We start from the raw sequence: 72,089 nt of genomic DNA, 5'->3' as shown, positions 1-72,089 counted from the left end.
CTTTTTTCTGCGGTGGCGCCCCATCTATGGAATGCACTCCCCAGAGAGGTCCGCCTGGCGCTGTCGTTACTTGTTTTTTGGCGCCAGGCTAAGACTTTTTTATTTAAAACTTATTTTAATTGTTAAATTATTGAATTAATTAGGATTTTAAAATTTTTAGCCAAGAATGCACCAGGGGGTTTTAAATGGCACTTTTTTAAATAGTTATATTATCATTATTTATGTATGTATTTATGTATCCTTTGTGAGCCGCCCCAAGGCTTTGTTGCGATGGGGGCAGCATAGAAATGTTTTAAATAAATAAATAGAGTGCCTGAAGAACTATGGATGGAGGTTCGCAACATTGTACAAGTGGTAGCAACTAAAACCATCCCAAAGAAAAAGAAATGCAAGAAAGCAAAATGGCTGTCTGAGGAAGCTTTACAAATAGCTGAGGAAAGAAGGGAAGCAAAAGGCAAGGGAGAAAGAGAAAGATACACTTAGTTGAATGCAGAATTCTGGAGAATAGCTAGAAGAGATAAGAATGCCTTCTTAAATGAACAGTGCAAAGAAAGAGAAGAAAACAATAGAATAGGGAGGACCAGAGATCTCTTCAAGAAAAATGGAGATATGAAGGGATTGTTTCATGCAGAGATGGGCATGATAAAAGACCAAAACAGCAGGGACCTAACAGAGGCAGAAGAGATTAAGAAGAGGTGGCAAGATTGCACAGAAGAACTATACAAGAAAGAGCTTAACTTCCCTGATAACCACGATGGGGTGGTCACTGACCTCAAGGAGACAGTATTCCAGCTGAGCTATTGAAAATCCTAAAAGACGATGAAGTAAAAGTGCTACTACACTCAATATGCCAGCAAATTTGGAAAACTCAACAGTGGCCACAGGATTGGGAAAGGTCAGTTTACATTCCGATCCCAAAGAAGGGCAATGCCAAAGAATGTTCAAACTACCGCACCATTGCACTCATTTCACATGCTAGCAAAGTTATGCTCAAAATCTTACAAGCTAGGCTCCAGCAGTATGTGGACCGAGAACTACCAGAAGTACAGGCAGGGTTTCGAAGAGGGAGAGGAACTAGAGATCAAATTGCCAACATACGCTGAATCATGGAGAAAGCTAGGGACTTCCAGAAAAGCATCTACTTCTGCTTCATTGACTATGCTAAAGCCTTTGATTGTGTGGATCACAACAAATTGTGGCAAGTTCTTAAAGAGATAGGAGTACCAGACCATCTTATTTGTCTCTTGAGAAACCTATATGCAGGTCAAGAAGCAACAGTGAGAACTGGACACGGAACCACTGATTGGTTCAAAATTGGGCAAGGAGTTCGGCAAGGCTGTATACTGTCACCCTGCCTATTTAACTTATATGCAGAGCATATCATGAGAAAGGTGGGCCTAGATGAATCACCAGTTGGAATTAAGATTGCTGGGAGAAATATCAACAACCTCAGATATGCAGATAATACCACTCTAATGGCAGAAAGTGAAAAGGAACTAAAGAGCCTCTTGAAGTGGGTGAAGGAGGAGGGTGCAAAAGTTGGCTTGAAACTCAACATTAAGAAAACTAAGATCATGGCATCCAGTCCTCTCACTTCCTGGCAAATAGATGGGGAAGAAATGGAGGTAGTGACAGATTTTATTTTCCTGGGCTCCAAGATCACCGCAGACGGGGACTGCAGCCAAGAAGTTAAAAGAGGCTTGCTCCTTGGGAGGAAAGCTATGGCAAATCTAGACAGCATACTAAAAAGCAGAGACATCACCCTGCCGGCAAAAGTACATATAGTCAAGGCTCTGGTTTTCCCAGTTGCAATGTATGGCTGTGAAATCTGGACCATAAGGAAGCCTGAGCACCGAGGAATTGAGGTCTTTGAATTGTGGTGCTGGAGGAGACTCCTGCGAGTCCCTTGGACTGCAAGGCGATCAAACTGGTCAGTCCTAGAGGAGATCAACCCTGACTGCTCTTTAGAAGGCAGATCCTGAAGATGAAACTCAAATACATGGGCCACCTAATGAGAAGGAAGGACTACTGGAGAAGGCCCTACTGCTGGAAACAATTGAGGGCAAAAGAAGAAGGGGACAGCAGAGGATGAGGTGGCTGGATGGAGTCACTGAGGCAGTTGGCATGAGCTTGGGGGGACTCCGGGGATGGTGGAGGACAGGAAGGCCTGGAGGGATGTTGTCCATGGGGTGGCAATGGATTGGATACAACTTCACTAAACAACAACAACAAGCGTATGGAGCTGGAATAAATTACAGCGTGGTTGAGACACACTTCTGTCTTCTCAGTACACTATTTCTAGAGATATTACACAGATGCAACCTCTGCCATTATCAATGATACGAGGGGCATCACTCCTGAATTGGGTCCGCACATATGTTGCAGTGCTGAAGCTGCATGCACCCGGCTCAAATGGAGTTATGTGCTTGAGCACAGCTCTGCTTAAGGCCCCATTGTTTGCAACGAGTCGTCATCATGAATGAGTGTTCTGTGGGTAGATGCAAATTGAAATGAGGAGTCCATAAATGTTGATCCACTATAGTGGGAAGCAGAAGGCCTGGTAAGCAATACTGTCGATCCCTTTGACAACTGCAGCTACGGAAAATAACAGCATGGGATGACATCTTTGAAATCTAGTAAATTGTATCCATATCCAATTAATATCAGGGCTTTGTAAAATCTCTTTCCATTTATATGTCTCATTATTGTGCCAATCTTGGATGTCTTGCTCTTATTTTATCACATTTCCTAATTGTACAATTGGGTTATTGTAGTAATTTTCCTGATCCCTTGACTAGAAAAATCACATAAATATGTGGTTAAGTTAAAATAGTTCTGCATCACTTGAATATCCTGAGGTGATGCAGTGGCATCTTGTAAAATTTGCCATTTTGTTAAGCTGGTCATTGTGCCAATATGGCTCCCTAGAGATGCCAACTTATTTTCTATCGGTTCTAAATCAATTGCATTTACTACCCCATGTTAATTCCACCTAGAAGAGTCTCAGTGAGTAAGTGGGTATTCCTATTTCTCAACTATGTATTGTATATCGGAACTGCCCAAGTGGAACAATGGGACTCAGATGAGGAAACATTAAAGGCAGAAATATTGACAGCAACATGGCAAATGCATCTCTGGGAAGTCTCTTTAACTTGATGAGGTTGACCTCATAGCAGGACAATATTGGAGGGCTGGGATTCTATTAGTTTATGCGCCTGGATCAAATTAATTAAAAAGACACTGTATGCGATTCCTTTTATACATTCTTCCTTCAGTTTCCCTATACGAGGATCATTCCATACCGCTATGGCACATCTAACAACTCCCATGACCCATGTGCCACCTCCTTGATATTGGAAAGTGATATTCCACCTTTTAGTCAACATAAAGGTGACGTTTCCTGATTCTAGGGAATAGATAAACACAAGCTTTGTCCTGATATTATCCAATTATCTGGCCCTGTAATGTTCATGCAATTCCCCGTTACACAAAGGGAGCCACTGGTTTTGTGATAACACAGGCTGTCACAGAGGGACAATGTTGTCATGTTGCCCAGTCTGGATACTGAGTGTGCCAGGTCTCCAGGTCTTGAAAGACAGTGGTCTCTGGGGACACACTTGTGTCAGAATAGATCTTGCTTGGCAGCAGGAGAAGCAATATCCACAGCTGTGTCATATTGCCGCTAGTCAAGGAGAGCGATGAGAGAGGACATGAGCAACAAGGCTTATGAAGCAGATAAGGTAAAGCATGTTCTGCTTTGGCCTTGCGCATGAATGCCGCTCCATGAGGGCCAGCAATCCACAACCTGTGAACCACACAGGTGGCTGCCATGCCTGTTCTTGCAGCCTCCGCCGTGTTCCCCAGCACCAATATTACATCCCATCACCAGCAAAAGTTAGCATGATTTGCATGCCAGCGAACCGCAGAGACAAGCGTCAGAAAGCGCGATTCTGCTTGGAAACGAGGCTTGTGCTCCCTGGCTGCCTGTTTTCCTGGGATTTTGCTGGCATGTGGCCACTGCCATAGAAAATTCTGTGGTGGTACGGGTGTGACCAGTAACTCCAGGCAGCTGCCCTCCCTTCCTCTGATCTCCCCAGAGCAGCAGGTGGTTAAATCATTAAGGGCACAATCTTATTTACATGCAGGTAGCAAAAGAACTACAACTACCTGCATTCTCCAGCCAGAATGACTGGCTGTGTAACAGACCCTTTCAAGGCATTTTTTGTCTAACCGTACAAAGGACTGCACCTTAAACCTGTATTTATATATTGTACATGTATTGTATTGTGTATTGTTTCATTGATTTCAAAATCATAGAATGCAGTCTATCTAAAAAGGGTTCCCAAGCAGCACAGGAAAGAAACACAATACAAAAGAATCAAAAGATCTAAAATCAAGTTATACCATTAAAACTGTAGCTGGACATTCAGGGAAAGTTTGAATAAAAGTGACTTCAGCAGATGCAGAAAAGAAAGCAGTGCTGGTGCTTCCAGGAGACAAGGGGCTCAACGAAGAGGAAGCCAGTCAATAGCAGCTCTGCTTCACGTGGATGGCAAGCGAACCTCAGGCCTGACAGATGCTGGACTGACACAATCTCCTCCGTGACGGGGCAGGCTGGCAGGTGAGGAAGCACCCTCCCAGCCCTGCCTCGGAGCCCCTTCCCTCCTTTGCCATCATCCTCTTCCTTCTTCCGTGCAAAAGGCAGCAAAAGCTCTGGGCTGATTTGCATGGAGAAACTAGCCTGGCTTGCGCTTGTATTTACTATCATTTTAACTGGTTAGCCAATCTTTGCTTTTAAAGTCATCGAATTCAGACGCAAATGTCCTACAGTATGGTTTTCATAAAAAACCCCCAAACCCAATCTCCTCTCAGGCGTACTTCCCCAAACACAGAGAGCCTCATCAGGTGTTCTGTTCACTGTCTTCCTGCCATCTGAGATTCAATGAGAGGGTACAAAAGACGGGGCCTTTTTGGTCATGGCACCATTTTGGCACTTACCCAATCCCATTGGTGCTCATTTTTGCCATGAAGCAGAGACCTTGCTTTTCTGAAGGCACTTGGTGGTGATAAATGATTTGAGAGCCAGTGTGGTGTCGTGGTTAAGAGCCTGGGACTGGGACTCAGGCGATCTGGGTTCGAGTCCCCACTCAGCCATGGAGCCAACTGGGTGACTTTGGGCCCGTCACAGACTCTCAGCCCAACCTACCTCACAGGGTTGTTGCTGTGGGGATAAGATGGAGGAGGAGATGTAAGCTGCCTTGAGCCCTTTGTAGGAAAAAGGCAGGATATACATTGAAAAATAATAATAATAAAATAATAAATAGTCTTTTCGCTGTTTCCTTGTTTTTCAAAAGAACTGCTGTTCTCTGTTTGCAATTTGTTCCCTTTTAATTTTTTTTCAATTTCCTGGGTACCTTGCTAAGAGGATGTATGTTTTTAAAGAAAAGGAGCAAACCAGCATAGCCCATGTGAACCTCCTGCGCAATCAGGAATTTGAACTGAAGTGCAACCCCTGTCACTACCTTTGTTCCTTTTGTACAATGTTGTATTTGGTTTCCCAGATTTCCAGGTTAGCACTGAAGTCACAGGATAAGCATCATAAGGGACTGCCATCATCTGCAGCATTTTTAAGCATTTTTATTTTTCAGTCTTTCTCGTCATGCAGACTCTTGTCCACCCTGGGATAAAATCAAGCAGTCATATTCTACATTTCTCTTCACAGAAAGTCAGCCTCGACTATTGCCTTAACTCACTGGATATCCCTTAACAATGGAAATACCCCATTCATTCAATACACAATTGAGATATTGTAATTTAAATAAGCACACACTATTTAAAGCAACATGTGACTCGGCTTTCATTTCCCGTAGCCTACATATGTCTCAGGTCACAAGATCATTGATGACAAAAGGGAAATCTGTCTGGCTGAACCCAAATATCACATATTGATATCTGTTTCTAGGGCACAAACTTCCAATAAGTTACTTATCTTATTTTCCTCTCTCCTAAGAGTTGAATAAATATGTCAGTTACAGCTTCTCTGAGTTTCTCATTTTCCTGCTCTTCAATTTGGCTCATCCAGAGCATTTGTTAATAATTTCTCAAGAAAATATGTATGAACTTGTGTCCATTTTCCTAATAGGTGCATTTTTGCATGTAATTCTTCCAATACAAAGGTGTTTTAAGCATTTTCCCAGTCCACACTTCTACAATAAAGACTTCTGTTGCAAACCACAAAGTTGTGAATGTCATGGTTCCATCCACATATTGATTCAGAAGTGAGAAATTAGGTTTGTTTTCCTTAAGAATGAAACTCATCCCCCCTCCCCAGTGCCTTATGGATTATTATATGATTGCATTTGTATTCCTTTATTCCTTTTGCAAGGAACACAGCCCTTCTCTTCTCCATTTATCATTGCAGCCCCACTGCAATGAGTCAGGGTGAGAATCAGTGACCGGTCCAACATCTGCATAGCTCCTGAGTTCCAGCCCAACAGTCTAACCAGTAGCCTTAGTACAGAGCTGAACTTCCTTCGACGGGCACATGCCCCGGGGCAGAGAATCTAATTGCTTCAAACTTGACTTAGATCTGCCCATATCCATTTAATTCTTTAAAGCAAGCTTGGTTCTAGGCTTAGGACAGGATCTACCTTCAAGTTCTACCTTGGCCACAGCTTTGCAGGGGTTGCTTAGATAAGGCACTTGCTTCAGGCACAATTCTTTCAACTCTTGTAGTTTTCCCTTGTTTGTTCTTCCTTCATTCCTTTGCAATGTCACTTACACAGTATCAGTAGCTCACCTGTATTACATAATAGTACCTTCTGCCAAACCTTTGAAAAGCTAATATAAAAGGCAGAGAGGCTGTAATTATAAACCACTCAACTAGGGGAAAGGATTTCGGCTTTGCATGCAACACTCACAGATCGAAGCTTTTGAAGCTGCTCTGTAGATAAACATGCTGAAAAACTGGTTGAAAATCCATCCTGAAAGTGGCAGAAATATGATTGGACTTAAGTCTCAAAGGCAGATAACACACTTCTCAACATGAGACCAGTTTCTGAGAGAGAACTGCCAAAAGGTGGCTGTCTCATGGCTGTAAAATTAACATTACTGGTATACATAGAAACATAGAAACAGGGTGAATCAGAAGGATTCTCCCGGGCCATCTAGTCTGACCTCCAGCACCAGCCAGCTCTGCTCACAACATGCCCACCATGTGCAAGTCCAGGCTATCTTTGAACACCCTCACCGATGGGGCCTCAACCACCTCCCGAGGAAGCCCATTCCACACCCTCGGGGTCCTAACTGTCAGGAAGTGCTTCCTGGCATCCAAATGGAACCTTGGTTCCCTGAGCTTTGCTCCATTGGAGCGCATCCTGCCTTCCTCTGCAGGGGAGAACAGGTCTCTACCCATCTCCATGTGACATCCCCTCACATACCTGTATGTCGCCAACAGATCCCCTCTGAGTCTCCTCTTCTCCAGGCTGAAGAGACCCAGTTCCCTCAGTCTCGCCTCATACCCCATCCCCTGCAAACCAGCCACCAACCTTACGGCCCTACGCTGCACTGACTCTAACCTGGCTCTATCCTTCTTGTAACAAGGGGCCCAAACTGAACACAATACTCCAGTTGCGGGCACAGCAGAGTCGTATAGAGTGGTAGTGTTACCTCTTAACCACCACATCACACTGCTGACTCATGTTTAGCCTGCAGTCAACCAGCACCCGGAGGTCCCTTTCACTATTAGGCAATAGGTACTTTCTAATTGGTAACCCTTTTTTAAAAAATAAGAGCCTAACCCTCCATAAGGGTCACCACACCAGGCAGGGAAGCTAAAGCCATTGAGGTTGCACCCCTTGGTACCCAGGAATATCATCACACAAGGAAGGAGACCAACCAATGCAGAGAAGAGACAATAGCATCTCCTCCGGAAAGAACATTCAGCTCTAGATGATCCTTGCCATGGCAGGAGGACAGGAGGAGGATGCTCTAGCTCCATCTATTGGCCAGCAGAACAAGAGCCTCCTTCAGGCAAGAACACCAGCCAGGGAAGGTCAGCCTGGTCCTTCCCTTGAAGCCTCCTTAGAAGTCATCACCTTGATCTGGCCTTGGAGAACTGACTTCTTTTCGTTTGCTTTTGCATTCACCATCTTTCTCTTGTGTGCCCTTTCAGTTTCTAAGGTTGACAGTGAGCTGTTTCGAGGTCAGCGCAGGATGAAAACGTAGACAATAAATAAGGAGCTCTGATTGTCCAGAGCGTGAATAGGTCCTGCAAATTCCCTGGCTAGCCAACTGAGACTCAAGTTATTCACAATGGTCTTTCCAAAACCTTCCATTGGCACAGTTGGCACAGTAAAACAACAGGCTTTGGCTTTTTGAGATGTTCTCCGTTTTCCACTTGTTTTCAGTTGGTACCCTTTTTTTTTCCAGAAAAGGATCTCCAAACTGCATGGGTAGCATTGTGAAAAGGCTTTTACTGCAAATAGGTGCCCATTTTAAAAGGAGAGAACAATTAAAGCAACTTCTGTACCAGCTGAACTCGGTTTCTTCCTGATTAAAGTAGCTGATAATTGCTGCAGATAAAACTGCTTGTGGACAAACAGTGCCTCCTGCCATATTTGTGTTCTTGGGTACGTGCTGCATTTAACATGGTTTTCTCTTACCACAGCTCTGAATCAACAGTTTCCATGTAGGCCACTAGACGTTTTTCCTCCCTCTACTTTCACTGAGGTTTCCTATCTCCTTGCCAGAACGCCTGCATAGCCACCTGTCTTTAACCTAGGACTGCTAGTTTTCCAGAGGCCTACAAACTCAAACAGTGTGGAAGAAACTGCAGAATGAACATATTCAGAAACATAGAAACAGAGCGAGTCAGAAGGGGTCTCCTGGGCCATCTAGTCTGACCCCCGGCTCCTGCTGGCTGCACTCATGACATGCCTACCATGTGCATGTCCAGCTTATCATTTAACACCCTCACCAATGGGGCCTCAACCACCTCCCGTGGAAGCCCATTCCATGCCCCCAGGGTCCTGTCAGGAAGTGCTTCCTGGCATCCACCTTGAATCTTGGTTCCCTGAGCTTTGCTCCATTGGAACACGTCCTGCCTTCCACTGCAGGGGGGAAAAGGTCATGACTCACCTGTGTGGCACCCCCTCCCATATCTGTATGTCGCTAACAGGTCCCCTCGGAGTCTCCTCCTCTCAAGGCTGAAAAGACCCAGCTCCCTCAGTCTCTCCTCATACGGCTTTCCCTGCAAACCAGCCACCATCCTAGCGGCCCTTCGCTGCACTGATTCCAACCTTGCTATATTCCTTTTGAAGTAAGGGGCCCAGAACTGAACACAATGCTCCAGCTGCCGGCGCACCAGAGTCATATAGAGTGGTAGTAATATCTCTCTCAATCTAGAAGCCACGCTTCTGGCTATGCAACCAAGGGTGGCATTCGCCCTCTTGACTGCCGCATCACACTGCTGGCTCATGTTCAGCCTGCAGTAAACCAGCACCCCAAGAACCCTTTCACAAGTGCTGCTCTCCAGCCACTTGTCCCCTAACCTGTACTTTTGACACCCATTCCTATGCCCCAAGTGCAAGACCTTGCACTTACCTGCATTGAATGCAATTTTTTTATCCATGACCCACTTCCATAGTCTGTCCAGATCCTTTTGGATCTGGAGTATCTGCTTCTCAGTTGTAGCCCGTCCCCATTTTAGTATCATCTGCAAATTTGACCCGCAGACTTGTCACCGCCTTCTCCAGGTCATTGATGAAAAGATTGAACAGGATCGGTCCCAGGAGCAAGCCCTGGGAGACCCCGCTTGTCACCGTCTGCCATCCCGATGATTCCCTCGTTACCTTACTGTGCAATGTAATCTATTTTGAAAACCTCTCTTAAAAATGTGGAATATCTATTTTAAATGAACTGGCACAGAGCCCATATGTGCGATGCACAGAGACCACAAAGAATTTATGATACAAACATGGTGAATGCAACACCCAAGTCCATGGCGAAGATAGTCAGGGGGACTCCAGGGATACCTGAAGTATGGAAGGGAAATGGGAAGAGGATGCTATACCCCCTGGATTAAAGGGGGGAATTGTTCAGCTAGAATTCCTCAGTTCAGTAGAATTACCAACCAGTCTCAAAAACCCAGCTCCTGGGTTAGGTGCTTGACAATGTAGTTTTGGACCTCAAAATACCCTGGTCACCTTGCTTTATGACCTGAAAGGCTAAAATCCTATAACCATTTAGTCCTACTGAAGTCATTGGAACTAATTTCTAAGTGTCTATGTAAAGGATTGTGCCAGGGATGTTGGTTATAGAAAAGACACTATATGGGGATATTTTGAAGCCAATTTCCACTACAGGAAAACAGGAAAAAATAATATTCTATTTAGCTGTAAGTTAACATGTTTACCAGGCACAGTCACTCCATTCTTTTCGGCATCAAGTGATGACCTTTGTATTTCCCCGGTATTTTAACAATTGGTTTTATCCCTATTTTTAGATGCAGTGTGCTGTGCGTTGTTTTGTTCTTTGTAAGCTGTCCAGAAACTTTTTAGTAATGGGACGGCATAGGGAAACTTTAAATAAACAAACATGTCACAGAGGTCAGATTTGAACCACTGGTCAGGAAACACATAAAAAGTGCACCCCTTTTCTTGACAAAAGTGTCCTGAGCAAAGTGCTTAAAGAACAGAAGGCAGAGGGTGGGAATAATGGCAAGACAGCCAATGTGGTTAAGAGTGAGGGACAAGAACTTAGGGCATTTGAGTTCTAGTCCCCCCTCAGCCATGGAGCCAATTGGGTGACTTTAAGTCAGTCACAATTATGTAAGCCACTCTGAGTTTGTTTTAAGAAAAATGGATATAAATAAAATATTAAAGGATATGAATAAAATAAACTTCTCCCAATGGACTCCCAGAGGATTTTGTATTAGGACCAACACTTTCCAACCTATTAATAAATGACCTAGAATTAGGAATCAGTAATGAAGCAGCCAAGTTTGCTGATGATACTAAACTTTTTAAGGTTAAAACCTCTGCTCTAGGGTTGTGAGAAGTTCCAAAGGGATCTCTCCAAGCTGGGAAAATGGACCTCAAGATGGAAAACACAGTTCAATATAGACAAGTGTAAAGTAACCCATGTTGGGGCACAAAATTCCACCTTCAAGTATATACTGATGGCATCTGAACTAGCAATGACTGAGCCAGAAAGGAATCTAGGGGCAGTGGTGGACAACTCGATGAAAACGTTGGCCCAGTGCCCAGCTGCTGTGAAGAGGGCAGACTCCACACTAGGCATAATTAAGAATGGAACAGAAAACAGAACTGCCAAAAACTTACTTCCCTTATATGAATCTTAGGTGTGACCACACTGGAAATATTGTGTTCAGTTCTTGTTGTCTTACCTGAAAAAGGGCACTACTGAGTTAGGAAAAGTACGAAGATGGGCAAAAAATGACCAAGAGGCTGGAGCAACTGCCCCATGAGTAGTAGCTACAACAATTGCTTAGAAAAACAGTAAGGGGAGCCATGACAGAGGTGTTTAAATAATTCAGGGAGTGGAGAAAGTAGAGACACCTCGGTAACACCTGAATGTGGCCCGTCCCATGAAGCTGATTGGAGGGAAGTTTTGGACAGATAAAAGGAAGAATTCTTCTCACAGCATATAAATTATGAAATTCACTGCCATGGGAAACAGTGATGGCTGCCAATCTGGATGGCTTTGAAAAGGGATTGGAAAGACTTATGGAGGAAGCTATCAGTGGCTACTAGACTTGCTGACCGGGTGCTACCTTCCTAACTCCTTAGCCTCCATGCACTAGTTGCTGAAGAGCTGGGCGGGAGGAGGCGGCCTTGCACCCATCCTGCTTGAGGGATCCTGTGGGCAACCAGTCTGCCACCATGCATATGGAGTGCTGGACTAGACGGACCTTTGGGCCGATCGAGCAGGGCTTTACTCAATTTGTTATGCAGACAGGCAAAAGCAGGCCTCAGCATGATTCATATCCCAGCATCTCTGGTCTCCTCCACTTTCTGCCCACTGGAACACCCTTTCCCCCTTTTCTGAGGTTGCTTTCCCAACCTTGAGAAGCAGTTGGCACGGTTCTTTGCTGGCTGCTAAAGGGAGTATGTGGCTGGGGTCAGAGCTCTGAGGTCAGAGCAAACTTGGACCTGCAACTCTGAAATATCCTGTGGTCCATCAAGTCCTGTCTAGGAAACATAGGACAGCTCCCTGCATCAGGTATTTCAGCTGCGTGGTTTAAAAGCAATCTACCTTGATGCATTTTAATTGGAACGCCGTATACTTGGTTTGGATCTGTGTCAGTGTGTTGCAGAAATCTACCAGGAGAACTGAAGTGTTTGGACCAGTAATGAGCTCCAGTCTACACATTAAAATCCTTCCAAATTAAAACGTTGTAATTACTGTAAGACACGTTGGGTGGCAACTTCTCTCCCCACTTAGCCATGACCAACTGCCTGCCGAAATGGCAAATGTTGAGTAAAACAAAAGCAAAGCTTGTATCGGAAGCAGAACCTATTTCCATATCAATAAAGGAAAAAGGCTAGAGTTTTTAAATTTTTTCTTTGAAAATGTTTTTTTACAGTACATACAAAAATACTCTAAATATACATAATTTGTTTTTACAAAAACACAATACATAATTTAGAAATGTCAAGAACAAATCTTGTCTTAGAGGGGAAAGCAAGTTTTTGGAAGACATTTTTTCAACATGACTGAAGCGGTCTTAACTAAGTTCAATATTATCCAATATGAACTATTCAAAATAGCATATTGTCCAGAATGCAATATCACTAGAGATTCCAGCCCTACACTTCTACCCACAGTTCCTAGGAAGACCATGGACAGGCAGGGCAGGTCAAAAGCTTTTATGCATCCTGGACAAACTATGAAAAAATATTCTGAAATATTTCAGTGGATAATAGAAGGAATTTAGTTTGTGATTTAAGGCCATATGCAAAGACTATACCCGTTCCAACATTCAAGTGACACAGTAACCATCATCCTTGGCATTCTACCATTGTGAAAGATTCTTCTCTGTTTGAGTTTTTGTTTTAAAAACCCAGAGTCCAATCCTACTAAAATTTAAGGATGTTTAACTCCCATTGATCTCAAATTTCAGTCAGTGGGGTGGGAGGAGGAGAGAAAACAGACGGCTAATGCTGCTATTTATTTATATGCAAGGAGATTTACTGTGCTTAAATAATGGCTGAATCATGAACTAGGTTTGTTTTTTGTGGACCTCCATGGGAGGCAGCTTTAATGGGAAATTTAGACAGTGCATATATAGAGAGAGAGTTAGGTGCCAAATTCTGTAACAGGACTGCCGTCCAAATAAGCACAGAGATATTCCTTGCGTAATTCATTCTAGCTGATGTTCACAAGAACCACTTAACGAAGTCCATCTATAATCAACAGCTTAGCAGACTTAGAAGACTGGTGTGGATTTCCTGATTAGAACAATTGTGTTAAGAATGCATATCAGAGGGAGATGCAGACGGCAGGGCACTGATGGAATCCCACAGAATTAAGTGGAAGCACACCAGGGTCCAGCAGTCTGCATGCCCCCCCCCCCACAAACTTTTTTCCTAAAACACGAGACTTTTTTTTTGTATTTTTCATAACAAAAGGGTTTTTCACTCAAGACAAGTAATGTAAACACGTAAGACTTAAAATAAAGCTATGCATCCACACAGTGAAAATAGAGTTGAATCCAAGGGAACAAACATCTAGATTAGAGGTGTACCCAGAGGCCATGGTTCTTGGGAACAGTGGCTTGATTTCTTTCTTTTTTTCTTTTTTAACAACAGTTAAGATAGAGCAGCACCTGCAGAATAAAGTTTACAAAAGATTAGAACAAAAACAGGCACGCCACACATCAGGCCCAAAATGGATCCATTTGGGATCAGTGCTGACCCTACACCAACTTGAAAGAGTGATCAATGTGGCCAGGCAGAGACATAGAAACATAGAAAGAGAGCAAGTCAGAAGGAGCCTCCCAGGCCATCTAGTCTGACCTCCAGCACCAGCCAGCTCCGCTCACAACATGCCCACCATGTGCACATCTAGCCTATCCTTGAACACGCACACCAATGGGGCCTCAACCACCTCCCTGGAAGCCCATTCCACACCCTTGGGGTCCTGACTGTCAGGAAGTGCTTCCTGGCATCCAAATGGAACCTTGGCTCCCTGAGCTTTGCTCCCTTGGAGCACGTCCTGCCTTCCTCTGCAGGGGAGAACAGGTCTCTCCCCACCTCCATGTGACTCCCCTCACATACCTGCAGGTCGCCAACAGATCCCCTCTGAGTCTCCTCTTCTCCAGGCTGAAGAGACCCAGTTCCCTCAGTCTCGCCTCATACGGCATCCCCTGCAAACCGACCACCAACCTTGTGGCCCTGCGCTGCACTGACTCCAACCTGGCCATATCCTTCCTGTAATGAGGGGCCCAGGACTGAGCACAATACGCCAGTTGCGGGCGCACCAGAGTCGTATAGAGTGGTAGTAATACCTCTCTTGATCTAGAAGCCACACTTCTGGCTATGCAACCAAGGGTGGCGTTCGCCCTCTTGACCACCGCATCACACGGCTGACTCATGTTCAGCCTGAAGTAAACCAGCACCCCAAGGTCCCTTTCACAAGTGCTGCTCTCCAGCCACTTGTCCCCTAACCTGTACTTATGACAGCTATTCCTATGCCCCAAGTGCAAGACCTTGCACTTATCTCACTGAACGCCATCCTGTTCTCTCCTGCCCACTCCCATAGTCTGTCCAGATCCTTTTGGATCCAGAGTACCTGCTCCTCAGTTGTGGCCACTGCTCCAGTTTTAGTGTCATCTGCGAATTTGATCAGCACACTGGTCACCCCTTCTTCCACATCACTGACGAAAAGATTAAACAGGATCGGCCCCAGGACAGAGCCCTGGGGGACCCCGCTTGTCACTGGCTGCCATCCCGATGATTCCCCACTAATGGTTATCCTCTGCTTTCTGTCAGTCAACCATGCCCTAATCCATCGGGCAGTGCTTTGGTGTATCCCAAAACTCCTCAGTTTCTCCACCAGGACATCATGGGGCACTTTGTCAAAGGCCTTGCTGAAATCCAGGTAATCCACATCCACTGCATCCCCTGACATTTCCCAGCCTGCCCACCCGAGAGCCTCACGGGCAGCCATGCTACAGTTCCTGGGCAAGCATCCCAGGGACCACAGAGCAGCCTGAATTGCCCTTTCTGAGGCCACATAACAGCACTCTAAGCTTGTAAGAGGGAGCTGAGATGCAAGGGCAGACAGAATCGCGCTGAATCGCAGACAGAAAACTGACCCTAAAGAGGGGAAAGGGGGTAATTCCCATAGGCAGGAAGGAGAGAGGAAGAGACCAGAAAGGCCAGGACACGACTGATCCTCCAGCTTCCTCCTCTGAAGCCTTAAGTATCTGCAGAATATTTGAGAAGCAAGGAGAGCAACGGATTTCATCCCAGAAGTAGCATCTGTTCCCCTAGTAAAGAAACAGCTGGACACAAGCCATGTTATTTTTAAAAATGGGCTGCTTGATTGCGGGTTGCAGCCCAAATAATATGCTTAAAGAACAGTGAATTATGCAACATGCAATAGCCATTAGAAAACAAAACAGTGATATTTGCAACTTTACCTGAAGGAGCACTGCTATCGGTTAAGAGTCAGTCTGATAGAATTTTTGACAACACGAATACCACTTGCTGGGATTGGAGATGATGAATCTGGCAATTCCTTACTGGAAAGTCGCTGCAGAATAAGAACTTCAATCAGATATATAAAGCAAAATAACTAGGAGTTTGGGTACAAGAACAGAACTTGCACCCTGCGTTGGCTCTACTCCTAAAATGGTCTTACATCTCCTTATATTTAGTAGATGGTTTCTCTTACTGAGAGAAAAAAACTGATTTGTGGATTTAAGCTTATAAAATCAATTTACAAGCCTATGGGGGAGGGACGCTAAAAGACGAGCATGTTTTTTTTAGTGAAAGTGCACTTCTGCCCATTTGAATTTTTTTTTGTAAGGGAAAAGAAATGGAGAAGTAAGGTATCAAAGACCTTTAAAACTAGGAGCTCTATTTCAGTGTATCGTTTTTGTTTTTATAAAGACGGATTCAAATACTACCTGTGATCTTAATGTGGTAAAAGTTGGAACAGGCATGGCTTCTTCAAGGCAATGCTAAAAGGAAGAAAAACAAAGAAATCATACAAGATGCTAATTAGCTCTTAAATACAGGACACAGTCTATTACCAAATGAAGCATTACTTTTATCACTTTCAAGATCTTGCAGTCCCATCCTATGGATGTGTATTCTAATGTCATTGCATGGGGAACACAGGTTCAGAAGATGCAGGCTTCTAGCATCAGTGATGTACATGGAAACACGGGGCTTCTCTCCATGGGATGCTTGACTAAGGTTGCCTCTTCTGTTTTCTTTGCAGAAGGATTATAGCCTCCTTAACACAAAGTTTATTTCCCCTGGGATTGTCTTCCCATCTGTTCCATTGCACTCATAAGTTCCATGCACTCAAAATAGAGCTGCCAGGATGCTGTCGGGGACTGGGTGTTATTCTCATATAACCCCAGTCCTCTATCAGCTCCATTGGCTTCCCATTGAAGCCCGGGCTCAATTCAAGGTGCTGGTTATTACCTATAAAGCCCTAAACGGCTTGGGACCAGGATACCTTAAGGAATGACTTTTTCCCTATTTGCTCTCCCGCTCCGAAATCAGCAGCAGAAGCCCTCCTCCAGGAACCACCTGGGAAAGAAGTTAGGAGACAGAGTACCCGGAGGAGGGCTTTTTCTGTGGTGGTGCCGACTATGGAATGCGCTCCCCAGAGAGGCCCGCCTGGCGCCGTCATTATATTTTCTGCGCCAGGTTAAGACCTTTTTATTTAATCAATATTTTAATATGTTTTAATATTGAATTTTAATATTGTATTTGCAGACAGAGTGGGTCGTTAATTTATGTTGTTAGCTGTCCAGAGATGCTGGCAATTGGATGGCATACAAATTTAATGAATGAATGAATGAATGAATGAATGAATGAATGAATGAGGTGGTACTACAGTATAAAGCAGAATTTTGAAATACATTATGCTTCCATAACCAGTAGTGGTACCACCCAGCAAAATACCAGACTTCCTTTTCTCTAAAAAAAAAGTGCAAAAATGGCTGGAACACCAGGGAGAAGCCCTGGATTATGCTGAGGCTGTCAAGAGGCCCTGCAAGCTTCTGTAAGTGAGGGATCATGAGCACACAATAAATGTTTCATGTAGGAGTTTATGGTGATGGTAGACAGGCCTGGAGCGATGCAGGACAGTCTTTGCCATCTTGCTTTTTCATCGTTGAGACTCACTGCCAATGTGTTAGAAAAATTTCCCTTGTCACTATGCAACACGCCCTTCTCATTATTGCTGTCATGGGATTCAGCCTCTATGGGCTTTTGTTTCAAGTCCACTCAGATGCTTGATAAAAGTGGTATTTCAATAGGGATCAAAGTCCGACAAGCATAGCCTTTCCTAATGTGGCACCCTCCAGGTATGCTGGGCTGAAAGTGCACGGATGCTTACCTAGTGAGAGAGACCGACATGTCTCAGGGGTGATGGGTTGAGGATGGGTAGATCTGGATTAAGGTCTTTTTTCCCCAGGGAAATGTGTTTAAAATAGGCAACAGACCACACTCAAAATGCCCATGGAGCCTACAGACAAAGAGCCTGCTCCCTGTGGAAGAACTGCCATGACAGCCTCCATGGTTACAAAAGGCTGAAAAGGCTTAAGTTCTACCTCCACCCCAAGTCAGGATCATTCAGCTCAACCCTCTGCAAGTGTGCTCAGAAGTGCAACGCATACAGCCTGAGGCTGCAGCCCTGGGCAGAGCTGGCTGGTTGGTTGCACAGCTTGATACCTGACTTTGTTCTAGCGTTTTTGCACGTTGCAGAACACATACCTTTTCTACATCTTTCAGCCGTTTAAAACATTCTTCCGAAGCAGGGGAATGGCCTCTCTTGTGTGCAGGACTATTTTTAATGATCCCAGAAGCAAGTCCATCCTGCTGCTGCTGCTGGGAATGGGCAAGGACAGGAGCAACAGACGAAGCGGTCGCATTCTGCCCCAGGGCCATGGAGACACTGCAAGCATTTGGAAGGGGTGCTACCACCAGCGAGGAATCCAACCCTGCAAAAAGCAGGGCCCTTACGTTTTACTCGCAGACTTTCAAGAGAGAATTCTCACTCATTTTCTATTTTTATACATACGTGGGCCAACTGGAATGCACAGCCCTTGAACAGGTACCAGAGGTGGAATGATCTTTATTGGCTTTTCTCTGCTTGCAGGCATGATTCTAGGAAGGCCAGCATGCCTGCAAAAAAGCAAGATTTTATGGTGGCCTGACTGACTGAGCTCAGACATGGTAACGTAAGCCACACTCACAATAAGCCTTGAGCCATGGGTGGCTGTTGAAACATGGATTTCCATGCTATCAGAACCCAGCTGAAGTAACAAACCATGGTGAGCAACCCATAGTTCACAAACCAACTACAAACATGGGTTGTTGGCGGTTAACATGACATGGCTTGTAAGTGCTGCTGGGTTTAGACATCATATGCCAACAACAACCCACATTCAACTCAAAGTCAACCTCGCAGTTACTCTATTGTCTGAACCCAGTAACTATGTAAGCATCAAGAACTGATGCAATAATACAACGAATCACCCACCAGGGGACATGGTTTGGCATCTGGGCAAACTCAGGCACCAGTGAGCAGGTGTGGGAGGCTGCAGCGGTCTACATGAATTCATACCTCTGTCATGTCCTACCTGGGGGCGGATTCCTTGGATGAGGAGAGCTGGTGCAGTGGCCCAGGGGCACAGCCAGACACAGAGACAGTGGCTGTGGCTGTCTGCACGCCGTTGGGACAGTACATGGGGTTACTCAGGAGCCAGGGGCAGAAGCAATTCATCCTTGGGAGGAGGCGGTGGCACGACTGCACCAGAGCGCGCGCTCCACGAAAAAAGCATGCCGACTTAATCAGCCAGCTGCATGGCTTCCCTGTCTGCTCTCGTGGCAAGCGACAAACCCCGATAGCTGAATTCCGTGTTTTCCCTGAATATTAAGCGGCATCTGGATTTATTGGCTCATTTCCTGGACATGCTTTGTACACTCCCACCTGGCTTGGCACGTCGGGCCCAGGCACACCCACGGCCCCGACTCTCTGACTGCACAGACAATTCTGGAGCTAAGCTGGCGAAGGTTAACTTAGACTGGGCATCTGTGGGCACTGGACAGGACAACCTCTCCATCTGACTGCTACTCAGGACCATCTGACATCTTCTGAAGCCAGGCAGAGTGCATCCCACAAGCCAACAGTTTCCCTACTGGACGGACAGAACCCGTCCAGGTTGCCATGCTGAGGCCTCCGAGGCTGTTGGTTCTGAGAGACAGGAAACTCTTCCCTGAAGGGGTGGCTCGGGAGTTCGTGGATTCCGTGACAACCATGGGATTGTCTCAACACAGGGAAGGAGAATACACTCTAGGTTTGTCTTTGCTTTTCAGATGTGATTGGGGAGAGCGATCTGAAGGGCGAAGGCTTTGGACTGGTCCCTCTGCCATGCTCAGATCTGCTGCTGAGATTCCTTCCTTCCCTCTGCGAGGGTGAGGGGCTTATTAGATGGCCTGCTCCCAGAGGCTACGGGATCTGGAGGGTTTATTTATTTAATTTATTTTCTGATTTATAGCCTGCCTTTTTCCTACAAAGGGCTCAAGGCAGCTTACATTTCCTCCTCCATCTTATCCCCACAACAACCATGTAAGGTAGGTAGGGCTGAGAGTCTGTGACTGGCCCAAAGTCACCCAGTTGGCTCCATGGCTAAGCGGGCACTAGAACCCAGATTGTCTGAGTCCCAGTCCCATGCTCTTAACCACCACACCACACTGGCCCTCTGGGGATTCCTGACTGATGCTATCAGCAACCCTACTGAAGCCCTGGGCACTTTATGCAACACACAGATGGGTTGGGTGGCTGAAAAACCATCTCCTGCCCCTGTGCAGTTTTCTCTTGCTGCCCAGCAAAGCTTTTTAGGGTTGTCCAGGGCCTGTAACATGCTAACTCAAGGATGTACTAAAGCCACCCGAGGCCTGCAGCAGCATATTTCGTGGACGCTTTCAGGATAACCTCTTGCATCCACCGGGACTTGGGACTCCAGTGTTGCAGCAGCTGACAAGGAATGCAGAGCACAGCCTGGTAGAGGCTTTTGAGGGGTGGCATGGAGTGCCTTCTGCCAATCAGCTGGACAGGGACAATCTGGTTTCTCTAATTCGTGTTCTGGTGATCTCCAGGCTGGTCGGCTGCAATGCACTTCCCTTGAAGACTGTGCCAAGTCAGCTGACAGCAGCAGCTCCTCAAGATCTTGGGGAAGGGCCTCTCTTTGCGCCTTCTGTCTGAGATCTTTTCCACAGGAGACGCTGGGGACTATACTGGGGCCTGAAGCAAGAAACGCACAGGCTTTACCACTGAACTACGGCTCCTTCTCAAAGCTCTGGCAAGCCTGTCCAGCCACTGCGGCGGGACTTGCCCTCAATTCAAACCAGACCTCTCGACAGCCTAAGGATCTCACCCCACGTGAGAAAGATGCGCCTGCCTGGACCAAGAAACTGGACAAGTTGTGGCTTGGATCCAGTTCTGACACTGCATCATCATCACTCAGAACCCCCACTCCAAAAATCAGTGGCCCCATGCAGATGTGTGGTGCCCAGAAACTCAGAAGAAACAGCCGTGACCAAGCATCCCTGAGTCTTCAAACAGCCGCAAGATGCTAACATGGCCCAAGACCTGACATAAAGGAAAGCCCACCTTTCGGTCTCATCTGAAAAAGAACTACTGCAGAATCTCGCCACGCCACTGAATGAAGGAACTGCGGTACACTGTGTCGCAACATCTGCGCACCCGTAACTGCCCATGGAGCCATCGTCCACAGAAGTCCTTTTCAACACGAGACGGCAAGTGCGCTGAGCAGCGTCGGGCACGCTCTGCCAAGAAACATTTGGCTTAAGTTCACAGATCTGCAGATAACATGTTTTAATGCAGGAAGGCCAGAATTTGGGCATACCTTTTTCCTCTTCTGCAGGAAGTCTGCTGGCAAGTAATAATGGAGTTGTTTCTTCTTCACGTGAGTTGCTTCAATCTTCATGCCTTCTTTTAACAGGTTGATATTATTTGCTTGCCTGTACACTAGGAGCAAGGATGACAAAGTCAGACCATGGGCTGCAGCTCGAGCAAACCTCTATAGCGACGCAAGGTGCTGCTTGTTCTGCTGTTGCCAAAGCAACAGCATCCAGCATGCAGGAGGTGGAGGAAAACCACTGAGATCTGCTCCATCATTAAAGAGGGAACACAGAAAAGAAGGAGAAGGAAGAGGAGATGACACAACTGAATAATGTCGTGGACATCTACAACAGCTATTAGGACACTACACTGCCTTGTCCAAGGTTTTAAACCTCTTACATATTCCAGGACAAATGAAGGGGTGGGGGGGGGGGAGAAAGAAAGGAAGCCACTTACCTTCCAATAGCACTGCAGTTTATAGAGTTGGTATGTTAAGAAGGCATGTTAAGACTTGGTATATGACATCATTACCAAATTTACTTAAGTTCAACATTCAACTGGATGCAGCAAGAATGCAGAAAAGAAACGCCCTAGTCTCAGCAGGACTTGGCTCTCTAAATCAGCACAAACAGCAATTCATACTCAAGTGAGGCAGTCCTCCGACTCTCCCACTCCCAGCTCACTCAAAATGATTGGTTTACCATAGAAGGTTTACCTGTATCTGTGAAGGACTGGATATCATAGGTCAGGTCAATTTTTAAACTCTCTGTATTCTCCACTTTCTTAAATGTTATTCCCAGAAACCACATGGACACACAGTCACTCCTGTAGGAAGAGCCCAAGGACAGCATGTTCATTAAAAGCACTGGTATTGTGTCAGCCGAGTTGTAAGGGGGAGATTCCGCTCCAGTGGTTCATCTGTATTACTTATGCAGGCTACTAAATTCCTAGCAGAGCAAGTGAGGGCTCTAAAGGGCAGGCCACACAAGACAATCTTGGACTATACAAGCTCAAGTGAAGGGAAAGAGTGTGGTATTTCAGTCAGAAGTTATTAATATACACTGTTTATTGACTAAGGATTTCCAAGTTTCAAAACATCTTGAAAGCAATCCACTTCTTGTACAAATAAAATTTTGTTTGTTGTTAATTCAGAGTCATAGGCTGTTTGAATATCAGTGTCTTATCCTCAGGACCATAGTCCAACAAAGGAGCCTTATAGCTTGGGCACAAATCTGTGAAAGAAGTTAACTAGTAAGATTGGAATTAAATTCCAGGTGGCAGCGTTCCATATGCAAAGAAAGACAGGGAAGTATCAAGACAATTAAAGAGATCCACACGTATCCAGACAAATTATAGGAGTACTCGTGACACATAAAGGAACATCTCCTTCCATAAACTTCTGCCTGGACCTTAACAGCATCAATAGAGGTCCTTCTTCAAGAGCTCTCCTTGAAGGAGGTGAGCAGGACAAGCATTTTCTGTGATAGTGCTCCAATTGTGGAATGCACCCCCCAGAGAGGGTTTTTTTTTTTTTTTTATCCTGCCTTTTTCCTACAAAGGGCTCAAGGCAGCTTACATCATTCTCCTCCTCCATCTTATCCCCACCACAACAACCCTGTGAGGTGCTCACTCTTCATTCATTCTGGTGCCAGGCTAAAACCTTTTTATTTGCCCAGTTTTTTTACTGGTTAGGGTTTTTTACTGGTTACCCTGATGAAAGGATGCTGGTGTTTATATAAGGCAGAGTCAACTGACAAGTGTAAAATCCTGAATTCTTTTCCCACTTGTCTGTCCTGCAAAATGCTCACTCCAGCCCAACCTGGAAAAAAATACCAGTGAGCTGTTTGCCATGTCCCAAGTCTGGTTCTTACACCAGTACAAGCCAGGATAGTAGAGGGAGAGGGATTGTGGATACAGGAAAGCGAAGCATCAGCCCTCTCATCCAACACATTTTCTTTGCAAATGCTGCTTCACATGTACTGACTTCTTAGGAAACATGCTTTCGCCTATACAGCAGGTAAAGTGACACATGCATAATGCTAGTAAGAGTACTAATGAAGAATTTTGAGGTAAAGACTAATAAATGTATTATGGTATAAGCCCGTCTTTCTGACCTGGTGCCTGCTACATGTTTTGGACTGCAGCTTCTAATAGTTCCATGCAGTATCCCCGAGAGTCAAACATGCTGAAAGCTGTGGCGCAAAGCAGCTGGAGGACTAGATTAGGGGAAGGGGCACGTCCCATCTCTTTGGTTCTGCCCCTTTGGAAGTCCCAATACCACCATCTTTTTACACATCCAGGATTTAGCAAGGTCGTAAAGCCAGGATGTTGGGTGTCCAGTTCACAGGCCTCCCCTGGTCCAACAAGATTCAGAATCTGGCCCACGGAGACTTCTAAGATTCCTACAGAAGGCATGACTTGGCCTCCTATCCCCATCCATCTCTCATGGAAGGTAGCAGCAGGGAAATTGCTGGCGCGCAAAAGCAAGCTCTTTCCAGCACTGGCTGAATAGGTTTGGGCAGTGCACACCTCCTTCAGGGCAGGCAACCTGCTCCATGTGAAAGAGACACCTTCCAAAGAAGAGGAGCACTTTCTTCTGTGCCGAGGGAAATGCATGCATGCCTCAGCAAGGAGAAAGGGAGAATGGGCGGGGTTGGTCCTAGATGCCCCCTGGCCCACAGAGGGCCTGGTGGGATGCAGTTCAGACCCCCACCCATGTCTGGCTCTGCATGATGGCACAGGTTACCAACTTACTCTTCGTGCTGCTCCCTATTCCCAGGGAAGGACTGTGGATTTACATGCGCAATGGTAATAAGTTCGTTCCTCTCCAAGTTTCCAACAAGCACACGGATTTTCGATTCTACCAAGCCAACCCTGAAAACGTAGAAGCAAAAGAAGGTTCTGTTAAGCTTTTTCCTGCAGGAAGACTTGCGAAGTACCTTCTGTGCCCCGACAGAGCAAGGTGGCTCCTGCACAGACGATCACGCCAATCTCACCTAAAGTCGTTTTATTCTTCAAGTGTTTGCATCCCATAGTTTTGCACTAAGCCACACACAAGGATTCATTTTGGAAAATGACCTTAAGTCCATTCTAGGCCTCTCCCACCTGTCACCTAGTGGCACCCATTCCAACAGGCAGGCTGAGCATCGTAGACTCTAACGGAAAAAATACCTGCTAGAATGAAATGGCCTTCTGGGCAGGTGTGGCTATTACCTTGGATCATTCTAAGTGACCAAAGTGCAGCACCACTTTAGTTGCAGATCTAAAGTGGGCCACATTCTCCGGATTGGCAGCTGGGCAGATGAAAGCTTTCAAGGTGCCAGATTTGGCCTGTGGGCTTCTAACTGCCCAAACTCTCTCCAGACTGTTTCACCTAGAAATCTGCCTGTAATGTGACCTTCACCACCCAGTCAGCATTGATATTTCAAGTCAAGTATCGAAGATAATTGTCTTTATTCCCCATTGTAGGCATAACATTACTCTGTTAGTATGTTTTATGCATTGCAAGCCACCTAGAAAGGCCTCAGCAATTATAGGCGACCTATAAATACATGTAAATAAACAAACATTGTTGAATTAGCACTGTCCTAGCAAGTTGGTCAATGGGACCAGAGCTGGTGGTGCAGCTGCTTTTGCTGAAACAGAGCAGGGATCTGCTTAAAGTCTGCATGAGAAGAGTGCCCATGGACCTCTAGGAAGGCCATCTGAAGCGCCTTGACAGAAGCCAGGAGGCACATCAATGTGGTTCCATTAAGCTGACTTAAATACCAGCACTTGGCCTATTTGGCACAGGTAAAATGTGTCACCATGGACACCCTGAAGTGATAGTGAAAACCATCACCAGCACCCTGTGACACAGGCTGACATCACAGACACCGTTATGTACCATTAGCAGGACCACAACCCTGAAGCTTTCTGTAAACATGAACTATTTATATTCCTTGTTTAGGCAGTATAGGCTGTGCAAAGTATTTACACATGAAAAAAGAGGGGCGGGGATTAACACCAATGGCAATTCCCACAGGAACTGCCTGGGGGTGGCATTGCAATTAGTTTAACAAGAGTGGCCTGTGCGCTGCCTCTGCTGCGCGTGAGAGAGAGAGAGAGAGAGAGAGAGAGAGAGAGAGAGAGAGAGAGAGAGGAAAAGGAGAGAGAGAGAGAGAGAGAGAGAGAGAGAGAGAGAGAGAGAGAGAGAGAGAGAATATAAGAGGATGATCAAAAGAAAGCATTGTGCAACTCTTTGGGGAGGGGATGCAAAAAATAATGGCAGAATGTAGTGCATAGACATAGAATTTTGCTTTTCAGAACCATTCTCCAAACAAAACCAAAGTAGCAAATTCCTATCCCTTTGACTGTGAAGATGTCAAAATTAGGCAGACACTGCGTGCAAAGTCTCCGAAGCCAGAGTGGTTTAAGCGGTCCTTAAATAAAAGCAGAACACTGTGCAAGTTTAGACAGAGAAAAGCCCTGTAGCTCTGTTTCCTGGCTGATACATGCTGGGAACCATAGGCCATTTTTCTCTCTAAACTAGCATAGGATTGCACCCAAAATTGCAAAACAAGAGGGGGCACCTTGGCATCCTGTTTACACTTTGAAGAAGCCACTTCATGATACTGAGCAGCTGAATTCCTGTTAACCCACTGGGGGCACTCAGAATGCCCCCACTGACCCTAACAAAGCTGACCAGGAAGGCAGGACTCCCATCTTCTCCCGTCCTCACACCTCTACCTGCACCAGTATCAAAAGCTGCCTCCTAAAATCAGGATTACATGGGTAACTATGGAGGCTTACCATTCCAAATGGAGCCCTTTGGTGGGGGAGCTGGCCGTCAGGACAATGTAATGCCTGGAAATGCAGACAGGTAACATCTGGTTAGCCTTAACCGTCACACAAGAAAGCCTTTCCAAGATGCTCGCTAACTTCCACACTGCTTCTCTAGGCCATCTTACCTGGAGGAGCAGCTAAAGCAGTAGCAGCAGGTAAGTTTGGAAGGAGAGCTGAATTTTCAATGACATTGACTGGACAATGATCTTTTTTCTTTTAGGGTGGGGTTTAGGAACATTCACACTACTAACAGTTGAGTGTCAGTGTGTGAATCCTTTGGCCACTACAATGTACCTTACATGGGATGCCTCCATGCATGTGGCCCCATTCTTGGAATTGTATGGGGTGAGCAGAAGACTCCATCTTCTGTATGTCACCTTCTCACATTTTTCCACCCTTCCTTCCTAACACAACAGATTTTGTAAGGAGGGAAAGAAGGAATGCCATTTTTGCTAGGATTAGGAGTCTTCATCTGGAAACACCCATGTACAAAAGAAACTTTTGGGGAACCAGAAAGACGACGATTCCCCTTGCCACACTAATTGTTTGGCCAAGATGCTTCAAGTCCACAGTTTTGATTCTTTGTGTCAAGGCAAGCGAGCTCACTCCCGTTCTGGTTTCAGCAATGGACTGCTGGTGGACATCTGAAGATCCAAGACTAATGGGAGCTTAAGTTTAGTACAAGAAGCACAGCACAGGCAACAATTTAAGGATGATTTTCTATTTCTGGGGAGGGCAAATTGTTAACCTGCAAGTGTTTTGGCCTACAACTTCCACCAGGCTTCTCCCTTGGCTGTGCTGGCTGGGGCTGATGGGAACTGTCTGGTGTTCCAGATACTCTGTACTATGCTATGTACCCCTAACTTGGATAACCTAAGTTTGGTAAGTGGGTATATTCCACTACAGTTTGAGAACAGTTGCACTGCATTCCAGCATGTTCCTGAGAACTCAAGAGAGAGAGTTTTAAGCCACAGTGGACTGAAATCCAAGCATCTAAAGGACAGCCTCCTCCTGAATCAACTGTCTGGGTACTAGGCTCTTCCTTTGAGAATGTTCAGTAGTAAGGATGATGGTGACCAGAACCAAGGGCATATTCTGTGGGATGCTCCGTCTCTCAATCATGGCTGCTACGGAGCTTATTTTGTTTCACGAACAGCCAGCAATAACTAATTCACATAATAAGCAGTACAGCAAATACTGACTCCTACTCCTTTTTTCTAAGCCAATATACTATAACCTTCCCTTTTGCTTATCACAAAGTTTAATGCATTCTATTCCCAGCTTATGTGGTCAGTGCTGCATATGTATTTTGTTTCACAGGTCTTTCTCTGCATTGAACGTGAATGTGCAACACCTTCTGAATGTGTTGCAGCTATTGTGTTTCCACACTCTTTCATGTGTTTCCATACAAGAATGCTCATGTGACCTGCTGTGTCATTGTGGCTTTTTCTAAGTTCATCGTAATTTTACTTCTCTGCTTTGGGTACCTTAGTAGCTAAAGAGCAGGACAAGAATTTGCTTAAAACAGAATTTGAAAGCCTGGAGGTACTCTCACATACTTGTACTTTTGGAAAAAGTTCGGTGGTTCCAACAGCTTTGGCCAGTCCGATTTTCCTTGAAGAATCTCATCTGCAACTACAAGACCTGTTTAAACATACAAGAACTATTTAGGGCACAATCCCAGGCCAGTTTAGATAGGAAAACTGGGGCATGCTTGGAATTGAATCACACCCAGAAACACAGACATCTCTCTCAGCCTCAAATATCCCCATTTAGACATGGCAGGCATGTCACGAGTGGAGCTGGCTGGAGCCAGGGGTCAGACTAGATAGCCCAGCAGACCCCTTCTGACTCACTCTGTTCGCTGTGTTTCCCTCATCTACTCCCTCTCCTCCAGTCACCACCCCTCCAGTTGGTATCTTCCTCTTTTGGTGAAGCAGACGTTACAAAAGGCACGGAACTGCAGCCCTGCTCTTCCCGCTTACAGCTGGGGCTGGCTACGTCCCCTGTGCTGCGTGCCGCCCTCCACCACCACCACCCATGAGGGCCAGGGGCCTGCGACGCACTGCAGAATGGCGTCACAGCACGCTGCGCTGACGGGCGCATTTCCAGGGAAAGACATGCGAACAACCAATGGCGGCGGCTGCTCTCTGCCACATCTAATTCTACCCGTTCTCAAGGACTGTCCACCCCACCTCCCTCCCTCCTCTTGCAAGCTTCCAGCGCGCTACAGCCAACTGAGATTTCTCAGATGAGGACCTTTCAACCCCTTTTCAAACCACCAAAATAAAAACAGTCAGTTTACGACCCAAGACCACTCTCTGTGGTGGCCACAAAATGGGGGTGATACCAGCTCTGGGGCACAGCGAGTAGCCCAACAGGCTGCACACACACCGTGCAAAAAGATCTCGGGTTAGACAAGGAACGCCGTGATGCCGACGCTGCTCGCACTGCTGAGCGACGACTCGACCTCAGGAAGAGAACTGAAAATTCCTCTCCTGCCAAGGGAACAGTGAGCAGAAAGGTACCCCAATTTTGCTGCTGCCCAATGGGGTGGTGAATTTTAGGAAGATGTTTCAATTCCATTCCATTTCTATACTGCCCAATAGCTGAAGTTTTCTGGGTGGTTTACAAAAGGACATTAAAATCCAATATAAAATACAAACAGCAATAAGAATGTCATAAAAAGTGACACACCTCATTTAAAACAAATATAAAAAGCTTATACAGATTAAATCGTAATAGCCGTTTAAACAGCTAACAAAGTCCCAGTATCCAAACAAATTAAATGCCATGAGTAGAGGGCAGTCTTAATCTGGTGCCAAACAGATATTAAAGTTGGCCAGGCAGGCCTCATGGGGAGCCTGTTCCAGAATTGGGGTGCCACCACCAAAAAAGCACTTCCTGCTGCCAACAAACTAGTCTCCCTCAGAGGTGGCAATCAGAGGCAGGTCCCAGATCGTGACTATAGTACCTGGGCAGAGGGGTGTTGGGAGGGGCTTTTTGTCAGGGGCTGTGGTCCCAAGTGCTGTAGGGCTTTCTGCTCAGCTGCTCTCTCCCTCCCATCAAGAAACAACTTGCACCCTTAGAACAGACATCAGAGATCAGCAGTGCCAGTTCCAGGTGCCTGAGCACCACTGGACCCTCGTGGGACCCCCCTGCATGCTGCCATTGCTACCAGCTGGTAATGCTCCTCGTCGTTCCGTTCATCCTGGTACTCCTTGCTCCCTGGAGAGGTGGTGACATTGCCCACTCCCTCTCAGCACCACAGCTGTCTGGGCCAGAGCAAGCAGCAGCTGAGCAAGCGGGCTGTTGGGGTGCAGACGAGCAGCAACACGCGGGTGGAGAGGGGTCTGGTTAGTGGTGGGGCTGCTCATCTGAATGTGCCTGGCTGTGCCTACCCTTCACATTGACCTTGGAGATCAGCTTTATCAGAAAGCAACACAAATCCACCCCCACAACAGGCTTATCAGGAATGGCAACTGATGAGAACCTGATGAGGAGCAATGCAATCCTATCAGATTTTGGCAGACCAAAAGTGAGACAGAATGCCAGTGCTGTACACAATTCGGACACGCAATCAGAAAATAACTCTCAAGCATCAACATGGCAAGATCCTTTTGTTACAGAGCTCTGCCAGCCTACAAGTTACAGGTTCACATTCTGCCATTTTAAATATGGTCTTTGAGAGTCCCTTGGACCGCAAGGCGATCAAACCGGTCAGTCCTAGAGGAGATCAACCCTGACTGCTCTTGAGAAGGCCAGATCCTGAAGATGAAATTCAAATACTGCGGCCACCTAATGAGAAGGAAGGACTCCCTGGAGAAGAGCCTAATGCTGGGAACAATAGATGGCAAAAGGAGAAGGGGACAGCAGAGGATGAGGTGGCTGGATGGAGTCACGGAAGCAGCTGGAGTGAGCTTGAGTGGACTCTGGGGAAAGGTGGAGGACAGGAAGGCCTGGAGGGATGTTGTCCATGGGGTTGTGATGGGTCGGACATGACTTCGTGACTAACAACAACAATTACAGGAGAGGATATGGGAAGAGCGAGATGGCTTACCATATTTGAATTCTTCCACCATTATCGCTCGGGTTGATGAAGACACGTTATATGTGGAGTTCTGCTGTGGATAGGCTGGTGTGATGATCGGCATCAGATGGTACCGGTCAGCTGGATTTACCTGTAGCATAGGAAAGGTTGCACAGGCATAGCATGGTACTGGAGAGCACGCACTGGAAACCGTTCCTTTTCCAAATCCCACCCCTTCTGTGAATCTACTAGTTGGCCAGCCACACTCAGCCCCAAGGAGTTACTGTCCGTTTGCAACTGGCTGTGTGTGCATAACGCTGACCTGCTTTTAAAAAGTCTGCTTGAAGATAGCAAAGATACTGCATGAAGCAGGCTGTGAGACCTTTGGTGGAATTGGGGAATAGGGAGATATTTTTCTTTGTTCCTCATAATGCCAGAACTCAGTGGGGCCATCCCATGACAAGAAGCAAGGTTCAGGCCAGATCAAAGGAAGGACTCCTTCACACAGTGCAGTCCAGCCATGGGACTGGCTTCCACAAAATACACTGATGGCCATCACTCTGAATGGCGTTAAAACAGGACTGGGTGAATGCACTGCAGAGAAGGCTCTCGTTGGCTCCGTCCTCCCTACAGCATCAAGGCTACATGCCAGGTATACTACTTTAGGGGAACTTTAGGACACTGTTGTAGTCATGTCCTGCTTGTGGGTTTCCTGTGGGCTATATGAACTGACAGCTGGATAAGATCTGCTGGCCTGATCTAGCATGGCGTTTACACTACATGAAGACGAAGCAGTCAAGTAGTTCCCTCGTGATGTAGCAACACCTTCCTCACTTGCTGCTGAATCCGTGAATTTATTGGATTTAGGACAGCTGCAACGCAACGCATTCTACATACCCTTGGGTCCCAGACCGGCAAGTTGAGGCTGCTCTCTTCGGGTTGCTTCAGCAAGACAGGATTGGGCCATTCCCTGCCAGAGAAAGCAGCAACAACACCCTGTAATAGACCTGGAGATAAGATAGCCCACAGATACTCCTCTCATTTCCTGCAGACGTGTGTCCTGTGCTATGGTCTAGCATCTGCGTGTCCATTATTCTTATCTGCACACAATGCCAGCCTCATGAGTATGTGGGAAATCTGGGCACGCAGACACATACGTGGGAGTGGTGCTAGTCTACACCGTGGAAAGGCAAATCATGCAAGCCTTCCTCAGCTTCTAGATGTGCTGGGCTACAACACCCATCATCCCCAGCCATGTGTCCAACACATCTGCCAGGTCAGCAATGCTGAATTTTACTGTGCAAACTAAGACTAAATCGGGTATAAGCACCAGCACAAAATGGGTTTCATCCTCTGAAGAGGACAGGCTCATGGGCCAGAGGCCAGTCCCTGATCGCTTCCCAGAAATCATGTGGCGGGGCCGACGCACCCCTTGCTTAGCAGTCAGGCACAAAGCTTTCTCCGTAAAGCCCTCCTCTTCCCTGTCAGGATAAACAGACAGCCAACTGGATGTCTATTTAAGGAGTTTCCTGTTTCATTTTCTTTATATTACCCACCAGAAAGCATTAGACAATGTACACTATTAACTGTCAAGAGCAAAAACACATACACACTAAATTTAAATAAATTCAGTAACTAAAAAGAAACCTTGTAATCAAAGCAGCAAAGTGGCCCTCAACAGGCATTCCAGACCAGGCAAACATCTTTAAAAAAACTAATTTGGATGACAGCAAAGAGGCATGTTTATCTCAGCTGGGCTGTGACTTTCTGGGACGGATAACAAGGGTGTTCCACTGTGAAATGCACAATTTCACGGTCACTTTACCTGCCACTCATAAGCTAGTGGCAACATTCTGCTGGCCTGGGTTTTTAATCTGTGTTCTGCCCACATTATGGTCAGCTTTACGATCAGATACTTACCATTTTGAAAAGATCAAGAAGAATTTATGAACTAGTGTTGATGCTAAAGCATTTGGATACAGCTGACATGTCCTTGCCACCAGCATGGCCCAGGAAACGCCACCAAGGAATCCCAGCATGTTAGAATAAATTCCACGTCCTAAAGGTAGACATGCATTACTCCATTTCCTTGGTGTTTCAGATTAACTCACTTTCTTCCCCCATGCCAGACAAGGAAGTTTGAAAAATCACATTTTCGATACCTTGTATTCAATTTCAGCTCTAAGGAGACTGAAGGCCAAATAACATGAGAAGCGCTATTTAAAGCAGCTTCACAGCTGCTACAGCAACTCTCAGGGATCTAGGCAGAAGCTTTGCTTTTAAAGCAGCTCCCCCTTGTGGCACATACCGCTTTTCTACCTACAGCTCCGCACACTGAGCTCAGGTTCCTTTGCTCTCATCTAGCTAGTGCAAAGATCACAGGGCATGCAACAGAAACACGCACATGCCAGTTGCACGTGAGTGCAAGGCAAACGCACATGCAGGATCCACACGGTTGATTGCCCACATCCAGGTAATAACAGAGGAGCGGCCACAAGATGCAGCTCAGGATGGGAACTCCGGCACAGTGCAGGACTGCCGAAGAACTCACAAGTAACTGTGAACTTCAGTTAATTTCTGGCTGGCTCGTCACATGCATTTAACCGCAGCGATTCTTACAGCAGGTAGGGGACATTACTGCACGACAGTGCCGAAGACGTATTTCCCCCAAATATGCAGCAACGTCTTTGAGGTTTGCCCACAACATGGCACTCCACCAATGCCATGATGGCCAAGCTCCCGGCAGCTGAAGAGAGCACGTTAGTCACCTGGCAGGAGGCAGCTGGTAACCTGAATCCTAGTTTGAGCTCAGTTTAAAGAATGCATTTATAGTGGATGATTGTAACACGCTCTACGTGGGGCTGCCCTTGAAGACAGTCCAGATACTTCAATTAGTTCAGAACAGAGCTGCCAGGATATTAATGGGGACTGGCAGGTGTTCAGATATAATGCAGGTACTCTATCATCTGCACTGGCTACCGATTGATGTCTGGGCCCAATTTAAAGTGCTGGTGATGACCTATAAAGCCCTAAGTGACTTGGGTCCGGGATACCTGAAGGAGAGCCTTCTCCCTTATGTGCCCTCCCACCCCTTAAGATCTGAATCAGAGGCCCTCCTCCGGGAGCCATCCTTGAAAGAGATCAAGCGGGTGACTAGCCAGAGGGGGGTCTTCTCTCCGGTGGTGCCCTGATTGTGGAACACGCTCCCCAGAGAGGTTCGCCTGGCACCAACGCTTCTTTCCTTTCGGTCTCAGGTGAAACCCTTTTAATTCTCCCAGTATTTTAACTGTCAACTTTTTTAGTTAATGTGTTTATATTTTAACATTGGATGCTGGGCAACTGTTATTCTTATTTCTATTTTTAGGATTAATTTCCTGTAAACTGTCCTGAGACGTCTAAGTATGGGAGGATATAAAGGTAAAAGGTAAAGGTTTCCCCTTGACATTAAGTCCAGTCATGCCTGACTCTAGGGGGCGGTGCTCATCTCTGGTGCTCATCTCCGTTTCCTAGCCAAGGGATCCAGCGTTTGTCCGCAGACGGTCTCCGTGGTCATGTGGCTGGAATGACTAAACACTGAAGTGCACGGAACGCTGTTACCTGCCCACTGAAGTGGTACCTTTTTATCTACTTGCATTTGCATGCTTTCGAACTGCAAGGTTGGCAGGAGCTGGGACGGAGCAATGGGAACTCACCCCGTTGTGCACATTCGAACTGGCGACCTTTCGATCAACCAGCCCAGCAGCACAGCGGTTTAAACCAATGCGCCACCTGCAGTCCCCTTGGGAGGGTATAGAAAAGTTTTCAATAAATAGTGGAATATTAAATACAGTGGAATTTTAAGACAGTACACCGTAAGACAGGCCATCCAGATACTTGGTATTCTGTTTTGTTTACCGTTAAGATGGGAAAACAAACCCCCTACAATTGTACATATCCGATTTTGGAATGCCACAGAACAGGGCCCCCCTAAATCACCACCCACAGAACAAGAGATAACAATAATATTTTTTTTCTGCAATCAGGATGATGCTATGATTTAAGTGAATTTAAAATGCAAAAAAGCAGAGTACATCAATCGGTCCATCTATCAGCCTTGGCAAATAATTTTGTTGTTGCTCTAATGCATCAGATATGGAGAAGCAGTTGCAAAGCACAGAACGGGGAGAGCAGTGTTAGTGGTGTGCTATATAACTAAAGTGCACCTATCTCAAAGGGGTTCCCATAAGACCATCAAGTGGGGTGGTCAGCTTCCTTTTTGCTGTCAATGAGGCACAGGAGCATTACTCTGTGCATGCTCAACACCTGATTTTCAGAGGTGCACTGCCTCAATCCATGACAATTACATTTGCTTCTACTGTTATTCGTGAGACCTATGCACATGGACAAAATCCTGCAATAGTGTGGCACTCTGCCAAACAATTGGGAGTTTTGAAAATTTAGAGACTACCCTTTTTGCAGGGAAAACCTACTTCCTTCCACATGGATACAAAATGTGGCAACCAGCAGGATTTCCTGGGAGCCTGACCGACCTGCCTCTTGACCTCTGCAAGACTCTTCGTGCCAGGCATTAGTTTAGGTGGCAGCAGCTACTGAACTGGGATTTTTGCGAGCCTAACTCTGCAAAAATTTGGGTTTTTACATGACTTGGATCAGGAAGGGAAGCAAGAAGGTGCACATGCTAAATTTCAGAGCTGCACTGCCTGGTCACGAGATCTCAGAGTCCTTCTGGTGAGATTTCCCCCCTGAAATCACCCTGCTTCATTCACACAATTTTCTAGGAAGGTTCAGATGATGTTGTCTTCTTTTTCCTAAGGGGGGGCGGGACGAGGGGGGATGCTAACGAGAAAAAGATAGAAAAGGCACACAGTACCTTTTGATCAGTGCCTCTCTGCCATTATTAGACAGCACACAGACTCGTTTCGGGAAAGGTGCATCGCATTTAAAGCATAATCGGCATTATGCAGATTCCGAGGCAACGTACATATGTGACAGGCTCGCTTGGCTTAGCCTAAAGAGTCATTTCAAGGACTATTAAGCTGAGAAGCTGATAACACAAAATTTGATGTATTAAGTACTTACGTTTTGCCCACAGTTTAATTGCTCTGAGCGTCAGCCTGAAGTTCTCCTTGTTTGGTACTAAATGAAGTATTTCATCAGTGACTCTGCAACCTGCCGACAAACGTTAAGCTTTCACGTTAAATGAGGCAAAGGCACCAAGCTACTAAGAGGCAGCAAGGGGTAGCACAAAGATAGAGGTAGTGTGTAATAAGGTTTTAATTTGGCTGGAGTAAAAGCCTCACATGGTTTGAATTGACAACTCTAAGTGGAAACGCTAGACTTATCCCTTTCTGGTTCATGCTAACGCAATCAACTGGCCAACCCGAAAACAAAAAACAAACACAACACAAAGCCCCAAGCAAAGCAACACAAGCAACCACATTTTGGAAGAATGTTCCTTCTTCTGGGGCTTCTCTAAATATGAGCTTTTTAACACTGAGCAAAGAAGAGGACTGTTGGCACAGGATCCATCTCCAGAATATTTCGAGGTAGGGAGAAGAAAGAATCTTGCCCCAAACCCTGGACAGTCAGTGACATTTAGAATGGACAACAATGTACAGGATGATCTGACTCAGTACAAGACAGCTTCCTATGTTCTTATAAGAATCAGGGACGTCTCTGAAGGAAAGGCGCTTCCAAAAATGTCTGGTGCTCCTACAATTTAGGCACCCTTTCAGAATTACTTCTCTATTTTCTGCCTTCCTTGCTATGGTAGTAATTCAGAGAACTGCAGAGCTATATAGATGCGTGCTTTTGCATGGCAGGCTGCTTTTGAAATTGTAGACATGCTAAAGCAGGCTGAGGCACAGTTTTGAGCAGGGAGGCCTCAGTCACATCTCCCTTCAGCTATGCAACAAAGGGATCCTGGGCTGGTTAGTTTATGTACCCAACCTAGTTCACTCTGGGAAGAACAGTGGGGTGGTGTGAGCTGGAGGAATGCCTTGGAGGGAAAGGCAGAATAAAAAAGTATTATGGCACATGGATCTTCTATCCAAAGTCTAAAATCCTCCCTCTAGGTGCACTTAAAGCTCCTCTCTGGATCAGGGTGCCTATCCTTCCAACAGAGATACAGGAAAGCCACTGGCTCAGCGGAGAGTCAAGCAATTTTGGTTCCTCTCCTTAAACTAGTTCCTGTGCCAGCTGATGAGCTCAGCAAGAACTTACGGTCACATTGCAAGCGCTTGTTATAAGAATCATGTAGCAAGACTGGTACCCCAGTTTTCCTTTCCCTTCCCTGCACTTATGCCTTTTCTACTCTGTATTTTAGACGGAACACCTCAGAGCAGGGGTTGTCTTGTTTTCCAGCTAAAGCAGCCTTCCCCAACCTGGTGGCATTTGGACTGCAACTCCCAAAATCCCCATCCACCAGGACCATTGGATTACAACACCCAGAATTTCTAGTCAAATGTGTCTGGAAGGCACAAGGTTGGGGAATGCTGAGCTAAAGGGTAAGGAACAAATAAAACATTTAAATAAACTTTGTCATCTTATTACTACTAAACATATTTTTCTATTATTATTGTTTGGGTTAGAAAAATATGTCTGGTACCCCTGCTCATCTGCCACATGCACAAGTTGGCTCAAAGTGCTAACTTCCACCTTTCATGTGTTGCAGCCTGATAATGCGGGGTTCTAGGGTTCTAGTCATCTGAAAACAATTAATGCAAGGTGGTATTTAAGAGGGAATATCAGATTATTCAGCACAGTGCTGAGTGTGAACACTTTCAGGCAGATGGCTCTGAGGACCTCCAAAAGACCCCATGCAATTATTCTATCTTTTCCTCACTGACTGATTGCTGTTTGCAGAAAGGAACTAGTGGTAGGAAAACATGGGAGAGTTCACCTAACATTTTGTGAATGAGGCAAAGTGATTGTTTGCTAAAAGCTTTGTCTAGACGCACTCTAAATTTTAGACACTGAACCCATGAGAACTACGTGCTTAACCCCCTGTATTTAGTGCACATTTAATTTCAAAATGCAGGCAGTCCCTGAGTTACAAAGATCTGAGCTATGAACAACCTGTGCTTATGAATGAACTGAGAAAAGACTATTATTTTTTAAACATTACTGCCGAAAATTGTTATAACCACAGAGAGAGTGGAAATGGTGAGGGGTGGGGAGAGGGAAGCTTCTGAAGCATGCCTTCCTGCCCAGCCCATCTGGAGAGGGAAATCTCGCCAGCACTACCTTGCTGCAAAGAGCAGGTGTGGGTGAGCTTGGGTGGGGCAGGATATCCATGCCTTTTCCACTTTCACGGGGTCCTGTGCCCCTAACCCCTGTGAACAGGGAGCGCTAACTACAAACTCGCACACAAATTCGACTCAAAGACGAATTTCCATTTTCTCAGGCATGGAATTCATTTGTAACCTGGGACTGCGTGCACTTGTGGAACAGAGTTGAGCAGTCATTCTCAGGGTTTTAGAAAGATAAGGTGCTACCATTTAAGCTCCGAATACATCGTATATCAAGGCTTCTCAGACATGAGTCATCCCGAAGATCCAGGTTGTCAGAAATGGTTGCCAGTGTCAGCCTTGCAAACACAAGATCAATCTAAAGCAGAGAGAAAAGAAAGTAAGGTCTGAGCAATGACCGTTTTTTAATAGCTGGCCAAACGTCAGGCATGTGGCCTTGGTCTGCACAATCCACTCTTAAGGCTAGAGAAATGCCTTCCTGATGTTCCACAAACGCTGCCCACGTACTCCCATGAGCTCTTCACACTGGTGCCAGCGCCGTATAAAGAGCCGCACAGCGTGAAACCCAGCAGTGCTATCAACAGCGGCAGTTCACGATCAATATACTGAGTAGGGGCTGAATTGAGGCCTACAGGAGCCGTTTCTCTTTTTACTGGAATGGGGAGGCTTACTAACTGGAGCCACGTACAAAACGGTGGCTCAGAACCCAGAGTTAATTTCACTCTGTAGGTCCCAACATTTCATCTGCATTTACATTTTAAAAGCATCCTATTGTCTTAACTGAAAAAAACAAAATGGGGAGTCAGACAGCTCCCCTATTCTGCAAATCACTCACAGAACTACTGTGATTACCATGAGATGGATCAGCCTATTTCTGTTCCTAGTCAGTGTCTTTTGCAAATGTTTATTCACGCCCTGCCCAGCGACCAACACTCTTCCCTGCTTGTTGCTGCAGGTGGCTGCACGTGCAGGGAAGGGGCACTGCGAGCTGGTGTGCCGGGTCCCATTCCCAGCAACCAACCTTCTGCTGAACTTGCTGCTGCTAGTGACTACTGGGAGCACTCCGTGCCTTTGCAAAGCGGGCCAGAGTCTGGGAGTTCAGCCCAGGGAATGCAACAGATTTTAGTCTGGCGACATAAAGAAGCCCACTGTCCTAAACATGCATTGCCACTTGAGCTAAACTCGTGCTACAAGAAGGATGTTTCCCTCATGCACTGCCACCTTGAGCCACATAGCTACGCTCGTGTATATTTCCTGGAAGGTGGCAGAAATTCAGCTCATGTCTGCCACCAACTGCAAGGTATCAGTTTCATTTCTTTGTGAACATTTGTCAGCAAGTAGAGACTTCAGTGCAAGGGCAAAATCACAACAGACATAAATTGTACAATTGCATTTAACAAATGTTATTTTTAAAAATCACTACTGGGGCAGGGGAGGAATTTAGTTTGAGAATTATGGAATGCAGCATGGAGAAACTTAATCCCTTCTCATGCTGTGGTCTGGCTGGGCTCCCACCCTGCCACCAATCGGGTGGGTAGGGGGAGCTCATCCAATGAAACTGACTGGTGAGAGATTCAGGACAGGTCAAAGGAAGGACTTCTTCACACAACAGAGAAGTAAACTATGGAATTCACTGCCACAGCAAGTAGAGATGGCCACCAATTCAGGCAGCTTTGAAAGGGGGCTAGGCAAATTCATGGAGGAGGAGGCTAGCAGCAGTTACCCGTCTGTGCTGCCTCTGTTAGCAGAGGCATCCGTTGCTGGGCAGGAGGAACTCTCGCATCTATCCTGCTTAAGGGATCCCATGGGCAGCTGGTTTGCCACCCTAGCAGTGGGATGCTGGACTGGGTGAACCACTGGTCTGATCTGGCAAAGCTTTTCTTTTCTTAATTGCTTCTATGTGTTTAAATCATAGTTCAGATTTCATCTGGCTAAGACCCTCTCAAATGCAAACTCATGTGAAACAATAAAAAAGAGAATGTATTCACCTCAATACCATCAAATTCAAACTTGATTACTGGCACATATGCATCTTCTACTGCCTGCAGGATTGAGAAAAATGCAGATAGAATATGTTTTAGGATGCAGTTATGGTGTCATGAGAAATTCATGAAATGAATTTTATACAAGCAAGCAAAACCCAAGTTTTGCCTTGTATTCACATTTAGACCCAAAGAATTTTATTGGTAAAAGCAGACCTCTATCAGACCAGCAATCAAGTGGTGGAACCAGATTATGATGCAGCATATCCTCCAAGATAGAGGTGGAATAGCCCAAGGCAATAATGTCAGGGAGCTATCCCACTGCAGGCATGGTACTCCTGATGCAATTGCTCCAATCCTATTAAATGTTCCTTTAGTGCAAAATAAAATATACATACCGTCCCAAAATGTTTGTACCCCACAAAACCAGAAATGGGCTTTTTACAAGCCTCTACCAGCACCAGCTGCTATCTGAGGTGTCAGTCAAGGGAAGAGGGAGCAGGGAGGAGGAGAAATTGGGAAGCTAAATGAAAACCATCCAATGATTTACCCAGCCTGTGGGAGGGAGGTTCCTTGTTCCTGGTTCAGATGTCTGGCAAAAGATCTACACAGCAAGCCCAGTTTGGGGCTCAGAGCAGTCTACCATTCTGGCACACACAGGCACTGGAGAGGGCTCACCCCAAACCTGGTTTGAGACAGGCACTCCCCATCAGCCCCAAGCAGCACGGCCAATGCCCAGGAATGTTGGGATTTATAGTCCAAAACACCTAGACAGCATCAGGCAAGGGAAGGTGCCCTACCTGCTCTCACAGGTATGCACTGCACCTCCAAGTATGATTGGGACCCATGGGAAGTGGCGAAGTATATTTCCTATGGTTTCCACTGCAAAGACTGTGCAGCAGCATGTGTAGGTTTGGAGGCAATGGGAATGACGTTCACCACGGCTCCTGGGAGTTACTGATGCCTGGCAGTAGACGCTCTTCCAGAAAGGGTCCAGAGGAGGGCATTTTAAATGTTAATATTATTGAATTTTATCTGGCCAGGGTGGCTTATTTTATATTGTATGTTTGTATTTTATTCTAATGTTTACATTTTTAATCATAATTATTTAATTTATTGTTGTAAGCCGCCCCGAGGCTTCGGCGAATGGGGCAGCATAAAAATGTTTTAATAAATAAATAAATAAAAACAAAAATGATCCAGGGTTTGGAAACACTGCCCTGCGAGGAGAGACTGAGAGAACTGGGCCTGTTCAGCCTTGAGAAGAGAAGACCGAGGAGGGACATGTTCAACAGTTCAAGAGTTTCCTAGCTCATCAGTCCTACAGTAGCTTTTTCTAATACAGTTCAACAGTAGCCTTTTCTAGTTACTCCAGTCCCTTGATCATTTTAGTTACCTTTTTTCCTAATTTCTGCAATATCCGTTTTAGGTGTTCCAAGTGTGGCTGAACCGTAACACAATATTATGCTGGAAGCTTTATTTCTAATTCCTTTCCTAATTATACCTCATATGGAAGTTGCCTTTTTCACAAGCAATCACACAATGGATTGACTTTTTTTGAGGTGTCCACCAAAACCCATGAATTGTCTTTCTAGGTCAGTCACTGCTAGTTTTGATCCCATCAACATATACTTGAAGTTGGCATTTTTAATGGTCAGATCCCATTAAGGGTGAGCTTGGCCTCTCGCGAGTGAAGGACTCCAGGAAACTAGTCTTCACAATTCCTCATTCCAGATCCCATGTCCATCAAATTTAATTGCATGAACTTCCCAATAGTGGGAATTGGTAGTTCTCTCCCTCAACTAATGCAATCATACATTGGTTCCCCATGGAGACAGCTTTTTAAAAATATAACTACTTAGTCCACAATGAACTGAGATAGCAATTTTGCTCCTGTTAAATGAAATTATAGATCAATAGCATGAAGATCTCCAAGAAGTCAACCCATCTTCAGTAGTGCTATCCCATCTTCTCGCTGGCCTGAAGTAAACAAAGCAGTGCTTCACACCCGTTTATCCTCTTGACCCACCTACGTCAGGATAGTCCACTTTACTGGCTCTTTGAGAATTTTTAGCTCAAAATTGGCAATTTTTTGGAACCATTTGGGAGTTCGAGAATCTATGGCAAGTACCACCACAAATATCAATGGAGAGCTTTTATGGTGACTAGTTGTTGCATCTGTGGATTGCAGCCTTTGTCTCTATGAGCAAAACCTTTTGTTTTGTGTTCACTGGACACCGAAATGCCTTTTTCATAAGGGATTGCTTACTTCAGCTAATGCTTTGTTTAAATATACATTTTGGCAGTGTCCAAAACTTGCTTCTTACCAGGAGGAGGTTATTACACAGAAGCATTTTATACAAGAACAGTCCTTAATATCCACTGAGGTACAAGCTCTTTTAGATTATTTACCTGCTTCTTGGCAATCAACAAATGGTTGAATGGATTTTCTGTAGCCCTTGAAAACTAAAAGACTGATGTTACAATACTGGAAGGATAAACACCTCTTATAATGCACTGGACTGAGAACCTAACAAAGCTTTCAGTATTTCAACAGGTGGCATACAGATGCTACCTTCAAAGAGATACTTATGTGAGTATTTGTTCTACTTGTTTTACAGCCAAATTGCTTGAAAGTTATGTGCACTAATTACTAGATATATGTAAATCCATATATACATATTAAAAGGGAGGAATGAATGTTTTGTGGGCATTTGCAGGCACCATGTTGGGGACTTCCTCACAATGGCGATGTGTTCGGTGCACCTGCTTTGATAAGGAACAACATGGACCGCCAGGCATGCAACAGAAACGTTCAACAGCTGGACAAAGATTCCCCCTCACTTACGCATTACATTTTTATCCTAGGAACATCCTTACCTGAAGGTAGTGCAGCCTTAATTAGGGTTGGGATGAACCCTGCCAGAATCCACCCTCCAGGCATTTCAAGCCGGTCTTCCAAAGTGAGCTGGGCTGAGCCAAGAGGAGGTCCACAGAGACCTGGCTGTGCGCATTATGCAACCAGGAAACTTTTTCCACATCAGCTGCAGTGGGTTGGGGGTCTGCTTGTGGGTATTGCTTACACAGCACATGGGTCTCATTTCCTAGCAAGCACCCCACAAACATGGGGTAAGCTCACCAGGGACATGGACACTGGGCTCTGACAAGTGGACAGGACTCTGGGGAGTTGAGCTCAGGGAATCCAACAGATCCCACACGCATCTAATCTTAACTAACTTGGCAACTTCCAGATGTGATGTTCCTAAAATTCCTCAGCCAGCCTAGCTAGGAGGTCTGTGGGAGCTGTAGGATCTGAAGGATGCTGGGGTGGGGAAACTGATGCCAGCAGATTGCAAAGCATGGGGAACTGAAGTTTTCACCTCACCGTCTGCTGTGAGTTCTGGGTTTCCAAGATCATACAGAACAGGTTCACTCAATCACTTGTTTAAACTGGGGTGTCTGATGATTGCTATTTGCCTGGAAGTGGCTTGTTGTGTCATCTGAAATCAGGCAGGATGGTTTGTTGGAGTGGGAAACAACTCTCAGATAAACCAACAATAGGTCATGATTATTATCCTGCTAACTGGGGCCTTGTTCGAACAGAATGGACTGCACCAGACTACATGGCCCAGTGTAACAAGGTGATTCCTACGTTTTTTTATCAGTCAGTATCACTTCAGATAAAGTGCATTCGAATGAACGGAGTTCACACACTGAGCTGCCAAGGAGTAAATAGGAGTCACATACACCTGTGAGCATTCCGACTGAAGACAAGATGCTTACTCTTAAATTTCTGATGCCTTTTTGGAGCTTTAGCTTTTCAAAGAACGACAGGAAGAAGTCTGATCTTTCCACATGTCTGGGAGCAACACAGAGAGCATCTATGTCAGCACCTACCAAAAAAAGAAACAGAAAGCAGGAGCAATGCAACAGGCAACTGTGAACAGCCAAAGATCAACCATTTCATGAGTCAAGACTGGCTACAAAAGCCACACCTTTTGTGTGAACTCCAAGCCGATAAGAACCAAACGTTAATATCTTGCCACCAGAACTTGAAAAGACTGAAGATGGAAGGTTCTGAAATGGAAAAACAGGGTTTATCTTGAAAATTTAAGCAAACACATTTTTCCAGAGACAACAGTTGTCATTTCAAATATGCTTGAATGTTGAAATGTTACAGGACTTCTCCATTTCTTGGATTTGTATTGACTAACACGCAAGACTCTGTGTTGTATAAGTGTAATATTTCTTCTGGTGCTAGGATTTGAAAAGGCAAGGAGATGAAATAGCTAGTTTTAGTGCTCCTTACTCAAGAACTATTTCCATCGGTGGCCATTACACCAAGCGAGGCCTGAGTGAGCTGCCAAACAGCAAAGCTCCAAATAAGGTCTGTCCTTTGGCTGGCCTATGTACTTCAAATGTGCCGGTTTCACTTTTCCTGGTTGCCCACATGGTTTTCCAGCATGCTTATTAAATTATAACTCATGTTATCTTCTACTATGAACTGCCTTGAGTGCAGCAGCAGAAGTGAAATATAAACGCATGCCTTCTCAAGAAAGGAAACCTCCTTAGGACAAAGCCAGTTTTAATTAGACTTTGATCCAACCAGTTCATGTGACTTTAACAGCAGCTGAAAAAGGAATGCTACATCTTTCCCAAAAGCATCAATCCTTCTCTGCCGTGGCTTCCAATCAGCCAGATGCTACTACAATTTGCTGCTGCTGTCGGCCACGAGGTTTTAAAGACCATTCTAACTGCCTCTAAGATGGGGAAAGAAGGAGTGAGGAAGAGCAGGCAGGAAAGTGCTTCTGCAGCCCAATCTGCTACACTTCAGTATATCTCATTCAGAGCAACGATCAAAAGCCCACTGATTAAAAAACAGCTAGAATTCCACAACCAGTGTGATAGGATTCTAACTACAAAAAGTAAGTAGACCGGATTTTTAAAAAAAAAAAAAAACAGGTTTTAATGAACTCTCACCTTGTTTTTACCAACTTCTGCAATCCACTCTTTCACCAAGGTATTTAGCTTACAGAGAACATTTAACCTGCAATGGAGAAAGATGACTTAAGAGAAGCAGAGCTAAAAATTCAACTCGCAATTACCATGGAGTCAGCAGCTGGAATTCACAGTGCCTTGAACATAAGTATCACAACCTTTGTAATGAGGTGTCTATGTTTATAAGCACATGCTTACTTTTACCTGCAATTCAGCTCTTCCTCATCTTCAAATACACCAAAAGGCTTCATGGCGTCTATCAGCTTCTGTGTGTGCATGTAATCTATTTCTCTTGGAGGTTCCAAGCTAATTGGAGAGGTGATCCCGTAGTGTCTTTGCGGATGTTTCACCAAGTAATGTCTACACAGGAGAGTCAAATTAAACATGGGCAAGATTTTGCTTCACTGCTCCTTAGCTACAGATCAAGAAAGCCATTTACCCACTTAAAATCCATATTTACTGTCATACAAGCTATTAATGGGGTTAGCTTTGTATCTGAAGTACCACTTTATCGGAAAAAACTGACTTTATAAAGGACTTTTCTATTGTAATAAAGGCTAAGTTTTTTAGTAGTATCAATCCAGGCATCTGTTGTTCCTTTACACATTTGAGTTAAAAGCCATTTCTTCCACGGAAATAGCAAACATTTTACCTATATGGACAGCTGCTGTTTTAGAAGTACCACACTTTTTAACAATATTCCAAGAATCAGGCTTCAGATCTGGTAGGCCTATATGGAAATCTTTGCCTGACTATTTTTTGGTGGGTTTGAAGGCTATTATTTTGATGCATGAGTCCGCCTGTGCATCCCTTTATTGAATGAGCAATCATCTCCAAATGGATTTTTTGTGGGGGAGGGGTAGCAGTCTCTCAACAGATCAGACTACTTGCTCATCTAGCACAGTATTGTCTCTTCTGACAACGGCAGTTCTCAAGCAGAGAATGTTTTTCCCATTATCCCCCACAGTGCCAAGGACTGAACCTGAAAAATTCTGCAAGTGATGAAGCTGGTTTACTGCTAGGCTATCGTCCCTTTAAAGCAAGATGCTAGCCATGACATGGGGCTGAAAGCAAGAGCTAACACAAATAGCATCCAGAGCAAATCCACAGGTCCCTTCTGCAGAAAAGGATGCACATGCAAACCCAGAAGGCATTACCAAGTAGCCATGCTGGAGACAGTGCAGCTGTTCTTCTCATAACCTCTTCTCACTTCCTTACACACACATCCCATTTGTAACAGGGAAAACTTTGGAGGGGAAAAACATTGTAATTTCTCCCCTTTGCTGTGATTTTGTTTCCATATTATTAACAGCTTCCTCCTAGCCTGCTCACCAAAGACTAGCCATATACCCACAAATAGGGGCTTCCAACATTAACATGGAATGGAGTGAATGTTGGATTAGTAGGAAAGGAACGCCATACTGGCTCACACCACAGGCGTACCCAGTGCAGCGTTCTGCACTTACAGCGGCCAATCTGGTGCATATGCGAAGCCCACACGAAGGGCACAAGTGCAATGACACCTTTCCACTTGTGCTCCGAGCGACATATATTCAGAAGCATACTGGCTCCGAAATAAGAGAGCCGCAGCCATGTTAAGTCTGTTGCAGCAAACCCAACAAAGCAACTTGCAAATCTTCAGGACTAGCAAGTTAATTTTGGCATACACAACCACGAATAATGCTTACATCATGAGCTTATGGCAAAATAAATGTGCTAGCCTTTAAGATGCCATAAAAGATGCCCACCGAGACCCTCAGATCACCATCTGAGGTCCTTCTGAAGGAAATGAAGGGGGGGGGGGGCTATGAGAAGGGCCTTTCCAGTGTTGGCACCCCAACCCCCCAAAGAGGTATCCATGGTATCTTCTCTCTATTCCTCTCGGCACTAGGTGAAGACCTTTTTAGTTGCTCAGTATTTTTAACTTTTAGATAACTTTTAAAATGGCATTTATTGTATTTTAGTGCTACTGTGCCCTTAGCTTAATTTGAATCGTGGATGATGTGGGGTTTTCTTGTGTTTTCATGTTGTTACTTTATTGCCGACATTTATGCTAGATATATTGTTTTATTGTGTAATTGTTGTTTTATATTTCTGTAAACTATTCAGAGTCATACTGGCTAGTGGGCAGGATAGAAATTTAATAAATAACTACATAAAACACGCTGGTTTTGCTTCAGGGAGTTTTTTAAATTACTTGTTGGGGTAAGAAGGTACATACGATGCTTTGAGGTAGATACTCCTAACAAGCCAAATCAAAATGTATAGTGCAGCCATTCAGTCTTAATGGTTTTTTGTGGAAAGAAAAAGAACATGGAACAAGTGAGAGAACACAGAAGGTTTCCAATAGGAAACGTAGAAATCCCTCTGCCCACAGAAAATGTCCGTGATTGCTCAATAAAAGGCTTATCCTGAAGCCTGTAGAATCACACTCCATTGCAGACAGCAAGCCTAAGGAGGATGGGCCCTGATGGAGGCATCCAAGGGTCCTTCTAGTCCACTGCTGTGTTCACACGGCAGCCAATCAGCTGTTCAAGGGACACCCACAAGGAGCATAACAGTACCCTCCTGCCCATGTTCCACAGCAACTGGTATACATGGGCATATCACCTCCGGCACTGGAGATAGTGTAGTTCCATTAGGACCAGTTATCATCATAGCCTTCTCCTCCATGAATTTCCCCAACGTATTCTCCTTAACACATCCTTGGGAACAACCAACTCAATCCAAAAACCCAACTGCGAAGTACCTTAAAAGATTAAAAAATGTATTCCAGTAAAAGCATTTGGGTGCTGGTTATCACCTACAAAGCCCTGAACGGCTTGGGTCCTGGTTACCTAAAGGAGCGCTTGCGTCCATATATGCCCTCCTGCCCCTTGAGATCGGCAGCAGAGGCCCTTCTCCGGGAACCCTCCATGAAGAACATTAGGAGGGTGAGTACCCGGAGGAGGGCCTTCTCTGCGGTGGCGCCCAATCTATGGAACGCATTCCCCAGAGAGATCTGCCTGGCGCTGTCGTTATTTGCTTTTCGGCGCCAGGCCAATAACTTTTTATTCAAATGTTATTTTAATTGTTAATGTTATTTATTGATTTTAAATTGCCAGGATGTCTCCACTATTTTATGTATTTATATGTTGGCGTTTGTTTATGATTGGAAGCTGCCCCGAGGCTTATGCAAAGGGGGCGGCATACAAGTTGTTTAAACAAATAAATAGAGATCGCTACATCAGACATACAAAATGTTACCAATACTGGGAAGGGTGTGTGTATGCTTGTGTGTGGGTGTTACATACACACACACACGTTTGTGCACATTCTCAAAGCAAAAAAGATGCATGGAATGAGAGAAGTGAAATGGGAAGTACCTGTTTTCCCTTTATGTGCAGATCTCTGCAAATTGAGGACTACACTTTTCACATCTAACTAACAGGCCTAGCTTATGCCCACCTTCGTCAAGCTGGTGCCCTCCAGACGCGTCATTTTGCAATGCCCAACATTCCAAAACAGGAGCTGAAGTCCAACACGTCCGGAGGGCACCCGGTTGGGGAAGCCTGGCAGGCCACAAAGCGTGGCTTCACTCTTTAAAGGCACAATCCTGTGCCTGTTTAGGCAAAAAGGGAGGTCCACCGACTCCCAAGCCACCTGCCAGCCGGCCCACCATGCTAGCTGGGGCGTGCTGGGAGCGCAGCCCAGGTTGCCGCATCTCCACAGGCCCAAGATTGCCCCTTAGAGACACAGAGCGAGTCCCTGGGGGCCAAGCCGACGGGCTCCGGCGGCATCCTCAGCCGGGAGAGCAACACCCCGACCTCCGCACTTCCCAGCATCCCCGCAGCCAGCCGCACCGGCTGGGGCGTGCTGCGCGGACGGAGGGGGTCTCCCGCCGCCACGCAGGGCCCGGCTCGCACCGTCCAGCGCCCCAGCCGCGCAGCTGATCTGACAGCAAGGCGCTCCCCCCGTGGCCCCCACGGGGCCAGAGCGAGGGGGGCGGAGGGAGGGGGCGGGCCGCTCGCCTCCTCCTCCCTCGCCCCGGCCCGGCCCCGCCGGCCAGCCTCGCTCTGCCGCCGGCCCACCCCTTACCCGCACGTCTCCTTCATGCCCAGCGCCAGCATGAGCTCCGCACACCGCCGCCAGCGCCCGCAGCACCAGCAGTCCAGCCCCGCCTCCTCCCGCCCCGCCTATATAGCAGCGCCGCCGCCCCGCGCCAGCGCCCCCTTTCGGCCCAGCGGGGCGTGAGCGAGCGAGCGGGCGGCGCTCTTGGCCCAGCGTTCCCCGCCCCCCCCCGCGCGCGCACTCGACGGGGATCGTCCAGGCGCGGCGGCGCGGCTCTTCCCAGAAGGCTTTGCGCGGGCAGCGGAGTCTGCTATGGCGGCGTTTCCCGCTTTTTTACCTCAGGGGTGCTCGTTTTTAATGCGAAGCGCAGGAAAACAAGAAGCGGGGAAATGAGAGGGATTCGTTTCATGCGAAGTAGAGGAAGTGGAGCAGATAATCTCGAGAGTCGTTTACTGTATGCGAAGTAGAAAAGCTGAAGAGGATAATCGCGTTTTGTTTTGCGTGGCGGATACGATAGCGAGAAAAAGGAATAGTATATGCGAAGGAAGGAAAGGAAAAATAGTCTTTTGAGCGCAGAGAGTAAGAAGTGAAAGTAATATTTTGTGGTATGCGAAGCATATAAAATGAAGAAAAACATGTTCTGTGCGAAGTATACAAAATGAGGAAATAATTTGCTTCACAAGAGGTACAAGAAATGAGGATTAGAATAATTTGTGAGAAGTATCCAAGAAAAAACTGGGATGTTATGCAAAATATAAGAAAACAAGATAATATTTTGTGTGATGCCAAGTATGGAAGATCAAGAAGAAAACAGTATTTATTTTATAATAAGTACAAGTACATTCTGTTTGTGGCCTTAGGGAAGAAAATCCATGCAAAATGCACAAAATAATAATTTGCTCCATTCTGTCTATAAGAAAGGAACATATTTTGCTTTATTCCAAGTATAACTCATTTTATGAGAACAAGACATGATTTAGAGAAAAATGGCTCATTTTGTCTGAGCCGAATGAAATCAAGGATGCAGGCTTATCCCATCCTTGGCAGAGACTAGCAGCCATAAGAAAAGTCAGCATCCCATCTCTGACCTGAGAAACAGGCTCTAGGTCAGCTGGGCCTCCGTGCTGGAAGTCCCTCCACCTGCTCAGCTGCCACTGCACTGCCAAGGTTGGGAGACCAGCTCTGGTGCAGCTGCTGCTCCAGCACCAGAAAAGTGACTTGGGCACGGGCTGCGTGTGATTCTGAGGTTGGAAGACTGACCTCGGTGGTGGCTGCAGCTCTGAGATTGAACCCCCTTCCCCAAAGGCATGGTTTGTGGCAGGCCTGGAGGCAGGGAGGGCAGGAGACGAGGTCCCGCAGCCCATGCAGCGTCCTGAGAGCACCTCGCCTCCGGGCCGTCAAGCACCGGGGCAGCTGGTGCAGGCGGTGTAGGCCTCACAGGGCAAGAGGAGCGCAAAGGCAATGTCCATGGGATGCCTTCAACCCTCTGAGCTTGGCCTGTGAGAGGCAGCTGCCCTGGATTGTGCTGTAAGATGACAATTTTTTTGTTTTAAATGAAGTGTGTAGAATTAAGAATGTGATAATTGTTTCATACTAAGTGTAAGAATTGACAGCAAAACAATTGACGGCAAAAGGAGAAGGGGGCGGCAGAGGATGAGGTGGCTGGATGGAGTCACTGGGGCAGTGGGCGTGAGCTTGGGTGGACTCCAAGGATGGTGGAGGACAGGAAGGCCTGGAGGAATGTTTTCCATGGAGTCGTGATGGGTCGGGCGCAGCTTTGCAACTAAACAGCAAATATAAGAAATGAAGAAAACAATACTGTTTTGTGCAAATTTTGGAAAATTTAAGTTAGTAACACTCCATTGTTACTTGGCACTGCATTCTTCCACTCCCATGTTACCCCTACTATTTTTAAGTGGCGATCCAAGCAATAACGGCCCTTCAGTGAGAACCAGCTGGAAGTCAGTCATGGTTTGGGGCAATTTTGTTAATGGACCAGTAAGGCCACTTGCATTGTGAAAACGTGCATAAGTCTTGTCCCTTTTATTTATGTATTTCACTTATATCCAAAGGAGCTTAAGGGAGCATCTCTCTCCATCTCTTTGTTTTCACAACAACCCCATGAGGTTGAGTGGAACATAATGACTGGCCCAAAACGCCCCATGAGCTTTATGGCTTAGTGAGGATTTTGCTGTTGAACTGGTCCCTGTCTGGTCCTGCTAAGGTCAGTGTTGTGAACAGCACACCATGTTGGCATTGTGGACATCTCCAGTCAGCATAGCACCACCACTTGGCCAGAGCAATGGCTAAGCAGTTAAATGATACCCAGGCCCATAGGACACAAATCAGTATAAAATTTCATATGCTCCTTTATAATTACTAGGATTAATTTAATTTCACAGGAGTTAAATTTAGTCAATTTCGCATATAAACTATCTCAAAATAAATTCCTCAATTAATTTGCAGCCATATCTGGATCATCCCAAATGAATTGAAAATAAGTGCCTCCCCACATCAACTTAATTGCATTGAAGTAGAATATTGATAAATGGATTACAGTATGTGTAGAGGGCAGGATAAACTGTTCCCACCTACTCCCCTGAACCCCCCCCCCCACACACACACACAGTATGGCAATTAAACTGGGAAAGAAACACCTTCCATTGTCACTAATGGACAGTTGGGGCACCATGGAATAGGTCCAGGGCCCTGGGAAATAAACTCAGGGTAGTGGTGCGTGTGTATGTGCAACAACAGTGTTTTTGGAAATAGTGGCCTGAATTTTGTCTGAAGTTTAGATAACAAATGTGAAGAGTTATTCACGAGTATTCTCACTGACTTCACTGTGAGATTAATGTGGGCTTCTATGCCCCCCAGTGATGCAGTTACATTTATATTATTTAATGGATAGGGAGAAATGGCGTGTTTTTGCACAGAGTTCTTGCATGACATTGGAAAGAGTTTGGTTTGAACATTCAGACACTTTAGACCTTTCCTCCAAGTTCACAAATCCCTCGTTGCAGTAACGCTCCCAAGTTTTTCTGACTGAGGAATATTAACTTAAAATTGTGTGAAGAAGGTGGAAATAGGAGTGACATTCTATTGAAAACCTGCATCTGAAAGATGTATTTGTAGGTGTGGACTGATGGAGGAAATTGTGACAGGGGGAAGCCAAATCAGTTGAGTATGCTGGGTGGGGAAGGCTGATGGCCCAAGTCACCTTGCTGCCTGGTGCATCCACTGTTGCTCTATTGCTAGTCCTCAACCAACAAGTGGAAGTCCAGGGACTGAAACTTTGAAGGCAGCAGTGAATCATGATGCAGAAGTTGCTCTTGTGCCAGTCAACACTGTGGTGTGCCATTTTAATTTAAATAATTTTCTTCCAGAACAAGCATAGAGCCTTGAGACCCCAAAGTTGGCATTAAGTAATGCACAAAGACGGCTATTCTCTGCTCTGGATGCCTCAGCCTACAAAAAGTATGTGGCCTGAAATGAATTCAACATGCTTTAGAATTTCGGTTTGTATTACCCCTACTTCCTTAGAAAGTTCAACCATGATGATCTCAGGTAGTCCCATTGTCTGACCAGAAAGACCTGTTTCTCAGCACTAAATCTTTCAGTTTTCAAATGATCATCAATGACTTTTCATTAGGGTGCTTTCCAAATTTATTAGCAACTCTTTTATTGTAATTAATGGATTGTCTGTTTTACTTTAAAAGGTATGATTTTTATTCTTTCTTTTCTTTATATATGTCCTGAATGCACTTTTTGCTGTATTACTGCTGGAGGAGGGGGTGGGTTAATCGATCCCTCCAGTTTAGGCAGATGGACTATAATTCAAGTAACACATGTTTTAATTGCTATGTTATAACATTTCTATGTTGCTGCTCCCTGAGGGAGCAAATAGCAGCATGCTATAGCCTATCTACAACTCTGCAAAGTGTGTTAGGGTCAGACATAGTGATTTGTCCAAGGCTACCCCTGAGCTTCATAGCTGAGTGGGGATTTGAAATGGCTTCTCCCATATCTAAATTCAAAGCCTAGCACTTTGGAATTGCTCCACATTTTCTGCAATTATGTTAGTTGTAGGCAGCACTTCCCACAGTAAACATGTAAACTGATAATAACAAATGTGTGCCCTTTAACACCCTTGTATATTTGGGGCTCCCAGGCACATATGCATATCAATATCTAAGGATGTCCATCTGTTATTTACAGTTTATGTATTCAAGAAACAGACATGCAATTGTGGCAAACATGATTGCACTGGAATTACCCTTAACCACTGTAGCTTCACTTATTCTTTATCCCAAATGTTGCTTGAGTTGGAAACCTACACATTATAAACAATGTCAACTACTATGTAAATAATATAAAAATAAAGTTAGTTACTAATAAATAAAATGTACAATTACTCTTTTTTATCTATACTTCTATATGATATAAAAGAGGACTACATCATACCATGAGAGTCCCTGTCCAAATGATTACCACCCCTGGGCACCCACCAATTATACTCTGGTTTTGATTGCTTGCATTAAGTCCTCAGAGTGAAATACTGTCATTAGACTGGACAGGACATTGAGCCATTTCACTCCAATTTGAAGCCCAGATTAATTGTGGTACTGGCGAGCTCTCAAAACAGTTCAGGAACGAGAAACTAACCATTAACACAGTGAAGCCACACTAATCACACTAGCCTTGATGCTGTCTCTTTCTTTGATCAACTCTCTTTCTCTCAGCAGGCCCCAAAATAGCCCCAGGGTACAAGAGTGCTTCCATTGCAATCATGTTAATTTTGCTTTTAGTTTGTCTTTAGCTGTTGGAGATTAATGAATAAAAGTGGTGTTTAAATTTACAACCAGGCCTGTTCTGATAGCTCAGTGGTATCATCGCCCCTGGTTTTTCGACTTTGATTATCTGAACCAGTCATCTACAAAAAGGAAGAAATAAAAAATGTCTCTTCTATCTAGAGCAAGGCAACATGCAAACCTGATGGGATGCAAAGAGTACAGAGGTGGGAGAACAGACAGGGCGATCTCTTGAGATGTCTTAGTGCCCTACATTTCTGCTAAGTGTATGAGGAAGTAACCTATTTACAGCCTTTTGACTTCAGGATTGAAATATGTATTGACAAAGTAGGGGCAGTTTGTTCCTTCACTGCTTCAGTGGGGCAAAACAAGTAGGATAGCAGAATAAATCTTTCAGTCGTGGTATTATGAATATTTTCAAATGATTTAACTAGTTTCAGTATTGATTCTGAGGTGAGAATGCTAGTTACTGATGCCGATTGGCCATTAAAGCTTTTTTTAATCCCACTCCAATTGTTTCAGTTTACAAAGTATGACATATATACAGTGACTGGGTTTGCATGACATTGATTGATAAGCACAATAGGTAGACATGATATGTGAACCTGGATAGATTTCCCCAGGGTGGCTTATACATAGGCAATAACTCACCCCAACAACTTATGGGCTGTTACAGGGATCATTGTGCACATACTGGGTTGCTGTGTCATCTGAACCCAAACAATGACCCCATCATGGGTATAGTTAACTGCAGAGCCCCATTCCAAAAGTGACAAAATACTCCTGTTGCTTTTTTCTGGGGTTCCCAGACAACCACCAGCGCCAGCTGCCTCCAAAGAGCCCAAGCACTCAGAAGCAGCTGGTGCTGGTTCCCTTCTTGCCATCATCATGAACCCTTTGGGCTTGCTGTGGGTTTTTCCCCTTTAAACATTTTTTTTCCACTTGAGATGGTAAAGCTTGGCAACAATAGGGAGCCCCTCCATTGTGTTGCTGGGACACTTTGAGGAGGTTGCTTGTAGCTGTCAAAATGGAGATGGTGAAAGCTGGCTTGACAGATGGCTTTCATAATCTCCCTCCTCACAATACAAAAAATAGATGGGGAAAAGAATCTGCAGTGAGCCTAACACAGTTTGTGGCAGCAGAGGGGTGGGGGGAGGCTTGTTCTTCTCATGTTGTCCCCTGGGATACCAGCAGGAAAACAAATGGGAAAGGAGGGAGCGAACAAGCCAAGGTGAGCCCCGTTACCTGGTGGGTTCATCATGGCTTATTCACACAACCAACTTACTGTGAGTTATTGTCAGGGTGGGCTAGCAGGATGTGCAAATGCACTTAATACAATACTAGATATATTATGCATCTTTTAAAAATCTGTTCTTATTAAGTTAGTGAGTGTGTATCTGTGTTTTAAAGAAAACGTAGTTGTGGATGCTCTTGATGGCTTCCAGAAACATTCCTCTTTCAGATATATATTTTTGAAATTGACTGATGAATAATTGGTTGGCACAGAGTTCAGCATTCAACAAGAATGACCAAATCCCAGATATAAATTTTGACATTACGGATAGATAGCCTTGCTGATAGATGAATGGTTCATAAAAATAATGAACATGTAAGAGCCAGTAAACACATAGAGCATGAAGATCTATAATCTGGGCTAAAAATACCACAGACTTTTCACCTAGATATATTCAGATCATAAGTCCTGTTGGGCAAAATAAATTAAGCATATTAAGGCTGCAATCCTAAACAACTTATTAGGGAGTAAGACTCATTGAACACAGCAGGACTCACTTCTGAGTAAACTTGCATATATGAGAATTTCAGTTGGTTTATGACTAGAACTTACCACATTCTTACAATTCTTTATGCAAGCACAATATGTATTGAAAGCATGCTCATTCTTGAGTTTGCAAAGGTCTCTGTAGGGAAAAAGTGTTAAAAATTGTACATCAGGAAAAATGTACTTTTTAAAAAGAGCATGCTGACATGCTCAAATCAATAGAAAAAGATAGTGTACCTTTGAATGTGTACCCAAGTACTTCACAATTTTTTACCTCAAAAATAAAAAAGATCACAATATGGTATGGATACAAGTCTGACTGTGGTCCGAGGAGAAAGCATAATGAATTTGACTTTTGCCACTTTTACAGCTCTACTTTCTGTGTATTCTGTCTGTGAACTGGTGCCAAAGTGGGCAAAGAATGCTGAATTTGGTAGTGTGGAACTTTGTTTTCCATTTAATTCAATTTGCTAGTCCCAATCATTCTTATCCACAGTGATAAAATAAAGCTTAGGGGTGACATCACTTGCCCCATAGCCTCCTTGTCAGAGTAATACAAGGCATTCAGTCCAGTTCAGCAGCAAGCCTTGTTCCCTTCAAGCTGCTGAAATAGGAGCATTACAATTTGCTTGCTTACATTCTTAATGATAAGAAAGTGATAAAATCATTTTTTAACTTTAGCAATAAAGAATCATCAACGTTTTTATTTTTCCTTTTTATATAAAAGAGAGAAAAATGTTTAACAAAATGAGGCTTGAGCGGCACCATTACTTACCTTGCAGTGCTGTCCTAGCGTGTTGGTTCCATTATAGTTCAGGCATGGCCAAGGGCCTGGTGTTCAGCATTAAAGTTGGACAGTAATATCCTGATAAAGGATCTTGTTAACATGCCTAGGAGTAGCCTTGGTCATGAATTCATTAGCTCCATGCAGAGATTGCATGTAATTCTGATTGCTGCTTGTGGAGAAACTTTAAAGGCAGGACTGGCTGATAATTATCGGAGCACCCTGAACTGTGTGTGTAAAGCGAACTGGGGGAACTCAGTCCCTGGGATGGCCAACTTGTTTCATGTGGCTGAGAGTTAAAGCAGTTGCATGCTCTTGTAACTTTAAGTATTGTTCAAAAAAGGAAACTTTGACAAGTGTAGATTTTCCAGTCACAAGGTGAGTTCTCTGTTCTGCACGTGATTGAAGGCTATTTTCTCTATGGCACCTGACCAAGCCATGCTAGGAAACTGAACTGTAGCTAATGTGCAATTGAAAAAAGGCAAAATCCATATCATTATCATATTTGCCTTGTCCTGAAGCTGATAGATACATACATCAATTGTAAATACACCAGGATCTCTGTATCTGTGGGGGATAGGTTCCAAGCCCCCTAGTGGATGCCTGAAACTATAGATAGTAGCAAATACTATATGCTGTACATATACAGTTCTTTTTTCGCAGTTTCATGAGTAGAAGATTTGTTCTTATCATACCTCTTAGCAACTGCAGTATATGAATTTTTTTCTTTCCCTATTGAAAATTTTCACTTAAAGGATAAAATGTGATCCACTGGAGAAGGAAATGGTAACCCACTCCAGTATCTTTGCCATGAAAACCCCATGGACAGTACCAAAAGGCAAAAAGATAGGATGCCGCAAGATGAGCCCCTCAGGTCAGAAGGTGTCCAATATGCTACTGGGGAAGAGCAGAGGGCTAGTACTAGTAGCGCCAGAAAGAAAGAAGCAACTGGATCAAAGCCGAAAGGACACTCAGTTGCGGATGTATCTGGTGGTGAAAGGAGAGTCCGATGCTGTAAAGATCTATACTCCATAGGAACCTGGAATGTAAGATCTATGAATCAAGGCAAGCTGGATGTGGTTAAACGAGATGACAAGACTGAACATCGACATCTTAGGAATCAGTGAACTAAAATGGACAGGAATGGGTGAATTGAATTCAGATGACTATCAGGTATACTACTGCGGGCAAGAATCCCTCAGAAGAAATGGAGTAGCCTTCATAGTCAATAAAAGAGTAGGAAGAGCAGTACTGGAATACAATGACAGAATGATCTCAGTTCGAATCCAAGGCAAACCATTCAACAACACAGTAGTCCAAGTCTGTGCCCCAACCACTGGTGCTGAAGAGGCTGAAGTTGACCAGATCTATGAAGGCCTACAACATCTTCTAGAATTAACACCAAAAATGATGTCCTTATCATCATGGGGGATTGGAATGCTAAAGTAGGAAGCCAAAAGATAACTGGAATAACAGGCAAGTTTGGCCTTGGAGTACAAAATGAAGCAGGGCACAGGCTGGTAGAATTTTGTCAAGAGAATATGATGGTCATAGCAAACATTCTTTTCCAACAACCCAAGAGATGAGTCTACACATGGACATCACCAGATGGTCAACAGAGAAATCAGACTGACTATGTGCTCTGCACCCAAAGATGGAGAAGCTCTATACAGTCAGTAAAAACTAGAGCGGGAGTTGACTGTGGCTCAGATCATGAGCTTCTGGTTGCAAAATTTAGGCTTAAATTGAAAGTAGGGAAAAGCATTAGGCCACTCAGGTATGACCTAAATCATATCCCTGATGAATATACAGTAGAGGTGACAAATAGATTTAAGGAATTAGTTCTGATAGACAGAGTGCCTGAAGAACTATGGACGGAGGTTCGCAACATTGTACAAGAGGTAGCAACTAAAACCATCCCAAAGAAAAAGAAATACAAGATGGCTATCTAAGGAAGCTTTACAAGTAGCTGAGGAAAGAAGGGAAGCAAAAGGCAAGGGAGAAAGAGAAAGATACACCCAATTGAATGCAGAATTCCAGAGAATAGCTAGAAGAGATAAGAATGCCTTCTTAAATGAACAGTGCAAAGAAATAGAAGAAAACAATAGAATAGGGAGGACCAGAGATCTCTTCAAGAAAATTGGAGATATGAAGGGAATGTTTCATGCAAAGATGGGCATGATATAGGACCAAAATGGCAGGGACCTAACAGGCAGAAGAGATTAAGAAGAGGTGGCAAGATTACACAGAAGAACTATACAAGAAAGAGCTTAATGTCCCTGATAACCATGATGCACTGACCACGCACCAGACATCTTGGAATGTGAAGTTAAATGGGTCTTATGAAGTCTGAGCAACAACAAAGCTAGTGGAGGTGACAGTATTTCAGCTGAGCTATTCAAAATCCTGAAAGACGATGCAGTAAAAGTGCTGCACGCAATATGCCTGCAAATTTGGAAAACTCAACAGTGGCCACAGGATTGGAAAAGGTCAGTTTATATTCCCATCCCAAAGAAGAGCAATGCCAAAGAATGTTCAAACTACCGCACCATTGCACTCATTTCACATGCTTGCAAAGTTATGCTCAAAATCCTACAAGCTAGACTCCAGCAGTATGTGGACCAAGAACTACCAGAAGTACAGGCAGGATTTCGAAGAGGGAGAGGAACTAGAGATCAAATTGCCAACGTACGCTGAATCATGGAGAAAGCTAGGGAGTTCCAGAAAAGCATCTACTTCTGCTTCATTGACTATGCTAAAGCCTTTGATTGTGTGGATCGCAACAAATTGTGGCAAGTTCTTAAAGAGGTGGGAATACCAGACCATGCCACTCTAATGGCAGAAAGCAAACTAAAGAGCCTCTTGACGCGGGTGAAGGAGGAAAGCGCAAAAGTTGGCTTGAAACTCAACATTAAGAAACCTGAGATCATGGCATCTGGTCCTATCACTTCTTGGCAATTAGATGGGGAACAAATGGAGGTAGCGACAGATTTTATTTTCCTGGGCTCCAAGATCACCGCAGACGGAGACTGCAGCCAAGAAGTTAAAAGAGGCTTGCTCCTTGGGAGGAAAGCTATGGCAAATCTAGACAGCATACTAAAAAGCAGAGACATCACTCTGCCGACAAAAGTACATATAGTCAAGGCTCTGGTTTTCCCAGTTGCAAAGTATGGCTGTGAAAGTTGGACCTTAAGGAAGCCTGAGTGCCGAAGAATTGAGGTCTTTGAATTGTGGTGCTGGAGGAGACTCCTGCGAGTCCCTTGGACTGCAATGCAATCAAACCAGTCAGTCCTAGAGGAGATCAACCCTGACTGCTCTTTAGAAGGCCAGATCCTGAAGATGAAACTCAAATACTTTGGCCACCTAATTAGAAGGAAGAACTCACTGGAGAAGACCCTACTGCTGGGAACAATTGAAGGCAAAAGTAGAAGGGGACAGCAGAGGATGAGGTGGCTGGATGGAGTCACTGAAGCAGTCAGTGTGAGTTTCAGTGGACTCCGGGGGATGGTGGAGGACAGGAAAGCCTGGAGGAATGCTGTCCATGGGGTTGTGATGGGTTGGACACGACTTCACGACTAAGAACAACAACAACATTGAAATTTTTCACTTAAAGGAATCACTTTATGACTTCTCTTTCAGACCTAGGCCAACTATGTTTAAGTAAAACTGTAGTAACTGAGACAGTGGATATGGGGGTTCTACTTTAGTCTTTCCTTCTCTTCCTCATTTGATGGAAAGCCCTAGATTTATGGCCAGGATTTCCTGGGAAGCCTTCACACTTTTCCTAAGGGTGACTTCAACCATGCAGATCCCTGGACTCCAGGATTTTAGATAACCCCCATATATCCCATGTAGTATAATTGCTGTGATAGCAGAAAGAGGAAAAGTTCACTTCATAATACGAGTACAGGCACCTCATTTTCAAGCAGTCTGAATTACTGTTCCTCTTTCCAATAAACTTTACCAAAAAAAATTGGTTGGAATGTGTCTGTAGTTAAGATTTTTCGCTTTTGAAGCATTGTTTTCCTAGAGGAGGTCTTGTTTAATCGATGAGAATTAGATAGGCTAAACCCCCTTGGGGTGGTTGCATTCACTCTTCAAAGGCAAGTTGCTAACAACTCAGTGCGGAACTATTTTATGGAGGCATATTTCATTCTTTGTCATTTATTTAGAGAACAGCACTAATTAATTGGTGCCAGGTTGCTTTTAATTATGCCCTGCTCCGAGTAAGCTTTGGGGATCTGTTTATTGTTGGCAGTGAGGTTTGGGATGGGTAGGAGTTCAGAAAGTCTGTATTTAGCATTTTGCTTCTCCACATTCTTCCAGTTTCATTGAAAACCCTGAGAAAATTAGCAAGCTTAAAAAATTAACCCAAAATAAAGATAGTTGCCAAACTGAATCCACCCATTGTTCAGCAAAGGACAGGTTCTGATGAAACAGCAATGCAGCCAGAGGCATGATAATGAAGAAATATGTATAAGTCTACCTAGATACTTGGATGTTATCTGTCGACACACAAACAATAATCTGGATGAAGAAATAATTAACAAAATAGCCACCCCAACCTGCTGCCCTCCAGGTCTGATGGACCACAGGTTCCATAATTCCCAGGCAGTATGGCTAAGCTGGCTGAGAATTAATTATGGGAATTGTAGTTCAGCACTTCTGGAAAGTCACAGGGAAGACTGTCATAAAATGTTGGTTCTTGGCTGATGTGATTGAGCCTGTGGGGTGCAGAAGATTCAAGCCCCATTAGGATTTGGATTGAGGTTGGTTTTGTCTAGGATGACCAGATCTGTATCAGGACAGTTCAGGAGTCCGACACAGTGGAATGATTGATTGATGGAAAAGACTAAGCAGAGAAGTCCATCTGAGGAGAACTGGAGTATGTATGTAGGAATGCAGAAGATAAAAGTAGGTTTAAGAACTCATGATCTGAAACTCAAGTAGAAAAATCTGGAATTTGGGGACTAGTTCCTTCTCCAGGTAGGAAGGCTACAGTGTATAAGAAGTTCCTGAATTGAATCTTCCACTTTGTAGACAGGATGGCTTATTGGTTCCTCTGGGTTCTTGGTGGCTTGGAGAAATAGAAGACTCTTGGATAGTCCTTTTCACTAAACAGAAATGCCCACAGCAACTACAGCTTCAGAAGTCATACATTTATTTATATCTCAGGTTTTCTTCATAGAATCAGAGGCAACTTACACAGTTGTTGCTCTTCTCCATCTTATCCTCAAAACAACCCTGCAATGCATTTTAGGCAGAGAGTCAGTGACTAACGCAAAGTCTCCCAGTGAGCTTCATGGCTGAGTGAGGAATTGTACTGAGCTTCAGTCCAATATTCTAGCCACTATATGACACTTTAAATTGAATATGCTATGAATGATCAAGGGTGATCACCTGAGGAGAACATAGGAAACTGCCTTAAATTAGGTCAGTTAGTTCATCCATCTAGCACCAACATGGCCTACTCAGACTAGTAACAGTTTTCAGAGCCTTGGGCACAGATCTTTAGCATCACCTGTGAATTAATCCTTTTTTTAACTGAAAATGACCTGAAATGACCTACTACTTTAGAACATAAAGAACATGAAGCCATAATAGTGGCTATACATACAGTTAAAACAGGTATAAATGGTGATGAAACTTAAGTCTCTCAGGATATATAAGTAACAATGCAAATTAGATCAAATAAAAAGGTTTTTAAAAGATTTCTGAATGGTGGTCCAAACTTGCTTTTGGAAGGCTTTGTTCCAGGCATGCATAATCTGGAGCCCATAGACCATATGTGGCTGTTGATTGAGCTGAATGGCTGCCACCCATTTCCTCATGCAGCCCAGAGGGACATAAACTGCTGCTATTAGGGCCAAGTTGTAAGATAAACATATATAAGATACATATATATGCAATCATGTTAATTGAGTGTTACTCATATTTTGGTGTAAGCTGCCCTGGGGATTTTTATTAATGGCTGATGTAAAACATATTTATAATTGTTGTTACATGTCATCAACAACATATGGCTACCCTATGAATGAATACTCTCCAAATTGTCCTGTCCTGGGTAGCTCAGCTCAGCTCTTATAAACTCAAGGCTGGGACGTTATGAAATTGATCCATCTCATAGTTGGTGGTCTTCTTCTTCTGCCTTTGACTGCCTAGCACTATTGTCTTCTCTAGTTTCTCATGCCTTCTATGAGTCAGTCTCTTGTTTAATTTCTGACTCTTACTCGAAGTTCTCCCACTCTCATTCTGCCTTGTTTCCCACTTTTTATTTTCTAGTCACCTAAGATTATCAACATGTCTTGTTCTGGTGTGTTACCAATGTCCTCTTGGATGCTTGCATAAAAGTTTTATATTTTTTCTTTGGCATCTGTTGTTGGGAGTGTAACTTGGATGATGGTTATGTTGATAGGTTTTCCACAAATTCTGATTGATATGATTCAGTTGGACTTTGCCTGATGGCCCCATACTGTCTGTGCTACGTCTTTGTTTCTTCTGAGTCTCTTATTTCCAGAGTACTAATCTTTGTATTTGACTGAAGATTTTTTTTTATTTTGTATTATTAAACTTGTATTCTGCACGAATAGTCCCATAGGATTCTCTAGGTGGATTACATCATAGAAATTAACAACAATGAAATAACTAAATAAAATCTATGCCAATACAATAACAATACAACAGTTTTTTCCTGGTGCCAAAAAGATGGTAATGAAGGCACCAGGTGAACTGGTCTTTGGTGGGGCACAACCACTGAGAAGGACCCTCTTCTGTTCACCATCCTGCTTTCCTCTTGAGCCTCTGAATTACCTTAGGGGGCGGGTAGGTACATATGGGATATGTCATTCCAGTCTATTTTAGCTTGCTCACAGCAAGTACTGCAACGTTCAACTGTTCATTTTCTTGCTTTACAGCTTCCAGTTTGCCTTGATTCATACTTCTCATGTTTTATGTTCCAATTGTATCTATTGTCCAGCATCAGATTGTCCTTTCAGCTCTGTGCATATCAGCCAGTAGACTTTGGCTTTGATATATTATTGTTTATATATTACTTATTACTATTTCAATTTGTAGGCTGCTACACTAGCTCCTATCTGAGCTGTCTGTGCAGCTCACAATACATAGAATCACACAACATTCTAAAATCAATAACATTAACTCAACATATTCAAAAAATATTAACAACATAATCCAAATGTAAAACTTACTATATCAAAATTAAAATACTACACGAAACATTAGAATAAAACAATTTAAATTTAAACAGTTTAAATATAATTGTGTCTTTAGTGACAGCTCTATTTGTACTTGTCCTTTGCTCTTTCCCATTAGCTTGTTGAGTATCTTCTGACCTGAAAGTCTCACTTTCTAGCACTATTGCTTGTTTCATTCTGGATTGTTTCTTTATATGTTTTACAAGGTAAGAAATATTCAGAAGGGGTTTACCTTTGCCTTCTTCTGTGCAGTACTAACCAGTTAGCTTGAGTGTCACTCAAATGCCACTGTTGTCTGCGAAAGATTGTCTGCCAGTGTCAACTTCAACCACTACTGTTGCCCAGTAGCCAGCCTTCAGTTTTCCTGCTGCCATCATCATTATATATATCTATTTCCTTCACCAGTATAAACATTACTCCTTAAGAGAGTGGCTGTATCTTAATCTGGTGCCTCAGCTTTGACCATTCCTCCTTGGGTGACCCTGCTAGGAGACCAGACTAGTGAGAGCCCTTGGCTTTCAGACGTTTTCAATACTCCTCATTGCATTAATGTGTGTATGTAGGAGGGGGCAAGTTATAACACTTAAATAAATGTACTAAAGAGACAATGCAAAAATTGGTTAATGCAAATGGAAAGTTGTAAGACTATTAACCTACATTCATTTTTATTCATTATGAATAAACTGCTGAGTACTATGATGCAAAATTTCATTTATACAGACCAAACCTTTATGCTTTGTACAGTTATGCTGGAGTTGGGAGGAGGTGCTTTACTACAGCTCTGGAATGGTCACCTTATTCTATGTGTGGTCAGCGTGGAAATGGAGGACACTGCCTAAATGAAAGAAAGAAAAGTCTGCATAACAACAGCAGACGTACTCCAGCATCATCTCACACAACAACACCAGCATCTGCCAATCAGGGCCTGTGTTAACATGACTACGTACAACCCAGGGTTGCTGTTGAGGATAGGTATGGTCAGAAACTGGCTGAGGGCCCACAGCCCAACAACAGAAGCCTTGCTAGACTTACTTCTCCTTTTCAGCTAGCTCTTGTGCAGCTCATTTGTCTTTCTTTCCTTATCCAAGGAAAATATGGAGAGAGTGGTTAGAACATACAGAGAGATGCAGGGGGCAGTGTTAGCTACTGAAAAGATTTGGGATTCAGACACACAAAACAAAAACAACCCCCACACAAATTTGCCTATGCTAATTTATATCTGTTTTAAAGTCTTTCTCTGTCTTGTTTGTGTGTGTCTTTAAACCAGGGGTCTCAGACTCGCGGCCCGTGGGCCAGTTGCCGGGACGGGCAGGGCACGGGTTGGGGCCCTGCGGCCTTCAAAGCGTCATCAGCGCACGGGCCGGCCGTGGGATGAGCGGCCCACCACCACCGCAGTGGTGGAATACTTGATGCGGCCCAGCTTCACCCAGACTCTACTTCCACCGGCCCCCAGGTAAGTTGAGTTTGAGACCCCTGCTTTAAAAGAACCCTGTCTTCTAAGGACATCCTTATTTGTAAGTTCTATGGTTCCTGAAGTTGCATATCTCAAGTATAGGATCACTGAAATACAATTTATATAGCAGGGACAGATACCTTGATGCCCTCCAGATGTTTTAAATTAAAGTTCCTATTAGGCCCAGTCAGCCTAAAAGGTAAAGATAAAGGTTTCCCCTTGACATTAAAGTCCAGTCATGTCTGATTCTAGGGGGCAGTGCTCATCTCCGTTTCCTAGCTGAGTGAGCCAGTCTCTGTGGTCATGTGGCGGGCATAACACTTCAGCTGTTACTGAAGTGGTACCTTTTTATCTACTTGAATTTGCATGCTTTTGAACTGCAAGGAGCTGGGACAGAGCAACGGGAACTCACCCCATTGTGCAGATTTGAACTGGCGACCTTTCGATCAACCAGCCCAGCAGCACAGCTGTTTAAACCACTGCGCCACCTGCATCCCTCCAGTCAGCCTAGTCAGTAGTAAAAGATCATGGGGGTTGTAGTTCAAAGGATCTGGAGGGCACATGGTTGCCTCCCTCATTATATAGTACGCAAAAGAGGGAAACTAGTTGGATTCCACATCAGCAGTTAACCAGGTGTCCTAAGAAGCATTTCTGCTTCTTTCCTTCCATGCATATAGATAATGCTTACGTTTTCTTGGAGGAAAAAGAAAGCACTCATTGATGAAGGAATCTTTCTGATAGTGACTGGATGAGACTGGGGACTGGGGGTGGGGGTGGGAATCTCAAATAATGATAAGCCAAGTCTAATCTTAGCTAAGAAAAGTTTGTTCATGATAAAGGGATGTCTGGAAGCCAATTCTTTGTGTAGAAAAACAGTCCCCTAAAATTTCTAATCTTTGATGAAGAATGAGAGCAGACTTTTCTGAGTCCACAGTAAATCCCAGAGCTGATAGATAGTCAATGCAGAACACAATGAATATAAAAAGAAAAGGATCCGCTTCAGAACTTGCTGCCAATATAATATTCTTGGAGTCAAAGACTAATCTATCCCTAAGCACCTTAATAATGAAAATAGTGGTCAGATAAGCACAGCAGTGGATGCCTTGTGCTAGAGCAAGACATGCACTGAAAGGATTTAAATTATTATTTTTTAAAGAAACTTATCTTGATTGCCAAATGGAGCCCTCTTTTATGATTTACAGTTAATGTTAGCAATTTTTCTGAAAGTAAAGGCCAAGATCCCTTTAAGCAAGATTAGAAAAAAGAATGGCATCATCCCAGTGCATATCTAGAAGTTCATATATGAACAAATATATAAACAATATGTATGGAAATGCAAACACTCAGTATATCACAATGATGCTTGGACCCCACTGATGGACTTACACAGGTATTGCAATTACCAGAGACCCTTTTAATGTAGTTAAAGCAGGGAAAATGAATTCACATAGGGAAGGGGTTAAGATTGCTGTGCCTTATACCCATTTCAAATATCTGAAACGGGCAAAGATGGCTTCTGCAGTACAGACAGAAAGCTGAAGCTGATGAGCCCATAATCCGAGACAACTTCATCAGTAGAAATGGAAACTGGGACTGTTTTTAACTCTCATCTTCAAAATGCATTATGTAAAGCTTTCCTCATAGCACTGGTTGCTGAAATCAGGGTACTAGCCAAATCACACATTAAATGCAATGTAGGGCTGTGTGATTTCCACATTTAGATGTTACAACTACCCTGAGGAGGCAGGGATTTCTCCTTTCATACCCTCTAACTGTCTTTGGATCAGGATGGACTGGAATTTTTAATGGCAGCATTGAAAATACCTATGCATGCCACACTGTATATACTTGTGTGTCTGTGTGCTCATGCATGTGCATACTGGGAGGGTTTCCACAACATGCTAAGCCACAGTGCCTAGTAAGCTTTTTCTATGTAAGCATGAATAACATTACATCCTCAGTGGCTTTTCAACCATTTATTTCTCCATAAATTGAGTTTTAACTAATGGTTGTTGCTATTCTGACACATGCAATCTCCCAGGAGGAACTGGCTGCCCAGTATTGCTGGAAACAGAATACTGTTTTAGATGGATTTGTAGACTGATCCAGGAAGTCTTTTATGTCATTAAACTGAAATAAGTAATATGCTACTTATATCCTCATACAGATCTGTAGTGCTAAAGAACTAAAAGGTTCCCTTCACATACTGCTATCCTTGGCATGCCACTTTAGGAACTTTTTTTTCTACTCCATCTTCTAGAGCATTATTCTGCCTGAGCAAATGCCAATCCCCTAATGCTCTTTAAGTTTGTAAGCAAATACTTCCTAGTGCATCTTGCTTTCACTTCATTGTTGTTATATGCTAGCAAGTTGTTTCCAACTGAAGGTGACCCTTTGAAGGAATATCCTCCTTAATGTCCTGTTCTTCACAGCTCTGCTCAACTTCTTGTGAACTCAAGGTTCTGGCTTCTTTTATGGAATCGATCCATAGTTGGTCTTTCTCTTTTTCTCCTCTGGACTTTCCTTTGTCTACTCCAGTGAATCTTGTCTTCTTGCCTGAAAAGTGACAGTTTCATCATCTTTGCACTTCACCTATTCTATAATTTCTGTGGAAACTGCTTTTTAACCTTGCAGACAATCCTTATTTGCTGAAATGAGTAATTCCAGTCCATCTTTTCTCAATATTTGCCTGAATTGAGAAAAGCACTGGAAAAAGCCCATCTTGAAGATACACTGAATACTCCCTCTCCTGGCAGAATAGGGAGAAACAGCCTATCAAAGAAGTTTCAGGGTTTTCCCACCAGGCAAAAAAAGAGATATTACAGTAATAAAAATACCGTTTTTATCCTTTTGGTCATCCTTAAGAAGAATTGTGTTCTTTTCAAACACACCTTCTGCTCTTTTAGGGATCAGGAAATCTTAAGTCCACTCCTACAGTGAACATAGGAAACAGAATATTGGTTCATTTGGCTAACTATAGTTTGTTATGGGGTAGAAAATCTTTTTGAGTTCTTGGTAGAGTTAGCAATTTGAGAAACCATCCCGGGCTCCACCACAAAATGGCAGCCAGGACAAGTAACCTGCCCTAATACTTGAGTACAAGGCAGGGGTGGGGCTTGAGCCACCCTCAGCCCAAATTATACAATACCTTTGAAACCACAGCAGAAACTTGGCAGAGGGATGGAAAGGGCAGGGCACTTTGTTGATGCTGAGAATTATGATAAGGGGAGCTTTTGGGCCCACGGACACCATTATACCTATTCTCAGTCTTTAAAAAATAGCTCTCAAAACAGTCTGATCTGCTATAAAGCTGTTTTGCATTTCATGCTTGTCATTTAGCCATCAGCACCCATCTAGTCATCAGCACCAAGATGAATGTGAATCTTGACAAAATGGAAGCTGTGTGACTAGATGGTCCAAGGAAATGATTGTTTGATCCAAGTAAATGATGTTTATTTTGTTTGGATGGGATTGTACTCCCTCTGATGGAACAGGTTTGCAGCCTGACCAGACATTAACAAGCTTTGGTGACTGTGCAGCTGTGGTCATTTCTAGACAAGTTTGACCACAATGGTGTATGCTCTGGTATCCTATCAGCTGGATTTCTATAATGTACATACTTAGTATTTCCCTTGAAGATGGCATGGATGCTTCAGTGGATACCAAGTTTTAAGTGGTATTGCCAGTTTGGTTCATATCATTCTTTTCTTAAAAGAAATGCATTGGTTGATTCTGAGCTCAGTCCAAGGTACTGGTAGTTAGTGATTCAGTTCATCAAGAGAAGGTTGATCAAGAGAAGCAGTTTTAGGTTGCATCCACAGAAGTTCTTGAGAAGTAATAGTATTCTATGTTGATACCACATGGTACCAACATTGAAATGCCTTTCCAAATGAGGTATTTCTCATGCCTAATCTGCAGCCTTTTCAGTCCCAGGTTAGGACATGCAAATATAAAATGCTTACGTAAAACAGTATCACTGAAGGGATCAGTCTTGTTAGATGAAATTGTAATTGAAATTTGTATTGCTAAGATCTCTGTGCAATTTGTTTTTATTGGATTGTATATGGTTTTAAATTATTTATTACATATATTAAATCTCATGTGATGAATGGTGGTATAGGGTTATTTTAAGTGAATGTAGGAAGGAAACATCCTGAACTATTCAATGAACTAACAGTTTACAGCGCAGATGTAGAACCTCAAACCTGGGGCCCCAGTGCAGCCCTTGGGTTCTTTAGAAGGCCATACCTCCTTCCTCTGGTTTTATAGGATCACACCTTTCGTTTAATGCAAGGGCTAGGGAACTCAAACTGAGGAACCATAGCCAATTCTTCTGAGCTCCCAGTTTTGAACTCTGGAATTCTTGAGAGAGCCAAGCCCTTTCTAAACACCAGTCATTTGGTATTTTTCTGGCTAAAGCCCCACATTGGACACAGAACTCCAAGTTAGACCTGACCATAGCAGAATAGCAAGGTACTATTCCTTCTCATGCTCGAGATGCTATAATTCAGTGGAAGATACCTAAAATTGAATGACTAAATTCTCCAGACAGCCCCACCCCTTCCCCTGGCCATGCCTCCCTTTCCCTGAGATCTGATCTTCTGGTGATTTCCTGGCTTTTATGCCATTTCTTCATGACTCCAAAAGATTAAAACACCTCTTACAAGGCTTAGCAACTTGTAGTTAGAGCTTTATGTGACAAAGATATGCTGGTATATTTTCTCTGACTCTTTTTGCCTTGCCCTATCAAGATATGGAGAGCTGCTCCAAAAAGAAATTTAGACCAAGGGCAGCAAGAGCATTTCAACACCCCTGGTTTAGAGAAAAGTTTATCTCACTTGGTAGAGCTGGAACTCTACAGAGAAGAGCCAGTGTAGAGAAAGTAATCAGAATGTGGACTGGTTGAATCAAGGGCTCATTTCATGCCCTTTTCTGTTTAAGGGAGCCAGAAATTTTACCCTAGCCATGCTCCTTCTTCAAAGGAAACTCTGCCTGTGTGTCAGTTGCAAAATAAACTTCCTGAAAGCCTGTCATTGAAATGTCTACATTGGAAAACCTTTGGTTAGACAAATATTGATGGTACATTCAGAGGAACTTCGTGATGGTATTCACCATGGCAGTGCTATGATTGCAGGGCTTGCTGGGGAACCAGCAGAACCCTCTAAGAGAGAGTAAACACAAACAGATGAAAGAGAGGTGCTTCCCACAGAAGTCACTTTTTAAATTTCTATAATGAGCTGATCCCATGAAGGAAACTCATCCAGCATTTGGGCTCTGTTATTTACATTTCAGAATTTGATTAGCTTCTTCAGAGAAGGGGTTAGCATTAGAATCAGATGAAGATGGAAGGTGTAACAAGAAGGCATCTAATAAAACAGAAGATTAAAGGCCAGCTTTTTGCAATTGCATTGGTCAAAGATCCCGCAAGAAAATGCTTGAAGCTTAAGGAAGGGAGAAGATGCATTCTCCAATGTTGTGCATGTGCTATATTTATTTGGCAAATATAGGTCTGGTGTACACACAGAGTAGAAGAGGTAGCAAATGTGGATTGTGCTATTTCAGACTGGATGTGGTGGGGTTGCATGCCTCAGCACTTCCCCATGAGAAGGAGGGAGCTTAGAAAACAAGGTACTCCTGCTGGCAGCAGTGCAGTTGCAAAAAGAGAGTGATTTTTCTATAAAGCAAAGCAAAGCAAAAGTTCCTTTTTCTGGCCACTGCGTACAGTAATCTGAAGCAGGCTTTGGCCATTTTGTGAAAGAAGCCATCTTTTTGTGTTCTGAAGTGGGGAAGAATGGGAGCAATAAAATAATGGAAATGATTTCCATACCATAAGAATATGGCTGCTGTAATCAGTACCATTCCAATGGTTTGGGAGCTCTTTGAGCAAGATATCCTCAGTGGGTAGTGCCAGTCAAAGGTAGATCTGTTTGGGTACCTGCCAAAAGGCTAATCTGCAGCTGGGACATCCATTAGGATACTATTGCCATGAACCCACATCTCACGCTAAGCTTGTACAGATGTGTAAAGACATCTGATAATATTACACAAATAGTCTCATAAGTCTTCAGTGACCCATCTTGTAAGGAAACTGAATACTGAGTATGTCCTGCAAATTGTATAGTATCTCACCATGCAAAAGTGAAGGGCATACATACAACATTATTTCACTTACATGAAATGATGTTTCAAATATAATACATATAATAAATAAGTTTATCATTATTCAATTTTTATTACCATAGTAGTGTTTGTGGAATTCTCCTTCTGAGGTAGGTGCCCAGATAATTTGACCAGCCTTGGTTACAGTGCCTTATGATTCGGTCGGGACACTATTTTCTGCTTTGCCTTAAGGCAGCAGAATGTCTTAATCTGGCTTCACCTGAGCTCAGCCGAGGTAGAAGACTTCTGGAAGACTCCATCAGTGGGTTTAATATCTTTGAAAACTGTCTTCATTCATTAGCTTTATTTCTTAACATTGTGAAAGGTGTCCACAGTGAGCAATTACTGTTCTTTTTATGGTAACAACTACACTCTTTTATCGAGTTGCTGCAAGGACCAGGTAAACCTCCAACATAAAAATAATGGGAGGATACTTTTGGAAGATGACAACAATCTGCAGCTTTTTGTAGTAAAAATAATTAACATAAAAACATTTGTGAATTAACTGGGGACACTTGATTAATTTTAAGGTGCTCTGTTGATCAGATTGATTAATCAAATAAAGGTTGAAGCCCAAGAAAATACGCAGTGAATGGGTTTCAGTTTCTTTGAGGATAATAATATAGACAGCAGGGAAAAGAGACAAGTGGGGGTGGTGGACTGAAAATATGTTAACTCCTTGACTGAAGGCTGCCCTTTTATTTCTCTGTACTTACATTGTCAAGAAGCCATTTTGTCGAATTGCCTCTTTCTGCAGGAACACCATGCAACAGTTACTGCTAAGTGGCTTTATAGGGGATTCTCACCCACACCTTATAATAAACCGAGCGTGCAGATAACATATCTTTTCGTGCTTTTAAAGTGCTTGGATGATAACTGTGAAAAATTATCTCATGAAGGTTACCAAGCAGTACCTGTGGCCATTTTCTCATGACCCCTGTGAGATAAAGTTTACTGCCTGAGATCATGATGCATTGTCAAATAACAGGTTTAGCTTGTCTGGCCAACAAGAAGTAATTGAGGAGTGTTATAGCTTTACAATCCATGTTCCAAGGAATTGGGAGCATCTAAGCTGTTAGACCTGAACAAAATAGGTCAACACTGAGAGAATAAAGTTTTCTCTATTTGTTCCCCTTTTCCTTTATATCCAGGATTCATCTATATGTGAAACTATTTCACAGCAGTCTCTGAAATCCTAAGGAAGAACCTGGAAGACTTTTCTTCCAGAAGCAACTAATAAAAAAGTAAAATTAATCCCCTAAGCTGGATAATAGTGACACTGGATGATTATTTGTATTACTCATTTCACTTTTTTTTTTTTTTTTGCATTTACAAATGCTACAACTACCATTTCTTTCCCTTTGTGAGAGGTCACCCAGATGCAGACCAAAGGAAAATTCAAGTGTTCTTTTTGTATTGTTGAAAATGGAAATCAGTGACTGATAATACTAATTATGTAAAGCTGTGTTCATTCCAGCATCCCCCGCCCTGCCCCTGAGTATGTATCTTCCCAATGCAGAAGGGGAGTCCTGTTGGACAGACCCAGAGTCTAGTTCAGCATTCTGCTCACACGCTGGCCAGTCAACCACGGGAAACCCACAAGCAGGACAGGAGTGCCA

At 44.2% G+C, this 72,089-nt stretch overlaps 1 protein-coding gene across 6 annotated transcripts; it reads right to left on the bottom strand.

The window, feature by feature from the left end:
• Positions 1-12,566: 12,566 nt before the first annotated feature.
• Positions 12,567-55,929, bottom strand: PAPOLG (poly(A) polymerase gamma). Of its 6 annotated transcripts, XM_044428915.1 has the most exons (23): positions 55,636-55,929; positions 54,927-54,999; positions 44,424-44,579; positions 44,202-44,268; positions 43,217-43,298; positions 43,005-43,114; positions 39,228-39,281; positions 37,486-37,597; positions 35,069-35,158; positions 31,910-32,048; positions 30,887-30,959; positions 30,020-30,140; positions 27,519-27,603; positions 25,927-25,980; positions 23,890-24,009; positions 21,851-21,960; positions 21,140-21,261; positions 20,884-21,059; positions 18,289-18,392; positions 17,982-18,208; positions 16,157-16,210; positions 15,668-15,780; positions 12,567-13,849 (listed from the first exon to the last, which is right to left on the bottom strand). In XM_044428915.1, exons 3-22 carry the CDS (start codon positions 44,495-44,497, stop codon positions 15,682-15,684), a joined length of 2,073 nt encoding a protein of 690 aa, XP_044284850.1. In that variant the 5' UTR covers positions 44,498-44,579; positions 54,927-54,999; positions 55,636-55,929; the 3' UTR covers positions 12,567-13,849; positions 15,668-15,681. The 6 variants fall into 6 exon arrangements, 3 of the variants coding, with proteins under 3 accessions (XP_044284850.1, XP_044284852.1, XP_044284849.1); XM_044428917.1 differs by lacking the exon at positions 54,927-54,999; XM_044428914.1 differs by lacking the exons at positions 54,927-54,999; positions 55,636-55,929 and adding an exon at positions 48,297-48,369.
• Between the last annotated feature and the right edge of the window lie 16,160 nt (positions 55,930-72,089).

The sequence above is a fragment of the Varanus komodoensis genome, unplaced genomic scaffold (assembly GCF_004798865.1).
Source record: "Varanus komodoensis strain SLA01 unplaced genomic scaffold, ASM479886v1 scaffold2, whole genome shotgun sequence".
NCBI lineage: Eukaryota > Metazoa > Chordata > Lepidosauria > Squamata > Varanidae > Varanus > Varanus komodoensis.
The sequence above is the reverse complement of the archived record's forward strand: the minus strand, read 5'-3'. Positions and strand labels throughout refer to the sequence as shown.

Coding starts and splice junctions, on each gene's coding strand:
- PAPOLG (XM_044428914.1), bottom strand. CDS start 48,328: ATGCTGGCGCTGGGCATGAAGGAGACGTGCGG. Junction 30,960..31,909: donor TTCTTGATCTTTTCAAAATG/GTAAGTATCTGA, acceptor TTTCTCTGGCAG/GGAATGGCCCAATCCTGTCT. Junction 30,141..30,886: donor TGCCGGTCTGGGACCCAAGG/GTATGTAGAATG, acceptor CCTATGCTACAG/GTAAATCCAGCTGACCGGTA.